The following is a 72089-nucleotide window of genomic DNA, read 5'->3' as shown; positions in this document are numbered from 1 at the left end:
AGGAACTAAACCGGTGATTAAGTTGCCCTACCCTCAGGGAATGACAAAGAAGGAACCTAGTGAGTCAGAGTTGGAGAAACTCATGACAATGTTTAAAAGGATTGAGGGTCATATGGCCTTGTTTGAAGCACTTGAAAGGATGCCCATGTACAAGAAATTCGTGGAAGAGGTAATGGCTGAAAAGAAACCAACCACTGAAGAACAGGTATCCGGTAAGGAACAATATAATGCAAACTCCCTGGAGCAGAACATTCCTAACAAACAAAAGGATCCAGGAACCGTCACAATACCTTGCACAATCAAAGAAAGAACCTTCAAAAAGGTACTGATAGATTCTGGAGCTAGTGTGAATCTGATGCCATTATCGATCTATCACAGGCTGGGTATTAAAAATATCAGTGATATCAAGACCAATCTGAAGTTTGCGGATCACTCAAGAAAAGATGCATATGGTATAACCGAAGATGTGCTGGTAACAATAGCGGACTTGGCTTTCCCAGTCGATTTTGTAATCCTAGACATACCTGAAGACAATGAGGCACCCATCATTCTGGGTCGACCTTTCATGAAGACGAGTCGATGCAAGCTCGACATGGATGAGTGCACGTTAACCTTGAAAGTTCACAATAAGGAAATAACATTAAATGCTATTGAAGACCAGGAGATGGAGGAAGATACAGAATCTCAGTATCAAGTAGGCTTAATCAGGACATTGAATACTATCAAAGTCTCACCGCTGCCAGTAGCCACCCGAAACGGAAAGATTCCTGACACTGAAAGGAAGGTTAAAAAGGAATCGTGGCACAAAGGAGTCAACACTGATAAAAGAGACAACGTCCGAGTTGTAGACAAGAGGTGCAACAAGGTTTTGAACCAGAAATACCCCCCATGATAAAGGAAATGAACCGTCGAGCCATGCGACGTTAAACGAAGCGCTTCGTAGGAGGCAACCCACGTGTTTGATTTCTAATTGATTTAGTTTTTCTTTTTCTTTGTGTGTGCTAAAATTTTGTTGTAGGGGAGGAGGATAATTAGAAGGGCAAAGTCACAAACACCTCAAAATGGAAGGAAACCACACAAGTGCAATAAAACAACAGGAGTCGCTGTGAGTCCCCTTTGTATCTGGATTTAAACATTGAGGTCAATGTTTGGTTCAGGTGTGGGGGGGGTTTTTCCTTTCATGTTTTATTTCGTTTTCATTTTGTTCATGTTTTCCTTCATCGTTTTTGGCTTTCGTTTTTGCTTCTGTTGTCGTATTATTTTTTTTTACCTGTGTGTACAGAGTGATGAGAAATGGTTGGACGAATCCCGGATCAATGGTAGTGGATGAAAGACACCCCTCATACTTATTCTGATAAGGCACCCCGGAAGTTGATGCAACCATAAGAAAAGTAAAGTTGGACACAATTTGGGGACACTGGACCAAGAGAGCGGTATGGTAGAACCGAATCAGAAAAGAAATCACATGACACGAGGAGGCTTCAGAGCTTGTAAGGCTAACCAACATGGTGAGAATACAAAAGCCAAACAATAAACATCAGCATGAGAGTTCAGCCAGGTATGACTCTACCACTCTGATTTTGCGTATGTTCTTTTGACACTTCACAGCATGACAACACACACTGAGGCAAGTTGTTTGTTTAGCCAGGGCCTTTCTAGCCATCCCCATTTGTATGTTTTCCCTTCGTGAACCCCGTTGAGCCTTAGCCATTTTATTCATAATAAACCCCATGTTAACCACTAATCATTCATTTCTTCCATCACTCGGCATGATTGTTGTGAGTTACAAGATGTGTATAAAGCTAAGTGTGGGGTGGTAATCTTGAAAGATAGGGCAAGTGCATAATAAGAGATCATACAAAAAGAAGAGATTTGTTAATGTCCAAAAAGAAAAAAAAAGAAAAGAGAAAAATGCACTTGCCAAGACTTAAGACTCTAACATCTATAAAATGCTCACAAAGAATTGAGTGGAAAAGAGTCGAAAGAGTGAAATGTACCCTCAGAGATAAGTGATGCACGGAAAAAAAAGAGAAAGAAAAATCACACAACATGAATGCCGAGTTCAAAACCTTTGTTATCCATTTCTGTGTTTATCCCACCGTACCCAAACCCCGTTACAACCTAAAAGACCTTGTAAAGTGTGTGGAATCTGCTGTTGTCGTGAAATTAGAATATATTCAAATTTAAGAGTTTGGTATTGCATACTGTGTTGTGAGTGTACACACCCTAACCATGAGAGATGTTGTGAGTGTGTGAAAAAGCTTGCAGGTAACGAGGCTTCTGATGTGGAAATGTGGCAAACTGTCTGAGTCGGAGATACCGGAAACTTGATTGGAATGGAATAACACAAATTGTGAAGGACAAGGTTGCATTGTGGAAAATGAATTCGTGGGTGACCTTTGTTTGAACTCAATACATCACTTGAGGACAAGCAATGAGACAAGTTTGGGGTTGTGATCGGTCACCATTTCCATTGAATTCCCACCGTTAATCCGACATATTTTCATCACTTTGGTAAGATTTATGTTTGTTTATAGTTGTTTCATAGTCATTTATCATGTTTTGTTAGTTTGTTATCGCATTTCATTTTATTACATGTTTATGTCAAAAAGGTCTCTTTTATGCTTCGATTTGGTAGTGTTATTGTTACAGGTCGTTGCACAGGTTTAAAAGAACTAATAGTGGAGTTGTGGATGCGCAAAGAGGGAAAAATATGAAGAAACAGCAGGTCAACACGGGCACCCGTGTGCAAAAACACGGCCCGTGTTGTTTGTCAGGCAAAGAAAGCTTGGAGAGGAAAAACAGAGAGTTAACACGGGCACCCGTGTGTAGGAACACGACCCGTGTTGATGCCTCTGTAGCTTGCTTTAAAAATCACAACTTGTGAAGAGCAACACGGGCACTCGTGTGTATACACACTGCCCGTGTGAATCAACACGGGCACCCGTGTGTGTACACACTGCCCGTGTTGATGAGCGCGACTGAGAAATTTCACTTTTTGTTGTGTGGATCTGCCTTGTTCATTAAGGGTAGTTTGGACTTTTTGCTGGGAAAAATCCATTGGAGGCTATTAGAAGACTTTGGAGAGATAGAGAAAACACTTTTTGACGTACGAAAGAAAACACTGCATTGAGAAGATAGCTACTACGGAGGATTCGAAGACGGCGAGATTCAAGGGTTTCAACCATTGAAGATCAAAATCTCCTAGTTCTTTGTAATGTTTAATTTTCATACTATGATTTCGTTTAATACTATGAGAGGCTAAACCTCCTATGTTAGGGGGGTGGTCCTGATTTGATCGTATGTTATGAATTTGAACTAATGATTTCCTTATTACCATGTTACTTATTTCAATTCAATTGTGTGATGTTATTATGCTTTTGTATCGGACAAATACAAATTGATCTATGACTTAAAGCCATCCATGAAGGAGAATACCGAGAACTGAGCCGTGTTATCCACCAAAACGTCGATATGAGGTAATGGGAAATCATCTTTAGGACTAGCTCTGTTCAGATCCCGGTAGTCAACACACATCCGCACCTTTCCATCCTTCTTAGGTACTGGAACGATATTTGCAACCCATGGCAGATAATTTGTAACAGCTAGAAACCCTGCATCCAACTGTTTTTGCACTTCTTCTTTTATCTTGACAGCCATCTCTGGTCTTGTTCTTCTGAGCTTCTGCTTGACCGAAGGACAATCCCCCTTGAGAGGCAAACGGCATACCAATATGTCTGTGTCAAGCCCTGACATGTCCTGATAAGACCAGGCGAAGATGTCAACATACTCTTACAGCAATTCGATCAGCCCTTTCTTCACATTATCTTCCAAAGCAGCCCCTATCTTGATTTCTCTCTTGGCGTCCTCGGTGCCGAGATTAATCACTTCAATAGACTCTTGATGCGGTTGGATGACCCTTTCCTCTTGTTTTAACAACCTGGCAAGTTATTCAGGGAGTTCACAGTCTTCATCACCCTCTTCTTCAGCTTGAAAGATTGGATTTTCAAAGTCGAAGCGAGCCATATCAAAACTGTTATCAATAGGATCTGGTGACGTGCATCTGCATGAGTGATGGTATGGGCTTATGAGTGTGAACAAGGAGTGAAAACTAGACAAAACATTGCCAAATATTTTTTTGATTTTTTAAAAACTGCAAAAATAGAAAGACAGTGAACAAAATATTTGAATTCAAAAAGACGTCCTTTATTTATGATAAAAAAATGCAGGTATTCACATAGATGAGCCCTACAATGAGTCATTACGCCCTGGGCGGAACGTAAGACTTGGATATGCATGAATAAACAAAGAAAATTACTCTTCAAGAAGAGTGACTTGGATAATCTCTTCAGAAGACCAACTGTGGAGAACTTCACCTGGGACCCTTGGACGCACCCAGTTGTCAATGTCGCAATCACTATCCCCATCTTCTTCGTTGATTGCAGAGATCTGGCCATACTGAATGATGCCAGCACTGGAGAAAGTAATCGGCCCCTGACGAGTCTGAGGCGCTGAAGTTGTAGAAGTCAATACTGGTTGATACCCAATCCCAAACTTGTCTTCCTTTATAGGTAAATCCAACAGACGTCCCCAACCGAGAGCAACACCTGAATTTACCAAGGCATGTGCATGCTTGAAGGACAAACTAGAGGCACCTGTTTTAACCTCTTCCACTGGAGCTGGCTCTATGTAATAATCCCCATTATCCTCCCCGAATACCTCTTCAAGTCTAAACTTCTTCAAACCCGCCAGGACTTTGAGTTCTTCAATCTGTTCTTGAGCCTTGTCGAGTTGATCTGTCAGGTAACCATTGGTTGAACGGGCATACAGAAGCTCATTGTTCTTCTCCTTCAGTAGAGTCTTCAACTTCTCTATCTGACCAGTCAATTCGGCCACCATCTCCTCCTCTTTTGCCTTCCGAGAAGCTGAAAATGCATCCCACTGTTCTTGCCACCCAGCTAATTTACCACGGGCATTTGTTAACTGCTGCTTGACTCGCCTCAACTCAGAATTAGATGACCCCAAGGCTTCGTCAATTTTCCTGAAGAAATTCACCTTCACTGCCAATTTCTTGTCCGCTTCCTCTTGCAATCTGACAGCTTCTCTCTTCTGATATTCTGCCTCATGGTATAGGGACATAAAGTCTTGCAACTTCACACTCAACTCCGAGTTTTCAGTTTAAAGCTCCTCCATGGTATTCTTTAATTTGTCATACTCCTCTCGGCTCACCATTGTTGACTGCTCAGGAGTTGGTGGATACAAAGGTTCTTCAATAGGAAACGGCAGACTAAACTCTTCGACTCTTCCCTGAAGCCAATCTTCATACTGAGGATAAGTCCTGCAATCCCCCCTTCCAAGCATAGTCCTTCCTCTCTTGATTACCTTGAGCCAGGCCTCAGCTGCCTTACGGGATACAGTCAGATCAGATGAAGAATGGAAAAACGGAGATTCTTCCATATCTTTTTCCAAAGGCGGAATTCTTAAAGCATACCCAAACTGTCTGACTGCTAGAGAAGGATTATAGTTGATTCCTCCTCTTCTTCCTACCAACGGCACATTCGGGAAGTTCCCACAACTGTGAATAATATTCGCCCGAAGCAAGTTCTGGTCAGCCCACCAAGAAATATCTTTAGCTCTTATCCCCATCAATCTCTTCGACCAACTCAATGAGTCCTCAACATCAACGAACGCTCCTGACTTGGGCAGGTGAGAACTGAACCACTTATAAAACAAGGGTGCACAACAATTCACCAATCCTCCTTTCCTATTCTCATTCCAGTGATGCACTGAATAAAAGAAATCTCCCAACAAGGTCGGCATTGGATTTCCCAACACGAAGAGGCGTATTGCGTCTATATCCACAAATTTTGCAACATTAGGGAACATGACAATCCCGTATACACAAAGAGCCAACACAGCATTGAAACACCTCCAATCACCATCTTCAAGCTTCTTCTTGGCTTCTCCCACTAAGAAACCCAGATGAAAACCACTGACTCCTCCCTTCTGACACATATTAGACTCCAAGATTGATCTCCCCAAATATGTGGCTGAAGCAACCATGCTGAAATCGGGCAGAAACTCAGAACTGTAGGATAGCAACTATGACTAGATAGGAACCCTGAGAAAACTGGCAACCTCCTCCAAAGTAGGGACCAAGATATAATCTGGGAATGTAAAACACCTCAATGGAGGGTCATAGAATTGCAGCAGTGTAAAGAGAGCATCGTGTTGATCTTTGGAGAGAACTGTAACAACACTTAGAATCAACACGTAGTCCTTCCGGAATCTTTCTAGAGAATCATGATCCATTAACTTCATCAGCTGTTGAATGGGATCCAAACAAACCACAGGAAACTTGTAGGCGACGTATCTTTTTCTGCCGATATTCATCTTAGGAGAACCAGAAAACCCCGACTAGAATAAAAAAGAAGATATAAACCCCTGGGAATAGATAAACATGTGTTAAATGATATGAATGCAAAATGATGTGATGCAATGCAGTGACATGGGAATCAGGATTATTGTATCTGCTCGAACAACTGTCATGTCGCACTGTCTGAAGAGAACACCATTGAGGATCATATAGAGAGCTAAGCTCTGCTCCAACAAGAATACCAGAAAACCGGGTTGGTCGAAGGTTAAGGTTTCCTGAATTTAGCCTGCCCCTCACTGGTAGGTTCTAAGAACAGAAGTTTGTCAGCTTCTAACCCTTCAGTCAAGAATAATACGTTTACCACTGAAGGTTTGGCATTATTACGAGACAAAAGACCTCCACTGACTCCCCTCAACAGGACATCCTAAAAGCAAGTTCCCAACCTCGGGGTCCTCGGATTGAGCAGCGAGAATGCGCCCACCAGAGCTAACATAACCGCGTCTCAGAGGAGAGGCCTCGACTGAGTCATCGGGAAATGGTCACCAGAGTCGACGATTTCTAAAGGAACGTCATGTTGTTACAGAACACCCGTAGGACAAAATATATCCAAAAGAAACCTCGTCTGGGTGTGGGTCTTCATGAACGACTTAACGTAGCAACATACTACGTAAGCCTCATGACTATCCACTCTAAAACCTGTGTGTACGCTCAAGCCTGGGTAGTGGGCTTATCTTTCATAGAACAACCCATCCCAACAAACAACCAAACATATCCAACAGATATAGCAATGATATGTACACAATGCAATAAGATAAAGTAGATAAATACTTAAATTAAATAACTGTACAAAAGAATAAACACCAACAAGAAACTCACAAAAGCTAGGAGGGACTCGCATAGGGAAACCAGGGTCCCCAGCAGAGTCGCCAGCTGTCTCAACTGGATGCGAAAAAAACAACCGCCGAAAAAAAGAAAACAGAAGAGTCGCCACCATTCGTTATTTATCCCAAAGGAGGGAAAGGAAACGGTCGAAGAAAACCTGAAGAAAAAAAAAGGAAAAGACAAGGTCTCGCAACCAAATCTTGGGTTCGGGAGTCGATTATGCGAAGGGAAGGTATTAGCACCCCTACGCATCCGTAGTACTCTACGGGATCCACTCTTGTTGTTCTTGTCTAAAGGGTGTAGGTATATCTAATGTATTATTTACTAAAAGAGGGTTAAAAGAAAAATGAAAATGACTCGCAAGGATGTCGCATCCACTGCCTACATATCTCACCTGAGTATGAGAATCAGAGTCTTCGTAGCTCGGCTACCTATGGGTTAAAGATAAGTGTGCTCGCTAAGACATCGCGTCTTATGCCTACGTATCTCATCTGGAATGAGAATCAGAGCAAAACGTAGTTCAGCTAACTACGGGAACAAGGGGTCTCGATTGCAACTAGGACAAGAGAAAGGGAAGGTCTCGATCGCATCGAGGGCGAGAGAAAAGAATCGCAACAAGGGCGAAAGCAAACAAAGATTAGTTGTTAGTCGTCAGTCAAACTCGGCAAGACATCGCATCTCGTGCCTACGTATCTCATCTGAACATGAGAATCAGAGTTGTCGTAGTTCGCCTAACTAGGGGTTAAGGATTTCCATCTGAACATGGACTTACAAAAGAGGACACCAGCTGTGTCAAAGGAAGGTGGGCAATGTGTTCAACGTCCTAGCAGTAGGTGTCGCAGCTCGCTGAATCGAGTCTTAGGCAGTTACCTCTTTGTAATAGAACAGACTGACATGCCACAAGATCGAAGACGCACGGGAGGTCTAAAAGTGGGGAAACTCTATCCTAGAGTTGTCATGCAATGTGGACCTATGTGTTAGGATTTACAGAGGGGATCATCTACCTAATGTTAGCATGCAAAGAATAAAGGAATTCTACCTATGTTATCATACAAAGGGTTCTACCTAATGGGTGCTACCTTAACGGAACAAGAGTCGACGAATGGAGCAAGGAGGGGAGTCACAGATAAGGGTAGATGGCGATGCCTGAGGCAATCGACTTATAAGAGGTAGATGGAGATGCCTGAAGCAATCGACTTACAATAGAAATGATGATGCATGAGGCAATCGACTTACAAAAGGATGAATGAATTCGTGCTAGTTCTTTTAAGTTTTGAAAATGATTACTCGACGTTGGATCGAGCTTTTGATCGTGTTTTGAAATGATTATCGAACGTTCGTTTTAATTCTTGTATTAACAGACGAATAAAGAATGAAAGAATAAACATTATACACTTCATGGGAGAGGGGTACATTTGTTATGAATGGGGATTGTTCATGGCAATCAAACAAAAAGAATATATGCCTCATACATCATACAAGTAGGCAACAGTTACCAATCCAATCGGATAAGCAAACAGGTATGTAATCAAACCAAAGAATCAAAGAATGAAATAATGGAGCATTGAACAAGGCATGGGAATATGAACATGTTAGACAATCAAGCAATGGTGAACATGGATGAAAGAAACAAGTATAACAAATGACAGATGAATCAGACAGATGAAAATATACACCAAAAGGGGCCACTGAATAATTTAATCAGGAAATGAGGTAAGCACCAAATAAAATCAAGGTAAAAGGTTTCTAATACATGGCATATGAGATGAACAAGGTAGGATCAAAAGATCTCTTCAATTTCCATAAGCAATCCCTAAGTCAAACATGGATCATAAAGAAGTCAACTGAAAAATTGAGTCAACTTAATAAATCTCAAATAAATAGCAAATTAATCAAGAAAATTATGAAAAATTAAAACAAATAAGGTGGGGTCAGGATATCATCATCCCCCAAAAAGATTTTAAAAATAATGAAAACTGGTGTATAAATTAATTGAAATAAAACAAAGGTCAAACCAAAAGTCAACCAACAAGACTAGGTTAAAAATAAATCCAAATTAAATTGAAAATGGGAAATAAAATTCCAAGAAAAGGTCAGGTTGACCATGGGAGATTGGTCAACCTTCATCCCAAAAATCAAAAGCTAAAAATAATTTTAAGTCAGAAAAATAAAATTAAGAAGAAAATGTGTGTTAAAATGGACCATTTAGAATAAATAATTAAAATAAAATACTAATATTAAATAAATACGAAAAAAGATTAAATAAAATTAATTAAGACATTAAGAAATGTAAAAAATATTTTTGGGAATTTTTATGAATAAATAAAATATTTTAAATTAATTAAAATCAAAACAGAATAAAAGTGAATTAAAAAAAGAAAATGAAAATAGAGCGTGCATTTGGTATTGATGGGCCAGGCGTGGGGTGTTGAAAGTAGAATAGCCAAGGCCCGATCTAAACAAATATTAAAGTTCAGCGTGACACCTTATTAAATAACATTTTAATTAAAAAATCATGTGGACTTTTATCAATTGGTCACATATGTATAAGTGACTAGAAGACAAAAACTGATGGATGGCCACGATTAGAACACAAGCTAAGGATCCAACGGCTCATGCAGCGCCACATCATCGTCTTCTCCACTAAAACATAAACCCTAATGCCATGCACGCAGCAACACGAAAAACCAGTGGATTTTCTCAAACTTCCACTCAAGAATACGCATGCTATACTGCACCAAATGACACGAAATAAAAACCAAAGTTCAAGTACAAAATGTGTAGATCATCATGGTATCCTTGTTTGAGTAAAATAATGACTTAATCATGGAGAAAAGTTGACCAAAAGAGGTCAACATGGACACGGGCTAGGGCAAAAAATTCAACATAAATCAATAACAAGAACACAAGCAATATGATTGGCATTAATGATGATGATGAGCATGGTAATGATGATGAACAATAATGATAATAATGATGAGCATGGTAATGATGATGGTGATGAACATAAGTATATTAATACATGACCATGGAAGATAGAGTAGGATGATTACCTAGTGGAGATTAGGTCCACTGCCCTTTGGTTATGGAGAGAAATAGAAGAAGATGAGGCTGCCCTTTTTTGTGCTTCAAGAACCCTACCTCAAGAGTTTGTTGAGAGAGAATGGAAGCTATGTGATGAAACTTTTCCTTGCTTGCCACGAAATTCCAATGCTCCTCTATTAGGTTTAGGGTTTGCAGCTCTTAAATAGGGTGAAACAAATGTTCTTATGGGCTTTGAAACAATTGTTATCCATAAGAATAAAAATGCAAAGTGAGGTGTAGAAAGAGTGGACACATGAGGGTTTGTTATTTTGGGCCAAACTTAAGTGAATGAATATCCAATGCATGGCCAGATGAGGTAAAAAACGTGACTTGGTTTGTGCAGCATACAGCATGGCTGGTTTGGCAAGCAAGAAAACATTCCAAGGTGATGACTTTATGGCCATGTAACTTGATGCTCAAGTCACCAATTGGAGAAATAATGCAAACAGTAGCAAGATATCATGGAGCTTAGCATCTTTCATGTTGAGCACAAGTGGAAATTATGAATGGAAGAAGGTGAAAAATGGCCCTCAAGTTCAGGTCTCACCATGCAAAACTGGTTGGGCCAGTTTGGCCTAAAATCTGCCTAGAAAACCATGTCATGATGCCAACTTTAGATGAATGCATCTCTCAAATTATGGATCCAAATGAGATGATTCCAAAGGATGTGAAAGAGGACATGGCAAGGTATAATTGTTGTGAAGAAAACATTTTCAAATGATGCCTTGAAGTGCAAGAAAACTGGCCAAGAAGTCTTGACAAACTTTGAAGTCTTTTGGACTTAGAAATTTTTCTAAGTGTCCTAAAAATATGTCTCACTTTGACTAAGCATAACTTTCTCAATTTTAATCCAAATGGAGCAAACTTTATATCTCTAGAAAGCTTGGAATAAAAGGAACAACTTTCATGTTGGAGAAATTTTCAAGTGGAGCTTTTATCTTGATGGAAAATGGGCTTAAAGTGAGTGCAACAATCATGAAAACTTGCCCTAAATGGAAAGTCAACCATTTCCAAATTAAGTAACTTTTCCAATTCCTGATTAAATGATGAATCCATGATCCAACCTTGATCAAATTTTACATGTAGGCTCCTCTAGGCATAAATTTTGAGATTCCACTCTCAAAATGTCAGGAGTTGACTTTTCTGGCCCCAAAGTTGACTTTTCCCAAACTGTCTGATTCCCGATTTCAGTGATCAATTAAAGCACTTCTGGCTCAAATAAAAAGATGATTTTTTGTATGTAGGCCCTTTTGGACATATGGAAGGCCATGGAAAAGAGTTTCACCCAAAGAATCAGAAATAAACTGATTTTATACCAAACCCTAATTTTAGGGCAAAATTGATCGGGAACTGACTGCACTGCTTGCCAATGGATTTTTCTGAGATAATTGTGAATCTTCCTAGGCCAAGATGCCTCTCTAATCATGACATGGATGAGCTCCTCTACTTCCAACCAAACATTGCATGTTGCAGGTAGCCATGAAACCCTAATTTCTTGATTAAATCCAGATGAACACTCTAATAGCTCTGAAGCCTTCGCTGATGAACTGAGGACCATAATAAGACACATGGAGCTCCTTGAGACCCTTGAGACTTGTATACTTGGAGAATAAAGTCCAATTCTCATTCTTGCTTTGTGTGGGCTCCTTCTGTTAAGGAGTGATCAATCAAAACCTGATTTCCATGTTTTTAATGCAGTATGCAATGAGTATGACCTAGTATGATGCTAATGAAGTATAAAACAGAATCCCATGCTTCCAGGAAAAAATGAAGGGTAAATTTGGGGGTATTACACCCCCTGCAATGATATTGGTGAAACATGAGTTGTTTATACCATATAAGCAGTTATTCTAACCAGTGTTGAAATAATCCTCTAACATAATGGTAAACCTTTTATAAATTTTATGTAGAAAGTGAGGATTTCGACTTGGTCGAAATCTTGAAGTGAAATAGTATGAAAAAGTGGATAGTTTGGGAAATATGTAGAATTTCGACAAAGATAAAACAATAAGAAATTTGTAAAAGATAATTAAAGTAACAAAAAATTAAAATAAGAATGAAAGCAAACTTCAAAGAGGGTAATTTGGAATAAAAGACTTTGCATGTGATTGAAATCGTGTTTCAGAAATCATACATCTATGATGGGTACTTTGAGTTTTGTAGTGAATTCAACATAACACATTGAATTTTAACAATAAACTTCCTACTTATACTGAATGTGGAATAATCTCTTGCAAAGTTCTCCTTTTCATTGTTTGACACGTAATCTTTGGACGCTCTTCGTCTCTGAAAACATCTTCTACGTGTCCTTATGGATAAGACTGAAAATTAGTTACTCAATTTGAAAACATTTCTTCGCGCAACACATTATTTGTTGACGCGTCTTACTGACATCGAAGTTTCAAACCAAATCATCGTCGAAATGTCTAACAAAGTATCTCCCCTCAGAAAATACTAAGTCCCAAACTCCAATTTTCAACCTGAGACTTCAACTTCCTTAAATAAAAATTACGCTAAAATGTCCTTTCATTCCTCCAACATCTAGGATTTATTTTATTATTCTGAAAATACCAGCTAACACAACCACATTTACTCTACATTGCTTCTTATTAATGGTTCTATTGGCGCGGTAAATTATTTGTTCCAAATCTCAATTGAATTTTGGTCTAAATTTGTTTTTTGTCCCTATAAATATGCTAACATTCAATTTTAGTCCCTCTAAAATTCTTCTTCAAACAATGGTCCTCACAATCTTTTTCGTCCCTAATATTGGTCCCTCCCGTTAGTTTCCATTAACGGAGGCATACATGTCATGCCAAATATATATTTTTGTTTGCTGATGTGTGAACGGTAATTGCTAATTCACCATAGTGGAATAGTTGATAGCATTATCTTGTTAGTAACAAGTTAGATGATGATAAACAAGTCTCCCAGTTCTCATTTCGATTGAGTGCCGCACCCTATACCAAAATTTCATATGCATTGAAAAGAAATTTTATGTGGTCAAGGAATAAGTCTTCGTTGCAGTGGCGCCAACAACAACTTTGTTATCTTCGTTGCAGTGGTCCCAACAACAACTTTGTTATCTTCGTTGTAGTGGTCCCAGGTAATTCACTTTGTCATTGCTTTGTTCCCTCGTTTCATTTGCTTTGTCATCTTTGTTGCTTTATCATACTTAGTCGCATTCAATGGTCCCAGTTGTATTCGTATAAAAGTTAAATTTTTGGTAAATTTGTTTGACGTGATTTTGGTAAATTTGTTTGAACTACTTTTGGTAAATTTGTTTGACCTAGTTTTGGTAAATTTTAAACCTAAGTTAAATTTTTGAACAAGAAATGGATAAATTTAAGGTTGTGTTTTACTCAAAGGGTTGTTTTGTTAAATTTTTGAACAGGAAATGGATAAATTTATGGTGGGGAAGTATATGCTTTTACTGATCAAGATCCCAATTATTGGTCTTTTTTTGAAGCCTGTGACTTAGTTAAAGTGATTGACCCTGGGTTTGATTTGGGTTGTGTTAAGATGTGGTGGAAACATGATGGATGATCTTTTGAATAAGATTTGAAACCATTTAGGGATGATGGAGATGCTTCTGAGTTAGCTATGTATACGTTGGAAATAATTGTGAAGTTGAGATATTTTGTAAGCCAAAACAATTACAGGTGAGACCACCTTTATGGATATGGTTAAAGATAAAGGAAATGGGAAGACATATGATGAAGATGATGACAAATTAAGTGAAATTAGTTGTGATTCTAGTGATGAATATGTGAGAGGTGTACACTTTTTGATGATAGCTGGGAGGAGAGAATGACATGGTTTGATGAATGGTTTGATGAAAGGCTTGATGAATGGCTTGATGTAGGTGTTGATGGAGAACTGATCGGTCACCATTTCCATTGAATTCCCACCGTTAATCCGACATATTTTCATCACTTTGGTAAGATTTATGTTTGTTTATAGTTGTTTCATAGTCATTTATCATGTTTTGTTAGTTTGTTATCGCATTTCATTTTATTACATGTTTATGTCAAAAAGGTCTCTTTTATGCTTCAATTTGGTAGTGTTATTGTTATAGGTCGTTGCACAGGTTTAAAAGAACTAATAGTGGAGTTATGGATGCGCAGAGAGGCAAAAATATGAAGAAACAGCAGGTCAACACGGGCACCCGTGTGCAAAAACACAGCCCGTGTTGTTTGTTAGGCAAAGAAAGCTTGGAGAGGAAAAACAGAGAGTTAACACGGGCACCCGTGTGTAGGAACACGGCCCGTGTTGATGCCTTTGTAGCTTGCTTTAAAAATCATAACTTTTGAAGAGCTACACGGGCACCCGTGTGTATACACACTGCCCGTGTGAATCAACACGGGCACCCGTGTGTGTACACACTGCCCGTGTTGATGAGCGCGGCTGAGAAATTTCACTTTTTATTGTGTGGATCTGCCTTGTTCATTAAGGGTAGTTTGGACTTTTTGCTGGGAAAAATCCATTGGAGGCTATTAGAAGACTTTGGAGAGATAGAGAAAACACTTTTTTACGTACGAAAGAAAACACTACATTGAGAAGATAGCTACTACGGAGGATTCGAAGACGGCGAGATTCAAGGGTTTCAACCATTGAAGATCAAAATCTCCTAGTTCTTTGTAATGTTTAATTTTCATACTATGATTTCGTTTAATACTATGAGAGGCTAAACCTCCTATGTTAGGGGGGTGGTTCTGATTTGATCGTATGTTATGAATTTGAACTAATGATTTCCTTATTACCATGTTACTTATTTCAATTCAATTGTGTGATGTTATTATGCTTTTGTATCGGACAAATACAAATTGATCTATGACTTTCAATAACAGGATTATGATTGTTAGGGTTTTCACACAATTAGGTTTATGAATGCATCATCTAGGACTAGTAACTTCTGTAAACCACCGCAAACCTCGATTTTATTTATGATTAAAACCAAGGATTTATTGAATGGACATTTGATAAGAATTGGTAGTTTAATAGTTTCTTTCTTGAGGACTTAAGGAAGAACATTCTGAGGTTAGGTAATTGGATGTTTCATGTGTATTAAGGAAATCTTGACTGAATTCTTAACTGGTTAAATCAACCACCCACCCTAGCATGTTTTATCTTAATCACTTACATTTTTACTGTCTTTTGTGTTTATTGCTGAAATTCCAAAAACAACCAAACCATTATCTTTTTGTTCTGATAGAATCAAAGTTAAATAAGTATTTCCTACGCAATCCCTGAGATCGATACTTGGAAATAAAACTCCTTATTACTACATCGGTAAAAATAGTACACTTGCTATTTTTCCGATCAAGTTTTTGGCGCCGTTGTCGGGGATTGCCAAAATACCTATTTTAATTTTTATTCTATTGAAATTTTGTTGCTCGTCAACCAAAATTTTATCTGTGACAATCTTGTTATTCAAGCCTAATATTTGTCTAACTAGTTTATGCGAGGTAAGGCCACAGCGGATTCAGTGCACTCAGAGAATTCAGATTCAGACGCGGAAACAGTTCCTAAAGTCATGGCTGCAAACCCACCACCACCACCACCAGAGAGACCCCTCGGTGACTATGGTGGAAACAACACTCCGGGTGGTCGTATGACAATTGTCAACCAACCGGTTAATGTAGAAGAATTTCAGCTGCATCCAAGCACAATTAATCAACTCGAAAGGCGGTCCTTTTCTGGAAGAGTGAATGAAGATGCCAACAAGCATCTCCAAAGGTTTTTAGCTATGAGCACAACGCTGAAAATGCCTGGACATAACGAAGAAGCAATAAGGCTTCGTATGTTCCCATTCACTTTAGCAGATGAAGCCGAAAAGTAGTTTTATTCCTTACCTGCTGGCAGTATCACTACATGGGAGGAGATGGAAACAACATTCTTGCATGAATATTTTCCTGCATCAGTGTCACTGAGGAAAAGATACGAAATCCTAAACTTCAAGCAGAAGGAGGGCGAGTCACTAGGAGATGCCTATAAAAGATTCAAGAGAATTCTAGTGGCTTGTCCTACTCACAACATGGATGAAACTGAGCAGATACAAATGTTTGTTAATGGTCTTCGAATTCAAACGAGACAAATCCTTGACTCAGTAGCTGGTGGCTCAACTAACTTTACAACAGCCACCGGTATGAAGAAGATAATTGAAGCAATTGCCTCAAATGAGCATCTGGAGTTGTATGATAGGGTGTCAAGCAAATCTACGGTAATTGATTTGAAGCTTGAAACAAATAAAACAAGTAAAAATTGAAGAAGCAGTTGCTGCAGAGGTGGAGAAAAGGTTGAAGGCACTAAACATAGGTGCTCAGAAAGTGGCTCAAGTACAACAGGCACCAAACGATGTGTGTGGCATTTGTAATGGACCACACAATAATATTCATTGCTTTGCAACACCACAACAGATAGAAGATATCAAGTTTTTAAAGCAAAACAATCCCTACTCCAACACATACAATCTGGGGTGGAAGAATCATCCCAACTTTGCGTGGAAAGATCAGAAGGGGAATGGGCAACAGCAAGTGCAAGGCCAATATCAAAACCAATATCAGCAACAGCAACAACAAGTCCTAAAGAAGGCAGATTGGGAGATTGCAATTGAAAAGATGGCAACTCAAAAAAACACCACCGCCTCCCAAAAGAATCTCGAAGTTCAGCTGGGGCAGATAGCATAGCAAATGGCAAGTTCTCGAACACCAGGTTCCCTACCAAGTGAAACAGTTCAAAATCCGAGAGGTCATGAGAATGTTAATACTGTCACAACGACAGAGAAAAAGGCTGCTAAAAAGAAAAAAAGCACATCACCGAGCGAGCCGACTAAAGAAGAAACTACAAAAGGAACTAAACCGGTGATTATGTTGCCCTACCCTCAGAGAATGACAAAGAAGGAACCTAGTGAGTCAGACTTGGAGAAATTCATGACAATGTTTAAAAGGATTGAGGGTCATATGTCCTTGTTTGAAGCACTTGAAAGGATGCCCATGTACAAGATTCGTGGAAGAGGTAATGGCTGAAAAGAAACCAACCACTGAAGAACAGGTATCCGGTAAGGAACAATATAATGCAAACTCCCTGGAGCAGAACATTCCTAACAAACAAAAGGATCCAAGAACCGTCACAATACCTTGCACAATCAAAGAAAGAACCTTCAAAAAGGTACTGATAGATTCTGGAGCTAGTGTGAATCTGATGCCATTATCGATCTATCACAGGCTGGGTATTAAAAATATCAGTGATATAAAGACCAATCTGAAATTTGAGGATCACTCAAGAAAAGATGCATATGGTATAGCCGAAGATGTGCTGGTAACAACAGCGGACTTGACTTTCCCATTCGATTTTGTAATCCTAGACATACCTGAAGACAATGAGGCACCCATCATTCTGGGTCGACCTTTCATGAAGACGAGTCGATGCAAGCTCGACATGGATGAGTGCACGTTAACCTTGAAAGTTCACAACAAGGAAATAACATTGAATGCTATTGAAGACCAGAAGATGGAGGAAGATACAAAATCTCAGTATCAAGTAGGCTTAATCAGGACATTGAATACTATCAAAGTCTCACCGCTTCCAGTAGCCACCCGAAACGGAAAGATTCCTGACACCGAAAGGAAGGTTAAAAAGGAATCATGGCACAAAGGAGTCAACACTGATAAAAGAGACAACGTCCGAGTTGTAGACAAGAGGTGCAACAAGGTTTTGAACCGGAAATACCCCCCATGATAAGGGAAATGAACCGTCGAGCCATGCGACGTTAAACGAAGCGCTTCGTGGGAGGCAACCCACGCGTTTGATTTCTAATTTATTTCGTTTTTCTTTTTCTTTGTGTGTGCTAAAATTTTGTTGTAGGGGAGGAGGAGAATTAGAAGGGCAAAGTCACAAACACCTCAAAATGGAAGGAAACCACACAAGTGCAATAAAACAACAGGAGTCGCTGTGAGTCCCCTTTGTATCTGGATTTAAACATTGAGGTCAATGTTTGGTTCAGGTGTGGGGGGGTTTTTCCTTTCATGTTTTATTTCGTTTTCATTTTGTTCATGTTTTCCTTCATCGTTTTTGGCTTTCGTTTTTGCTTCTGTTGTCGTATTATTTTTTTTACCTGTATGTACAGAGTGATGAGAAATGGTTGGACGAATCTGGGATCAATGGTAGTGGATGAAAGACACCCCTCATACTTATTCTGATAAGGCACCCCGGAAGTTGATGCAACCATGAGAAAAGTAAAGTCGGACACAATTTGGCGACACTGGACCAAGAGAGCGGTATGGTAGAACCGAATCAGAAAAGAGATCACATGACACGAGGAGGCTTCAGAGCTTGTAAGGCTAACCAACATGGTGAGAATACAAAAGCCAAACACTAAACATCAGCATGAGAGTTCAGCCAGGTATGACTCTACCACTCTGATTTTGCGTATGTTCTTTTGACACTTCACAGCATGACAACACACACTGAGGCAAGTTGTTTGTTTAGCCAGGGCCTTTCTAGCCATCCCCATTTGTATGTGTTCCCTTCGTGAACCTCGTTGAGCCTTAGCCATTTTATTCATAATAAACCCTATGTTAACCACTAATCATTCATTTCTTCCATCACTCGGCATGATTGTTGTGAGTTACAAGATGTGCATAAAGCTAAGTGTGGGGTGGTAATCTTGAAAGATAGGGCAAGTGCATAATAAGAGATCGTACAAAAAGAAGAGATTTGTGTATGTCCAAAAAGAAAAAAAAACAAAAGAGAAAAATGCACTTGCCGAGACTTAAGACTCTAACATCTATAAAATGCTCACAAAGAATTGAGTGGAAAAGAGTCGAAAGAGTGAAATGTACCCTCAGAGATAAGTGATGCACGGAAAAAAAAGAGAAAGAAAAATCACACAACATGAATGCCGAGTTCAAAACCTTTGTTATCCATTTCTGTGTTTATCCCACCGTACCCAAACCCCGTTACAACCTAAAAGACCTCGTAAAGTGTGTGGAATCTGCTGTTGTCGTGAAATTAGAATGTATTCAAATTTAAGAGTTTGATATTGCATACTGTGCTGTGAGTGTACACACCCTAACCATGAGAGATGTTGTGAGTGTGTGAAAAAGCTTGCAGGTAACGAGGCTTCTGATGTGGAAATGTGGCAAACTGTTTGAGTCGGAGATACCGGAAACTTGATTGGAAAGGAAGAACACAAATTGTGAAGGACAAGGTTGCATTGTGGAAAATGAATTCGTGCGTGACCTTTGTTTGAACTCAATACATCACTTGAGGACAAGCAATGAGACAAGTTTGGGGTTGTTATCGGTCACCATTTCCATTGAATTCCCACCGTTAATCCGACATATTTTCATCACTTTGTTAAGATTTATGTTTGTTTATAGTTGTTTCATAGTCATTTATCATGTTTTGTTAGTTTGTTATCGCATTTCATTTTATTACATGTTTATGTCAAAAAGGTCTCTTTTATGCTTCGATTTGGTAGTGTTATTGTTACAGGTCGTTGCACAGGTTTAAAAGAACCAATAGTGGAGTTGTGGATGCGCAGAGAGGCAAAAATATGAAGAAACAGCAGGTCAACACGGGCACCCGTGTGCAAAAACACGGCCCGTGTTGTTTGTCAGGCAAAGAAAGCTTGGAGAGGAAAAACAGAGAGTTAACACGGGCACCCGTGTGTAGGAACACGGCCCGTGTTAATGCCTCTGTAGCTTGCTTTAAAAATCACAACTTTTGAAGAGCAACACGGGCACCCGTGTGTATACACACTGCCCGTGTGAATCAACACGGGCACCCGTGTGTGTACACATTGCCCGTGTTGATGAGCGCGGCTGAGAAATTTCAGTTTTTGTTTTGTGGATCTGCCTTGTTCATTAAGGGTAGTTTGGACTTTTTGCTGGGAAAAATCCATTTGAGGCTATTAGAAGACTTTGGAGAGATAGAGAAAACACTTTTTGACGTACGAAAGAAAACACTGCATTGAGAAGATAGCTACTACGGAGGATTCGAAGACGGCGAGATTCAAGGGTTTCAACCATTGAAGATCAAAATCTCCTAGTTCTTTGTAATGTTTAATTTTCATACTATGATTTCGTTTAATACTATAAGAGGCTAAACCTCCTATGTTAGGGGGGTGGTCCTGATTTGATCGTATGTTATGAATTTGGACTAATGATTTCCTTATTACCATGTTACTTATTTCAATTCAATTGTGTGATGTTATTATGCTTTTGTATCGGACAAATACAAATTGATCTATGACTTTCAATAACAGGATTGTGATTGTTAGGGTTTTCACACAATTGGGTTTATGAATGCATCATCTAGGACTAGTAACTTTTGTAAACCACCGCAAAACTCGATTTTATTTATGATTAAAACCAAGGATTTATTGAATGGACATTTGATAAGAATTGGTAGTTTAATAGTTTCTTTCTTGAGGACTTAAGGAAGAACATTCTGAGGTTAGGTAATTGGATGTTTCATGTGTATTAAGGAAATCTTGACTGAATTCTTAACTGGTTAAATCAACCACCCACCCTAGCATGTTTTATCTTAATCACTTACATTTTTACTGTCTTTTATGTTTATTGCTGAAATTCCAAAAACAACCAAACCATTATCTTTTTGTTATGATAGAATCAAAGTTAAATAAGTATTTCCTACGCAATCCCTGAGATCGATACTTGGAAATAAAACTCCTTATTACTACATCGGTAAAAATAGTACACTTGCTATTTTTCCGATCAAGAACCTATAAATGAACCTGTTACTACTAATGAGGCCCCAAGTCAACCAGACAAGAAGATGTTTATCACATAAGAGATGGATATGGAACATGTCATTGAGGATTCATACATGACTGATGAACTTGATAATGAAGGTAATGAGCCATATGTCAATGAGCCAACTGTCAATGAACCAGCTGTCAATCAGTCAACTGTCAAGGAACAACCTACACAATCTTTAGGTTTGGATAAGTTATATTCTTGGGAAGCTGAGACTTTGGTTACATTACTAGGGGATGATGATGTTTTGGACATTCAACCTTTAAGTGTTGACAAATCACCTATCAAGCCAACTAAATCAAAGCCAAGTGGTGTCAAGGTTTTCTTTGGTAAACAACCAAAAGTCTGCAAAAACAAACCTTTCAAAGCCCCAATATTATCTTCACCAAAGCCAACTTGCAGTGAACCCGTGAGTATTAAAACCAAGAGCATGTACAAGAATGTTAATGTGGTAGGTGCAAAAAGACAGAGTGAAAGACTGAGGACCTTGAAAGTAAAGAATGTATTTGGCCCTGATAAAAAACTTAATGATCCTTTGGTGATAACTAAAGAGGATACCACAGAAGAATTTGTTAGTGGTGGTAGGAAACCAAAAAGTTGGGCAAAAATTTACGAAAGGCTAACCCAGTGAAGATGTAATTGATGCTTAAATATTTATGTTTTGTTTATGTTTCTATTTTGTAATGTAATGAATGGATCAATTACTATTTTGATATGATCAACAACTATTTTGATATGTAATGAATGTAATATACTGAATATGTAATGTAACTCTTTGGTGAAATCTATTTGCATTTACATGTCAAAATTATAGATCATATTGTTTCAAAATTATAGATCATATTATGTCAAAATTATAGATCAAATTGTGTCAAAATTATAGGTCATACCAAGTCAAATTTATAGGTCACATTATGTCAAAATTATAGTATAATGCATAACTGAACCAAGTTATAGGCCATTCCAAATCACAAAGTGAAACTTACAAAATCATTTATACCAAATTATAGGTCATGCCAAGTGAATATTACATAATCAATTAGACCAACTTATAGTTCATACCAAGTGAACATTAAAAAATCAATTAAACATTACAAACTTAGAATAACAATAGTAGATCATTTCAACATTTACACCTCATTAACAAGTACATGTTGACCAAAAACGAAAACACAACACAAATTGACTTCAACTTTCCCCAATTACCTCTGACTTAATATTGATCTACAACCTCTTCTTCTTCTTCATTGAAGATTCATACAACTCCTTCATAGTTTCAACAACTCACATCTCCCTCGCCTTGCTCTCATCTTTGCTCCATTATTTATCTACACATTCATAATCATCCTTTTCTTGTGCAATATCATCATCCCAAATGAATAAATTATAAGTTTCCTCATTTTGCCAAAACAGACATCTCCAGAACATTCTCTCTTTGTTCTGTCCGTTCTTGCATATGCATGATATCATACGACCATTGCACCCACGCCTTCTCACTGGACAGTTGCACACACTTGTCGAATGATACGATACTGATTTGATTCACCTTGATGAATATGACATAATAAGTTCAATGAAGAAGAAGATAAATGTAAGCGAAGAGAATGAATACGATCAACGAAGAAGAAGGGGATCTGAAAAACGGAAGTAGAGAAAATAAAGTAGTGACCACATTAGGATTTCTGCATTTCACTTTAAGTTAAAACAAAAATATTTAATTTAATAAAAATCTTACGTGTCAATTAAAAAATACATAGTTGACATACCACATAAGCCTCCGTTAGTGAAAATTAATTGGAGGGACCAATTTTAGAGACATAAAAGTTTGCGAGGACTATTATTTGAAGAAAAAATTTATATGGACTAAAATTAAATGTTGATATATTTATGAGAGTTCCTAACATATTTAACAATTGAATTTTTTATTGGATAAATACACGTAGGTGTGAGTGAGGGATATGTAACTCATTTTTAAATGAAACTCAAAAAGACTTTATTTTTTTATGGAAAACTCAAGATTGATATTTAACGGTAATCAATATTCCAATTGTTTTTATTGTTCTTTTTATAAAAAAATCACTTATTTGATAGTTGTTTTTTAAATTAAAATTTGTATTTTTTTATTTTTACATAAATTAAAATTAACAGATTTCTTATACCTTTATGTATATTTTTAATAAAATATTAGACTATTAGTCAAGGGTTTATTAGTCAATTCAAAAAACTATTTATATTCTCTCTTATGTATTTCTCTTCTATTTCTCTTGTACCGATTAATACTATATTTCTCACATCTTTCTCGGATTAGGATTGTCTCTAGTGTGTATTTACACAAGAGAGTATGCAGTGAAACCTGCACTGTTAAAATCCCATCAACATTTCTTTTTTTTTTAATATTTTATTCTTTTATCTCTCTTCAATGAATGGGTAAGATTATACTGGACAAAAATTTAGAGAAAAAAACGGGAGAGAATCCCCCCCCCCCGATCTTTCTCTGACTGATTTCTCTAAATAAATAAATCGAAGGCTATTTATAAAGCCCAGAACAAACCAAAAACCCATCAGCAGCATCACACTCTGGTTACCGCCTCTACTCCTAACGCTCCCTTTTTCTCGCCAGCGTAAAAATCCTTTCGTTTTAGGGTTTGTGATTGTAACGACATTGGCAGGTCTTGGCTAACTCACCGTCGGTGAATCGCCTTTGCACGGATCCCGAAGCATTGACTACTTTGAAAAATTGGAGCAAATTGGCGAAGGCACTTATGGATCAGTTTCTTTTTCTTTTTCAATATCCACTTCTTGATTCATACTCAGTTGAATAATAATTTTTTCTGTTTAGTTTTTCTTAGTTGTTTGTTGTTTCCTTGGAATACATTAATAGTCTTATATGATATGTGATTTGGTTCAATTAACCATTTAAGAGAAGCTTATGGATTTGATGGAAGTTTTTGGTTTCAGAGTTTATCAATGTTACGTCCTAATCCTTTTAACGTTACCCAACAAGGGTAGGGGATATCACTAGTTAGACTCAGAAGAACTACTAGTTATTAGTTTGAAATAGTTAGACTTAGATGAACTACTAGTTAATAGTTGGATCTTTTATCACTATTAGACTTAGAAGAACTACTAATTATTAGTTTGAACTAAACTACTTAACTTTTTGAGTTTTAATTCATTTTTTAATTTCTATTTTTAGCTTCTTGTTTTAGTTGTTGGAACTTGAAATTTTCATTTTAATGTATGATTTTTTTTAATATCTTTTTATGTATCTTTTATTTTTGTGTGTCATGTTTTATTTTCTATATAAATATTTATTTTAACTGCTCTACGGCTTCCGCTATTTTCCTGCTACGCGATCCGATATTTCTTATATCGGTTTTTTGGTGTTCCACTATTTTCTGCTATTGATATTTTACAACACTGCTATTAGGAAAGATCTCGTGATCAACGAATTGAAGGAAATTTATAGATGACTAAAGCTGAAAGTTGGTATATTTAGAGGGATGAAAAATGTAACACCCCGATAAAATAAGGCTAATTATTTAATTTGAATTAATATAATATTTATTAATTTAATTAATTAATTGGAAATATTATTGGATTATTATTATTATTTTGGAAAATATATAAGTTGGAATAAGAAAAAGGGTTTCATTGTTGGTAAAGAGTTTTACGTGAAAAAGCAGAGAAGCGATAGAAAAGTGGAAAAGGGCAAAGGGGAAGAGCAAGAGCAGAGGTTGAAGAACGGAAAAGCTTGAAGCTCAAAGATTTGTCGGATTAACTCAGGTAAGGGGGGTTTATCGTCGATTAATGGGTATTATGGGATAATATGTAATGGGTAGTGATAAGCCGTTATTTGACCCTAATTGAGATTGGTGAATGCTGGAATTACGTTGGTTAAACTGTGTTAAAAACTGAAATTGAATCCGTGATTGTATGTGTCGTGATTTTCCGATAATGTAGCTTTTTACGGAATTGGAATCGGAGGTCCGGAAGTCCTCCAATGGCGGAAAGTGCGGAGAATTCTGCATTCTGCCTTGAGTTAACGCAGGAACAGCTTCTGTCTTGCGTTAACCGGTTAACCCAGGGTGTTAACCGGTTAACACTGTTTTGAATTGTGAAAATTTGTTGTTTTGTCTGCGTTAACCGGTTAACCCAGGGTGTTAACCGGTTAACACTGTTGTGATTGATGGAATATTGCTGTTTGTGCTGCGTTAACCGGTTAACCCAGGGCGTTAACCGGTTAACACTGTTAAGTTTTGGGACAGGAAGCGTGTTGTGCTGCGTTAACCGGTTAACCCAGGGCGTTAACCGGTTAACACTGTTGCAGAGTGGAAAATTGGTGTTTTAAACGTTGTGTGCCTAATTGAGGGTTGGCCTATGTTGGCCTATGATGTAACAGGGATTAATTCCCGCTGTTTTGAGCAGTGTAGGTATTAGTAGAGTGTACTAATACTGTGTTTAATTATTTGACATGGTATGATGATATGCATAATGTTGTAAATGTATATATTATGCATGTATTTGTGAATGGACTGTTTTATGGCTTAGAGTGTGAGCATATGTCTATTCTTGAATTGTTGTTGATGTTGCATTGCTAGATGATTAGCGTGCATGGCATAGCCTGTGGGGTTGTAGCTAATTCCCATGGTGAGGAATTAGTGAGTGAATCATTGTGGATTTGTTGTTGATGTTTGCATGCTAGATGATTAGTGTGCATAGCATAGCCTTCGGGGCTGTAGCTAATTCCCATGGTGAGGAATTAGTGAGTGAGTCATTAGATCTCAAATGAGTGGGACTAGTGAGCTTAGTAGCCGTATCTGGATTTGATCGGTGAGCTTGAACTGTATGTTCAAGAATAGTCGGTACCGCATGTGTGGAGTCTCATTGCATAATGTATGTATGGCGTATAATATGAATGGATGTATTCCAATATTATACGTGTGGTGGTGTTATTATGGAGTATGATTCGAGATTATACTTGTGTTTTATGTTGGTGTTGAGTATGATGTTGAGCTGATGTGCTGTTACTGATTGTATGTTGTGATTAGGGTGATTAATGTGTTAAATTACTTAACATGACATTATATTCTATAATGCTTATTATATCGATTGAGGAACTCACCCTTACAACTATTTTTCAGGTAACGAGAAATGAGTTGAGTAGAAGCGAATGCTTGGAGTCTAGTGTAGTCTCCTTAGTGGGTCATGCTCTGATAGATGTAACATCGGGAGGGAACCTTTTTAATTATGTTGTTAAAGATTGTTGAACCAGTTTACATGTAGTATGTTACATGTTTTGATTAATTTGATTTATATCCGCTGCGATTTATGCAAATGTTTAATTGATTAAATAAAGAGCATGACAGTTATTTTGGAACATGGTGTAAATGATTGTATGACACCCTTAACTGCATAATTACTCTGATATATGTTTATTATTTTAATTAAATATTTGGGGTATTTTAGAAGGGTGTTACATTAGTGGTATCAGAGCATAGTCGGTCGAGTCGAGTCGTAATTATTCTGTTTCGCCTGTACGGGATAGGTGTTGTGTAACCCTATCAGTACTTATTGTTTTAGTTTGTTTGGGTTTTCAGAATAGAGATGGCTGGAAGAGGTAGAGATGATGCTGCGATTGCTGAGGCTCTGGGTATGCTAGCTGGAGTACTTGGAGGGAATCTGAATGTTGTGGGAATGGGAGCTGCTCGTCAACTAAGTGAGTTCCAGAAGAACAATCCTCCAATGTTCAAGGGAACATACGATCCAGATGGTGCTCAGAAGTGGTTGAAGGAGATCGAGAGGATCTTCCGAGTGACTGAGTGTGCCGATAATCAGAAGGTCAGGTTCGGTACGCATATGCTGTCAGAAGAAGCAGATGATTGGTGGGTTGCTACCCGCACTGAGTTGGAATCTGCTGGAAATGCTGAGATCACTTGGGCTGTGTTCAGAGAGAGATTCCTGAGAAAGTATTTTCCAGAGGATGTTAGAGGAAAGAAAGAGATAGAGTTCTTGGAATTGAAGCAGGGCAATCGGTCTGTTACTGAGTATGCTGCTAAGTTCACAGAGCTGTCAAAGTATTATACTCCTTATAATGAGGCTGCTGGAGAATTTTCGAAATGTGTGAAGTTTGAGAACGGGTTGCGTCCCGAGATCAAACAGGCTATTGGATATCAGCGGATCAGAGTGTTTTCTGACTTGGTTGACTGTTGCAGGATTTTTGAACAGGATTCCAAAGCCAGAGCAGAGAGCTATCAACAGAGAGTTGATAGGAAAGGCAAGAGTCAGAATGATCGTGGAAAACCGTATGCAGCTGGCAAAGGTTTCCAGAAGCAGAGTGGGATGAAGAGGCCTAGTGGGGGAGACTCTAGTGCCCCTGCTAAGTGTTATAGATGTGGTCGGGCTGGACATCGTGTCCATGAGTGTACCAGTGCTGAGATGAAGTGTTTCAAGTGTGGAAAAGGTGGTCATTTGGCTGCAGAGTGTCGGTTGAAGACTGTAACTTGTTTCAACTGTGGAGAGTTGGGTCATATTAGTCCACAGTGTCCTAAGCCAAAGAAAGAGAATCAGTCAGGAGGCAAAGTCTTTGCTTTATCGGGTTCTGAGACTTCTGCAGATGATCGTTTGATCCGAGGTACGTGTTATATTAATGGCTTTCCTCTTGTAGCTATTATTGACACCGGTGCTACTCATTCCTTTATATCTTCGGATTGTGCTGTGAAACTTAAGTTAGAGATATCTGAGATGTATGGTAGTATGGTGATTGATACTCCTGCGAAGGGTTCAGTGACTACTACTTCAGTTTGTTTAAGTTGTCCTTTGAGTATTTTTGGTAGAGACTTTGGGATAGACCTTGTGTGTCTTCCACTAGTGCAGATTGATGTTATCTTGGGAATGAACTGGTTGGTGTTTAACCGAGTTTCTATCAATTGTTTTGATAAGACTGTGATATTTCCTGAGATTGAGGAAGGAAAGAGTTTATTTCTATCAGCAAGGCAGGTGAATGAGGAAGTAGCAGATGGGGCAGAGTTGTTTATGTTGTTAGCGACTTTGGAGGCTAAAGATAAACTGGTGATTGGCGATCTAGCCGTAGTGTGTGATTTTCCTGATGTGTTTCCTGAAGAAGTGAATGAATTGCCACCCGAGCGGGAAGTTGAGTTCTCGATTGATTTGGTGCCTGGTACTAGACCGATATCGATGGCTCCGTATCGTATGTCTGCTGTTGAGTTAGCTGAATTGAAGAATCAGCTGGAAGATCTATTGGATAAGAAGTTTATTCGTCCGAGTGTGTCACCGTGGGGTGCACCAGTGTTATTGGTTAAGAAGAAAGAAGGTACTATGAGGTTGTGTGTGGACTACAGGCAACTGAATAAAGTGACGATCAAGAATCGGTATCCTTTGCCGAGGATTGATGATTTGATGGATCAGTTGGTTGGTGCGAGTGTGTTCAGCAAGATAGATTTGAGATCTGGGTATCATCAGATACGTGTGAAAACTGAGGATATTCAGAAGACTGCTTTCAGAACAAGGTATGGACATTATGAGTATTCTGTAATGCCTTTTGGTGTGACTAATGCGCCTGGAGTATTTATGGAGTATATGAGTAGGATTTTCCATCCGTACCTAGACCAGTTTGTTGTGGTGTTTATTGATGACATTTTGGTGTATCCGAAATCTGAAGAAGAGCATGCTGAGCATTTGAGAGTGGTTTTAGAAGTTCTACGAGAAAAGAAGTTATTTGCTAAACTCTCTAAATGTGAATTTTGGTTAGAAGAGGTTAGTTTTCTTGGTCATGTGATTTCAAGAGGTGGCGTTGCTGTTGATCCTTCTAAGATAGAAGCGGTATCTAAGTGGGAAGCTCCGAAGTCAGTTTCTGAGATAAGGAGTTTTCTTGGACTTGCAGGTTACTATAGGAAATTCATTGAGGGATTTTCTAAGTTGGCGTTACCGTTGACGATGTTGACTAGAAAGGAGCAAGCGTTTGTTTGGGACTCGAAATGTGAAGAAGGTTTCCAAGAGTTAAAGAGAAGGTTGACTACTGCTCCTATTCTGATATTACCAAGTTCGTCGGAATCATTTGAGGTTTACTGTGATGCTTCATTGTTGGGTTTGGGTGGTGTGTTGATGCAGAATAAGCAGGTTATAGCTTATGCTTCGAGACAACTGAGGGTTCATGAGAGGAACTATCCGACGCATGATTTAGAGTTGGCAGCTGTGGTATTTGTTCTGAAATTATGGAGGCATTACTTGTATGGTTCAAGATTTGAGGTTTTCAGTGACCATAAAAGTTTAAAGTATTTGTTTGATCAGAAAGAACTGAATATGAGACAGAGGAGATGGTTAGAATTTCTGAAGGATTATGACTTTGGTTTGAATTACCATCCGGGTAAAGCAAATGTAGTAGCTGATGCGCTGAGCCGGAAATCGTTACATATGTCTATGTTAATGGTTAAGGAATTGGATTTGATTGAGCAGTTCAGAGACTTGAGTTTGGTGTGTGAGAGTACTCACAATAGTGTTAAATTGGGAATGTTGAAGTTAACAAGTGGTATTCTGGATGAGATCAGAGAGGGTCAGAAATCCGATGTGCTTTTGGTTGATAAGTTGACTTTAGTGAATCAAAGCCAAGGTGGTGAATTCAGAGTTGATGAGAATGGTGTTTTGAAATTTGGTAATCGGGTGTGTATTCCGGATGTTACCGAACTTAAGAAGAGTATTCTGGAGGAAGGACATCGTAGTGGCTTGAGTATTCATCCTGGAGCTACGAAGATGTATCATGATTTGAAGAAGTTATTTTGGTGGCCGGGAATGAAAAGAGAAATTGCGAGTTTTGTTTATTCCTGTTTGACTTGTCAGAAGTCAAAGATTGAGCATCAGAAGCCGTCTGGGCTAATGCAACCGTTGGCTATTCCAGAGTGGAAGTGGGATAGTATCAGTATGGATTTTGTTTCTGGTTTGCCGAGGACAAATAAGAATTTTGAAGCCATTTGGGTGATTGTTGACAGGTTGACAAAATCGGCTCATTTCATTCCGATCAGAATGGATTATCCGTTAGAGAGATTAGCCGAGTTGTATATTGAGAAGGTTGTAAGTTTGCATGGTATTCCGTCGAGTATTGTTTCGGACAGAGATCCTAGATTTACATCGAAGTTCTGGGAAGGTTTGCAGAAGGCTTTGGGAACTAAGCTGAGGTTGAGTTCTGCATATCATCCGCAGACTGATGGTCAGACTGAGAGGACGATTCAGTCATTAGAGGATATTTTGAGGGCTTGTGTTTTGGAAAAGGGAGGTGCTTGGGATTGTTATTTACCTTTGATTGAGTTTACCTACAACAATAGTTTTCATTCGAGCATTGGTATGGCACCGTTTGAAGCTTTGTATGGTAGGAGATGTCGGACACCTTTGTGTTGGTATGAGTCCGGTGAGAGTGCTGTGGTTGGACCGGAGATTGTTCAACAGACTACGGAAAAGATTAAGATGATTCAGGAGAATATGAGAATTGCTCAGAGTCGTCAGAAGAGTTATCACGACAAGAGGAGGAAGTCACTTGAGTTTCAAGAGGGAGATCATGTGTTTCTTCGTGTCACTCCGATAACTGGTGTTGGTCGAGCTTTGAAGTCAAAGAAGTTGACACCTCGATTTATTGGTCCTTATCAGATTTTGGAGAGGATAGGGGAGGTAGCCTATCGTGTCGCTTTACCGTCGTCGCTTGCGAATTTGCATGAGGTTTTTCATGTGTCTCAGTTGAGGAGGTACATTCATGATCCGTCGCATGTAGTCCAAATAGATGATGTACAGGTGAGAGATAACCTGACGGTTGAAACATCACCTATGAGGATTGAGGATCGAGAGTTGAAGCAGTTGCGGGGTAAAGAGATTGCCTTGGTGAAGGTAGCTTGGGGAGGACCAGCAGGTGGCAATGTGACTTGGGAACTGGAGAGTAAGATGAAGGAGTCTTACCCAGAGTTGTTCGCTTGAGGTATGTTTTCGAGGACGAAAACTCTTTTAGTGGGGGAGAGTTGTAACACCCCGATAAAATAAGGCTAATTATTTAATTTGAATTAATATAATATTTATTAATTTAATTAATTAATTGGAAATATTATTGGATTATTATTATTATTTTGGAAAATATATAAGTTGGAATAAGAAAAAGGGTTTCATTGTTGGTAAAGAGTTTTACGTGAAAAAGCAGAGAAGCGATAGAAAAGTGGAAAAGGGCAAAGGGGAAGAGCAAGAGCAGAGGTTGAAGAACGGAAAAGCTTGAAGCTCAAAGATTTGCCGGATTAACTCAGGTAAGGGGGGTTTATCGTCGATTAATGGGTATTATGGGATAATATGTAATGGGTAGTGATAAGCCGTTATTTGACCCTAATTGAGATTGGTGAATGCTGGAATTACGTTGGTTAAACTGTGTTAAAAACTGAAATTGAATCCGTGATTGTATGTGTCGTGATTTTCCGATAATGTAGCTTTTTACGGAATTGGAATCGGAGGTCCGGAAGTCCTCCAATGGCGGAAAGTGCGGAGAATTCTGCATTCTGCCTTGAGTTAGCGCAGGAACAGCTTCTGTCTTGCGTTAACCGGTTAACCCAGGGTGTTAACCGGTTAACACTGTTTTGAATTGTGAAAATTTGCTGTTTTGTCTGCGTTAACCGGTTAACCCAGGGTGTTAACCGGTTAACACTGTTGTGATTGATGGAATATTGCTGTTTGTGCTGCGTTAACCGGTTAACCCAGGGCGTTAACCGGTTAACACTGTTAAGTTTTGGGACAGGAAGCGTGTTGTGCTGCGTTAACCGGTTAACCCAGGGCGTTAACCGGTTAACACTGTTGCAGAGTGGAAAATTGGTGTTTTAAACGTTGTGTGCCTAATTGAGGGTTGGCCTATGATGTAACAGGGATTAATTCCCGCTGTTTTGAGCAGTGTAGGTATTAGTAGAGTGTACTAATACTGTGTTTAATTATTTGACATGGTATGATGATATGCATAATGTTGTAAATGTATATATTATGCATGTATTTGTGAATGGACTGTTTTATGGCTTAGAGTGTGAGCATATGTCTATTCTTGAATTGTTGTTGATGTTGCATTGCTAGATGATTAGCGTGCATGGCATAGCCTGTGGGGCTGTAGCTAATTCCCATGGTGAGGAATTAGTGAGTGAATCATTGTGGATTTGTTGTTGATGTTTGCATGCTAGATGATTAGTGTGCATAGCATAGCCTTCGGGGCTGTAGCTAATTCCCATGGTGAGGAATTAGTGAGTGAGTCATTAGATCTCAAATGAGTGGGACTAGTGAGCTTAGTAGCCGTATCTGGATTTGATCGGTGAGCTTGAACTGTATGTTCAAGAATAGTCGGTACCGCATGTGTGGAGTCTCATTGCATAATGTATGTATGGCGTATAATATGAATGGATGTATTCCAATATTATACGTATGGTGGTGTTATTATGGAGTATGATTCGAGATTATACTTGTGTTTTATGTTGGTGTTGAGTATGATGTTGAGCTGATGTGCTGTTACTGATTGTATGTTGTGATTAGGGTGATTAATGTGTTAAATTACTTAACATGACATTATATTCTATAATGCTTATTATATCGATTGAGGAACTCACCCTTACAACTATTTTTCAGGTAACGAGAAATGAGTTGAGTAGAAGCGAATGCTTGGAGTCTAGTGTAGTCTCCTTAGTGGGTCATGCTCTGATAGATGTAACATCGGGAGGGAACCTTTTTAATTATGTTGTTAAAGATTGTTGAACCAGTTTACATGTAGTATGTTACATGTTTTGATTAATTTGATTTATATCCGCTGCGATTTATGCAAATGTTTAATTGATTAAATAAAGAGCATGACAGTTATTTTGGAACATGGTGTGAATGATTGTGTGACACCCTTAACTGCATAATTACTCTGATATATGTTTATTATTTTAATTAAATATTTGGGGTATTTTAGAAGGGTGTTACAAAAAACATATTTAACCCTTATTTATATTTCCACTATTTTGCGGCTTCCACTGTTTACCCGCTATGCCATCCGCTATTTCTCATATTGGATTTCTGGCAATCCGCTATTTTATTTTCCGCAATCCGCTATTAATAACACTGATATTGCACCTCTATAATTGATTTATTATTTTATAGGGAATTTTTAACTGATTAAATTTTTTTCCCGAGATGTTCTCTTCACTCCCTTTGTTCTTTTTAGTAGTCATTTTATAATTTCTGATTTTCCCTTATAAACTATTCTATCGTGTAAACTTGATAGAGATTTGAGTGATCATGGTGCGGTAGTGTCAAATATCGGCCATGGTGGATTCATGGAAATCAATATGGCCAATTTGTGAAGGATGGCCTTATGTTGGCCAAAATGTCAGTTTTTTTGGCTTTCCGTAATTTGCCATGGATAACACTGTAAAGGTGAATAAATGGGTATCATATTCCTAAAGTTTATTCTAGTAAGAGAAGGGGGACTTGTTAAGGAGGTGTGGGAATCGGTAGTTATGCAAGAGATATGGAGTGAGATTTGCCACATGGTAGTTATTATTTAAGAGTGGAGTGTGGGAAAATGTAGTCAAGGAATAATTTTGCAGGTTAGCATTTTGTCCATGTATTTTGAAGTTAATTATGGGAAGAGAAGGGAGTTATGTTGAGGAAGTGTGGAAGTTGTTAGTGATGCAAGAGGTAAGTAGCAAGATTCCCGATATGGGGTGGTTATTAAATCAGGGAACGTTGTAAAGATGTGAGTTTTCTTTCTTTTTCGAAGTCTTGTCAGAATCCTTCTATCTTATTTCACTTTTTTTTCTCTCTGATATAATTCCCAATTCTATTTGATTCTTAAAATGGAAGACAATTTTAACCTTCTTATTAATGCATTTTTTGGAATATTTGTTGCTGCTTCTTTGACATTTATGAAATGCTTTAAAATTTCCCTTTGGATAATAACTTTTTGTTACTTTATGTTTGATTTACTATTTTACCACATTGTCATTGCTGCTACTTCATGAAAATCCATGCTTTAACATATTTATGTTTTCAGTCAGGTTTACATGGCCCGAGAAATCAAAACTTGTGAGATTGTTGCTCTGAAGAAAATACGAATGGACAATGAGAGAGAAGGGGTATATCTTTGGTCACCTTTGTTGAACTTCTAAGTGTATTTTGAATTCATAGCATCTCAGTAAATTTTATTAATTATTAGTTTGGTACAGTTCTTCCTTTGTGATATCCTGTCGTATAATTGCTGCTGCTGCATTTTCAAACATTTGACTCGTTTGTGCAATTATGTGAACCAGAATCTTAATTTGTGGAACAAATTTTATTATAGACACTGTCATGAGATTCTCCTCTAATCGTACTAAAAATTATGTCATTGTAGTTTCCTATAACTGCTATACGTGAAATCAAAATTCTAAAGAAACTAGACCATGAAAATGTAATCAAGTTAAAGGAAATTGTGACGTCTCCAGGTACATTTTTCAATGATTTTAATGTTTGTTTTTTCTAATCAAATTGTTGTAGTTTTGGACAAGATTCATTTATTCACTTCTTAACTTTTTTGCTTTCTCATACAGGCCCAGAGAAAGATGATCAAGGGAGGCCTGGCAAGCAATTTATTTTCATGATATTAATAATTGATTTATCACTTACTTTTCGAGTATATTATTTCCTTAATTTCTGTCTCATTTTTCGTTCCATTTTTCTTTTGTGATTATGCAGATGGCAACAAAAATGAATTTATATGGTCTTTGAATATATGGACCATGATTTAACAGGCCTGGCTGACCGATCTGGCATGAGATTTACTGTCCCCCAGATTAAGGTATGAGTATGACAGTTGAAGTGTACATTCATATACTAATAATTATTAAATTTTTGATATCCGAGTTGTTTTTTTTTTCTTTCGAAGTGTTATATGAGGCAGCTTTTGACTGGACTGCACTATTGTCATGTCAATCAAGTACTTCATCGGGATATCAAAGGTTCTCTTATGTGAATTTCTTCCAAAGTGTTACATGTCCTAGATTTTGATTTTAGATCATGCCTAATCTATTACTCACGTGAGATGTATTCTGTTTCTCTGCAGGCTCAAATCTTCTCATAGATAATGAAGGTAATCTGAAGTAGGCAAAATTTGGATTGTCCCGGTCTTTTTCGAATGAGCACAATGCAAACCTCACAAACAGGGCCATAACTTTACGGTATAGGTAATTTATCTTGATTTTAAATCGCCACTAGTGTTGGATTTTGACTTTTGGTCTGCCTAAGTTAATTTGGGAGGGTGGTGCTATGAAATGGCCAAGGCTTGCACTGATTTATTTTATCATATATTTAGACCGCCTGAGTTACTACTGGGGATAACAAGGTATGGGCAAGATGTAGACATGTGGCCCGTTGGATGCATTTTCACTGAGCTTCTTCATGGGAAGCCCATCTTTCTCGGAAAAGATAAGGTTAGTGATACTTATATATAATCTTGAGCAGAGATAGGAGTAAAGTGTTCAATGATTGTTGTTGAATTAGAAGACTAAGAGACATTTGGATAAATCGTATGTTTTGAAAATCACTACAGAGGCTTTATTATATATAGAGAGGTTATAACTAATTATATGATATAGTCGACGTGAGACTATTCGATATACAAATATTCTTAATATTATATTTACAAAAATTAACACTCTCCCTCAAGCTCGAGCATATAAGTCAAATGCACCAAGCTTGTTACATATATAATTAGTTCTAGGGCTTCGCAGAGATTTTGTAAACACGTCTGCCAATTGATCATTAGAGTTGACAATGTTTGTGACGATGTCACCTGATTCGATTTTCTCTCTGACAAAGTGACAGTCTATCTCAATATGTTTGGTCCTCTCATGGAAGACTGGATTTGAAGCAATGTGCAATACGACTTGATTATCACAAATAAGTGTCATTGGTCTTGCTTCTTCAATTTGAAGTTCCTTGAGCATCTGTTGTAACCAAATAAGTTCACATGTTGCCATTGCCATAGCCTTATACTCTGCCTCGACGCTTGATCTTGCAACTACGTTTTGTTTCTTACCTTTTCAGGATATAAGGTTTCCTCCAACAAGTACACAATACCCAGAGATGGATCGTCTATCAATGGGTGACCCTGCCCAATCAGCGTCGGAGTATCCAACTATCTGAGTATGTCCTTTATTTTCATACACTAGACCTTTTCCTGGAGCACGTTTGATGTATCTCAGATTTCGGATAACAACATTCATGTGTTCCTGACAAGGGGAGTTTAAGAACCGCCTTACCACACTAACTGCAAAAGAAATGTATGGACGAGTGACTGTGAGATAATTCAACTTTCCAACCAATCTTCTATACCTTCCTGAGTCAGATAGAGGCTCCCCCTGATTGTGTAGTAGTTTGACACCTGGATCCATAGGAATATCAGCTGGTTGTTAGGGACCAATTAGCACTACTTTTCATATATTTTTATTGGACCCTTTTACCATTTTATTATTGAATTACACACTTTTATCCTCACAATTTAGTAAAAATGCAATTAAGTTTAATTGATTATGTTTTGAGTAAATATTTCACGTATTTATTAGTTTTGTAGAGTTTTTGGACAAGAGAGCATTGGAGTGCATAAGCATAATTTGGAAGAAGTTTCAATGGCAATTTGGAAGCATTTGGAAAAATAACACTTGGGAGAATTGTTAAATGAAGCTTGCAAGGCAAAGAAGCTGAAATTGCTTCAGTTCGCACCGCGACCAGGGATGGCGCCGCGAACCTTGCGAAAACAGCAAGCATTTTGTTTGGGCCAAGTGTTCTGTTTTCAACCCAACTTTAGTGTGACAGTTTTGTATCATTTTAAGAGTGCTTTTCAGTTTTAGATGAAAATGAACATTTAAGGAAAGGATGAACTCTTTAAAAAAACAGAATGGAAAAAAAGGAGAATTGATTCACACATTGTAGAAGAAAAACAGAGCTTACTTTGATATTGCATTTTGCTTTCCAAAATGATGATGAGAAGCTAAACCCCATTTTGTCAAGATTGGAGGTAGTAGCTATTCTTATTTGTTTATGTATTCCATTTGACTCTTGTATATGACAAAAGGTTATTGATGTATTGAAATATATTTTTGCCCTATTTTGAATATTTAGATTTGAGTTGTTGTTGAGAAAGATTATTCAAGTCTTGACTTAAAATATGCTTTCAAGTAGTGAATGAGTTGTAGAAATAGATATATACACTACTCTTCTTTTGTATCAAACATTAAAGATTGCTATATTGATAGTTAGGTAGAGAAATCATTTAACCATTAATATAGTGATTATCACAATATCATTTAGAAATAAATAATATTGAGAGTATACTTGAATATCATCAATAATTTTAAGTCTATATAGTTGTCATTAAGGAAACATAAGAAATTTGAATAGTGAACTCCAATCTTGCCAAGCCTTTTACATTTGATTAAAACTATTTTATTGTCTGTGGATACGATATTAAAATATTTTTCAGAAATATACTTTTCAACACTGGTTTAGCATTCAACAAACTTGTTTTTTTCCCAAATATCCATAGCATATTTCCGTTGAAAAATCACCAAACCATCTATAGATTGGGCTACCACAATACCCAAGAAATAACTAAGTTTACCAAGATCTTTTGTCTGAAATTGATTTGAGAGATGTTGCTTTAACTGGAGTATACCCTGCTGATCACTACCAGTTATGACAATATCATCTACATACACAATAAGATAAATACACCCTTGGGCTGAGTGAAGATAAAAAACAGAATGGTCAGCTTCACTATATACCATACCAAACTCTTGTACTACAATTCTGAATCTGCCGAACCAAACTCTCAAAGATTGCTTAATACCATAAAGAGACTTGTGTAACCTATACACCATATTCGATGACTCCCCATGAGCAACAAATCCAGGTGGTTGCTCCATATATACTTCCTCTTCAAGATCACCATGTAAAAAAGCATTTTTGATGTCAAGTTGATGAAGAGGCCAATGTCGAATGGCTGCAATGGCTAGAAGAAGTCTAACAGATGCCATCTTGGCTACAAGCGAGAAGGTATCACTATAATCCAATCCAAAAATCTGAGTGTATCCTTTGGCTACCAAGCGAGCTTTAAATCTATCAATCTTACCATTTGGACCAACCTTCACTGTATAAAGCCAATGACAACCTACTAAAGATTTCCCATGGGGTAGAGGAACCAGTTCCCAGGTACCACTACTTTGAAAAGCACACATTTCATCAATCATTGCTTGCCTCCATTCAGGGTGAAACAATACTTCACATGGAGTTTTAGGAATAGAAACAGAAGACAAAGAAGACAAACAATATATTGCAAAGGGGAAAGATGATGATAACATAAATCAATATAATATGGAGAAGGATTTCGTGTTTTACTTATACCTTTTCGAAGGGAAATTGGAAGATCGGACTCAGGTTGCAGGATCAGATCCGGTGATGGCAGAGGTGTCAGAGGAGAGTCTGCAATGACCTCAGAGACATGGACAACAGGCGTTGGGTGGCGACACTAATATGTTTGAAGTGGTCGACAAGTGGGTGGGTCAGGATCCCTAGACTGACGGGGGATAATGGTAGGCGGGACATTAATAACTGCCGAAAAAGGTGTGGGAGAACTTTCTTGAATGGGTTCTGGAGTCACGTGACTTGACTCAAAATATGGAACCAACTCGAAGAAGGTAACATCGGCCGATAATAGGTATCGTTGTAGAGTATGTGAATAACAACGATAACCTTTTTAGGATCGATGATAACCAAGAAAGACACACTTTAGTGATCGAGCTGAGAGTTTATCAAGACCAGGATATAGATTGTGTACAAAACATGTGGATCCGAAGACTCGGGGAGGAATTGGGTGAAGTGGGGAATTGGGAAAAAGGATTGAATGAGGGATTTTATTGTTAAGGACAGATGAGGGCATGCGATTTGTAAGATAACATGTCGTTAGCACAACATCCCCCCAAAACCGAAGTGGAACATTACCATGGAGAAGTAGGGTCCGAGTGGTTTCTACAGGATGCCGATTTTTGCGTTCGGCTACCCCGTTTTGTTGAGGTGTGTGAGGGAAAGATGTTTGATGGAGAATACCATTGCGTGACATGAAATTCTGAAATTGTTGGGATAAATATTCACGGGCATTGTCACTTCTTAAGGTACGGATAGACACACCGAATTGAGTTCTTATTTCTTGATAGAATTGTTCAAAAATAGAAAATAATTCAGATCTATTCTTCATTAAGAATAACCACGTGCAACATGAAAAATCATCAATAAAGGTGACAAAATACCTAGACTCAAGAGTAGAGACAGTACGTGAGGGACCCCAAACATCGGTGTGAACTAAAGAAAAAGGGGACGAAGCTCGTTTATTGACTCGATTGGGAAATTGACCACGAGTGTGTTTCCCTAGTTGACACGACTCACAATGTAAATTAGATACCTTCAATAAATTTGGCACCAACTTATGTAGTTTGGAAAGACTGGGATGACCTAACTAAGCATGGATAGTGAGTGGAGAATCTTTGGCTGAGCATGTCTGAGATGACACTGAGAGGTAATAAAGGCCTTGAGACTCACATCCGACACCAATCGTCCGTCCCGAACTCCGATCCTGCAGGGTAACATTATTATAAGTGAAGGTGACACTACAATCAAGAAAACGAGTAAAACGACTGACTTAAAATAAATTAAATGGACAATTAGGTACATAGAGGACAGAAGTAATCGAGAGAGAAGGTAGAATTCGAACAGTACCAATCCCTTCAGATAAGGTTTGAGAACCATTGGCAGAAGTTATAGTAGGTAAGAAACCAGATGTAGAGAGGAAAGCGAAAAGATTTTTATTACCGGTAACATGATCAGACGCACTAAAATCAAGGACCCAAGATCCAAGAGAAGATGATTGAGAGAGACAAATAGATGAATTACCAGTGTGTGCTACCGAAGCAGTAGAATCTAAGTTTTGATAATTCGGATACCACTTGAGGAAATCATCGTAGTTTGGCGTAAAGTTATGAGGAGTAGCCATGAGTATCGGATCTAAAACAATTGCCCTATAGAGAGTGAAGTAGTGGAAAAATTGTCGGGATCGACCGTCGGACGTGCTGTCACGTGCAGAGGTTTCTGCCGATGAAAAGTGGGGAACAACTGGATCGGAAGAGGCGCTTCTACAGGTAGGTTACCGAAGAATTTTGAAAAGTGAGAAGTAAACCGGAGTGATGACACGGTTTGTAAAAAAAAAATTCTCACCGGAAGACAGTGGGTCAACCGGGTAAAGTACGGCGAAGAAAGAATTGCCTCTTAGCAAGCTCTGATACCATGTTGAATTAGAAGACTAAGAGATATTTGAATAAACCATGTGTTTTGAAAAGCACTACGGAGACTTTATTATATATAGAGAGATTATTACTAATTACATGATATAGTCGATCTGGGACTATTCGATATACAAATATTCTTAATTATATTTACAAATATCAACCATTGTTATAAAAAAATTATTTTCCAGATTTGGCTTTATCCTTTACATTGTCAGAACTCACTTCAGCTATTGGATTATCTTATCACATGAGGGAGAGATTTTTAATATCACTAGCTCATCCTTTTTGTATTCATCTTAGTGGCTTTATATTTCTTAATTATTATGCCAGTTTGAACAATGGCTTATGTCTGAAAATGCTCATTTTATTAGCTTGATCAATGATGTATGTGTTTCCATTATATGCTTAAACCAACTTCTGAAGTGACTTGTATATTGCTCACAGGGTCAGATGCCATATTAATAACAATATGTGACATGATTACTAGAGTTAACCTTATGAAGTACATGTTAGATTAATATATATATATTGATCATATGTTCCTGATAACAAAAAAACAACAAGATCAATAAAACAAAATGCAGAAATAGAATTAGAGGTTTTACCTCAAGCCATTGTTGCAGTGTTGTGAGTGCACTGCCTTTGATTCTTCCAAGCTCTTGCCATCTAAATATAGATGGTGTATTTCTTTTCTGATGAGAGAAAGTTTTAGGGACCAAAGACTATTTATAGACTTGATTCTACCATCAAGAATTTAAAGTCATTAAAACTCATTACCACCCAATTAAATGGTCATATCAATCTATATTAGAACCAAAATAAATCATACCCTTTTCAGAACCAAAATCCCAAAACTATGGACCCCATTTAAATTGATTTATTATTAATAATTATTATAATAAAAATAAGAAACCGTTACAGTACAGACACTCATTGGATTAGGTGTGTCCCGGTGTTGGTATCCGACACCTGGTATTCAAGGATGATGATTAATGAGTTGGTTAAAGATCTTAGATTGATTACATGATTTTTAGTTTTGTGGTAGGAGATGAATAGATGAAGGTGAAATATTAGCATATTTTGTGTCATAATTTTTTATTGTTATAAAACATATTGTTCAATATAGATGCATATATAATTTTTCTTTCTCAATTTATATTTTGTATAAATGATGTTCATATTTATTTAATTATAATATTTTTGAGGTAACACATGTTTCTTTTGTAACTATTGTAGCCAGAACAAATAAATAAGATTTTTGAGCTCTGTGGAGCACCGGATGAGGTGAACTGGCCCGGAGTTCAAAAGACTCCTTGGTACAATCAGTTTAAGCCGACAAAACCGATGAAAAGGCGTTTGAGGGAAGTTTTCAGACAGTAAGTATCAGAGAAGACCTTGGTAATAAAATGTTGTATCCTCTTTCATTATCTTTTGCTTAACTGACTAATCTGAATGGCTTATGTCCCTGACTTGAATTCTAGTTTTGATCGCCCTGCATTGGAGTTGTTGGAGAAGATGCTCACACTTGATCCTGCTCGGGTATAAATCATTTCATCACTTGTGGGTCCTATCTATTAATTGCTAAATAATTGTATAATTGTCATTTTACAGTTTATGGATTCACGCTATTTCAATTTATCTTCCATTACTCACCCTCTTTTAATTTCATCATGTTTATTGGTAGTTTGTCTACCATTGCTCTTGTGTAATATCATGCATCTTACTTGTTGGCGACTTGCTTTTTGAGCTATGGTAAAAAAAAATTACATATCTATTTTAGGTTAATGACTTTCGTAATGTGGTCTAACGCCTGATTAAAAGACGACATAATGTTGGTGACACATAAAAATGTATTGGGTTGTTTTGTTTTTAAGTTTAATCCAGTGACATTATTATTCAGCATGCTTTTACGATGAATAATTAACTAGATCTACATCAAATATTTTGTTTTCCATATTGATTTATTAATAGAGAATTCCTGCCAAAGACGCACTTGATGCTGAGTACTTCTGGACTGATCCATTACCGTGTGATCCCAAGAGGTAGGGGCCTTCCATGCACTTGAGTTTTTCATTTTCAAAATATAAATTTTTTATTGTCATCTTCATGAGATAAATGCCATTATTTTTTCTCTCTAAAGTTTATTGTTTCCATCAATTAAGTATTTTTTTTTCTGATATTTGTAGGACCCGTTTGTTTTGACTTTTTTTTAAAATGATTTTTAGAATGTTAGCTATTTTAGTGTAAAAAAAATTTACAATTTTTTTTTTCATAAAAGCTTCGAATGAAAATTTGGTTTGAATAGTTATTCTTAAAATGTTATTTTAGGTATTTCGTCATTTTATGGAAAAAATATTTTGATATCAAATTTTCAAAAAATCACTTAATTTTGAAGATATTTCAAATAGTTTTTCAGAAAAATCATTTTTAAGATACAATTTTTTAAAAAAATTATGATTTTGACTTCAATAATATATATTTATGTTATAGAATGAACAATTCAATCTTTTAATTTATAAAAAATAAATTTAGAAAAAAAATTATAATATTTTAAAAAATATTTTTGTAGAATCCATTTTCAAAAATTAAAAAAAAAATCTATTTTTTTAAAGGTAAAACAAACTGGCCTCTGCTCATTACTGCCCTCATGTTTTCCTTAGTTTACCCAAGTATGAGTCATCACATGAGTTTCAGACCAAAAAAAGCATCAGCAGCAAAGGCAAAATGACGAAAATGCCAAGCGTTTTAAAATGCAGCATCCACAGCAGCATACCCGTCATCCCCCGATTCAGTAGGGTGGACAACAACATGCCCAAATGCGACAAGGTCCTACCCACTCTATTCATGGTTCTCAACCAACAGTTACTGCAGGACCTAGCCATCATTATGGTAAGCCTCGAGGTCCGCCTGGGCGTCCAGGAAGATATCCTCCTGGTGGAAACCCTAGGGCCTCCTTAAGCGTATAGTGGTTTACCTGCAGGGCCTCCAAATTATCCTCAAGGTGGCCCTCCTCCATCTGGTGGATTGGCTCTTGGTCGTGGGTCGAACACGATGGGCGGGAATCGCAACCAACAGTATGGTTGGCAATAGTAGAACATTATCTTATCACAACAATTGAGACGGTGCCTGATAAAGAGTGATAATAGGATCAACGATGATAAATTGAGAGTATTTGAGAAAAATATATGTTCCATAAGGAACTACAAAAAGGAAGATAACTTTTTTGGTGGTTTTGTTAGTATAGTTGTTTATTACAATATTATAGTTTATACCTTAGATCTACAGCTTATTTGAATGAAAGCAATTTGCTTCATCAAGATAAAGATATAATTTTCTTGTTAATATTACCTTGTACTGAATTTTATTTCCTTTACATGCAGACTTAGATACATTTTGACTAGCTGTTTCAATTGTAATTTGAAGATTGAAGATATCAACTTAGGCTTGAAGAAATCCACTACAACACACATGCACACAGATTCTTAACGCATAGATTGCTTGAGGAAATCAAATACATCACACATACAAAGACACACACATACCGAGTCTTTCAAGTAGTTTTGCTGTTGTGATTCATAACATCCTTGGTGTATAGGTTTCGAACTCTGAAAATAACTCATTGATAAATAATTCTTTTTAATTAGAAGGAAATTTTCACATAAGCCTATAGATTATTTGCACCAAGCTCATTGCTATTAAAAATGCTGGGTTTTCTGAATGTTTTTGTTATGATATATGCTTGTTGTTCCTTATATTAGTTGTTTTATTTATTTATTTTCTATTTATATGTTGCAGATGAGTGTCGTCCTTTCAGCCAAAAAAAATTGTTTAAAAAAAGATAATTATATCAAATTTTCAGTTACCTACTTATTATGGATTATGGGTATTCAAAATCAAATTGGTCCAATAGAATACTGCTAATCGAATTGAATAAAATTGAAAATTGCAAAAAAAATGCGTTTAGTTTGGATGTGTTTGAGCCATTTTCTAACAAAACTGTGTGCTTCAATTTAATTTTCCGTTTGTAATTTGTTAATCGAATTGAACTAAACCAAACTGCATTATGTTACAACTTAAACTTTACTTAATTTACATCTAACGCATTCTTCTCATCTTTTTCACAGGGTGTAACTCGCCCATTTTTCTTTAATATCTCCTCTCTTATGTTCTTTCTTTTTCATCTTCTCATTTTTATGCTACTGTTCTCTTTTCCAATTTCATTTTTATCGTACCTTTTATGTTCTTGACTTTGTTCTTTGTTATTTGATAATGTATGAATGACTAAATACAAAATTATGTTGTCCTCTATATGTGCATGCATGGCTCAATAAAAATATTGTAAAAAATCGAATTAATCGAACTAATTAAAACCACATTGGATTGGTTTGGTTCAATTTTAGCTCTTCATCATAGACTTTGAGGGTCATCGTTCCTTCGTTTATGTCTATCATGCATCATCCTGTCTCTAAAAATGATCTGTCAAATATGAAAGGAATATCCTCATCTCCGGGCATTTCCAGAATGACAAAGTCAACTGGGAAAAAAACTTGTCAATCTTTACCAGAACATCTTCCACTATCCCATATGGTCGCCTAACAGAGCGATCAGCAAACTGAAGCGTCATCCGAGTATCTTGGATGGTGTAAATGCCTAATTTCTTGTAGATGGATAGTGGTACCAAACTCATACTTGCTCATAAATCAATCAGAGCCTTCTTGAATTTTCTATCACCAATAGTGCAAGGAATAGTAACCGATCCCCTATCTTTCTTTTTCACTGGGATTTTCATACCTTGAAGAATGACACTACATGTTTCAATCAGGATGATCAGGTCTATATCGGTGGAGCACTTTTTAGAGATGATATCTTTCATGAACTTGGCATATATTGGCATTTGTTCTAATGCCTCAGAAAAAGGAATATTTATTTCAAGCTTTTTGAACATTTCCAAGAACCTCTCAATTTTTTTTTCATGTTGATCTTTCTTCTTCTGCCTCGAAGGGTAAGGGAGTTTGATGTCTGGTTTAGGAACTTTTTCTTTCTCCTTGACAGGTAGCAGTACTTCTTCTTCATCTTGGTCCTTGGTTTCCTTGATTTTTAAATCCACTTCTAACAATCCATCTTCCTCCATACTATTTTCTTCCGTTGACTTTCCACTTCTAGTTACAACAGTGTTAACATTGTTATGTTCCCGCGGATTTGTTACCGTACCACTGGGTAAGGTGCCCGGAGCTTGAGAATTTGAAGTTAACTGTTGTGTTATCTGACCCATTTGGACTTCGAGATTTTTTATGGAGGCAGTGATGTTTTTCTGATTGGTTCAAGTTTCTTCTTGAAACTGCATGCTGTGAGCGACTAATTTTTCAATGGCAATCTCCCATTCTGCCTTTTTAGGTGCCTGTTGTTGCTGCTATTGTTAATACTGAGTATGATAATGTTTTGTACCCTGTTGCGAAACATTCCCTCTCTGATCCTTCCAGGAGAAATTATGATGATTCTTCCACCCTGGGTTGTAAGTGTTGGAGTGGGGATTATTCTGCTTTAAGAATTTGATCTCTTTAATTTGTTGGGGAGTAGCAAAGCAGTAAACCGTGTGATGAGGTCCATTACATATTTTACAAGTGCTATCCTAAGTCGGCTGGACTTGAGCTATCTGTTGAGTACCTATATTCATAACTTTTAATTTCTTTTCTACTTCAGCAGCAATTGTGTCTTCCAGACGAATTTTATTTGCTTCCAATTTTAGATCAATTACCCCTTTCGGCTGGCTAGTACACCTATTGTATAATTCTAGATGCTCATTGGCAGCTATTGCTTCAATAATCCTTTTAATACCGGTGGTTGTTCAGAAATTTGTTGAGCCACCAACTGCTGTATCGATCAACTATTTTATTTTTATTTTAATCCCGTTAACGAACATCTGCATTTGTTCAGTCTGATCCATATTATGAGTTGGACATGCTACTAATACCCTTTTGAATCTTTTGTAGGCATCTCCCAATGATTCACCATCCTTCTGTTTGAAATTAAGGATTTCATACCTTTTTCTCAGGAATACTGATGTTGGAAAGTACTCATTTAAGAATGCAGTTTCCATCTCTTCCCATGATGTGATACTGTCGGCTGGGAGAGAGTAGAACCATTCTTTCGCATCTTCAGCTAAAATGAACGGAACATTCTTAATTTTTTTGCTTCATCAGTATGGCCATCAATTTTCAAAGTGGTGCTCATGGTCAGAAATCCTTGTAGGTGTTTGTTGGCATCTTCATTAACCTTTCCGATGAAAGGTTTTCTTTCCAATTGATTATTTGTGCTAGGATGTAGTTAAAAATTTGTCACATTTACCGATTGGTTGACAATGGTCAGTCGACCACCCGGTGCGTTTGCACCTCCATAGTCACCTAGGAGTCTTTCCGGAGGTGGAAGCGGAGGGTTATCAGCCATTGATTCTTCTTTGAATTCGGAGTGATCAGAGGTACTCTCTTCTTTGGAAATCACTCTTGCATTCCTGCGTCTTCGATGAAGTGTCCTCTCGATTTCTACGTCAAAAAGAAATTCAGTTGAGGGTTCTCCTCCCATACACAAATAGTAAATTATATTATATAAATGATAGAAAAATAGTTTTATTGCAGAACAAAAAAATATTTAATTGAACTTTAAAATTAAACTCTATATTTTGACAGTCCTCGGCAACGACACCAAAAACTTGTTCGGAAAAATAACAAGTGTATTATTTTGCCTATTATAGTAATAAAGGGAAAATTCCCCGAATGTCGATCTCAAAGGCTGCAAGTTAATATTGAGTTCAATTCATCGTTCAATTAAACAAAAAATATGGTTTGAGTTTTTAAAATCAAAATTATAAAAAGAAAGGCAACAGAAAATAATAATGAAAAGTAAGGGTTTGCATGGTAAGAGGAACAATGCCAGGGAAGGTGTATGATTTATCCCTGTAACAACTCTGAGTCACTATTGCATCAACAAATATCAATTACTATCAGTTCTCAAGGGTATTTTCTCCCAAGTCCTTGGTGAGAAAACCTTTAATCATTCTACCCTAATTTCTATGTCCATAGGCAATTAGGGTGAAGTTAAGCTTTACAATATGAAGAATGCTCTGATTCATACAGGGTATCCATAGTCCTAGGTGATATCTACTGTAGAGTAACCTTATGAAAACCTTACCAATGGCGGTTCAGCCTTATTGATAACCACAAAACAATCTCGATTGGTCCGAAAGAGAAAGCATTAAACACATCAAAAGGTTACCGTAAGCATAATATTAGAAATTCAAATGTAAACTCAAAGTTATTACAATTCTAAATCAGGGACACCCCCTAGCATTGGGGGGTTTAGCTACTCATATTGTTCAAAACAAATTCAAGATGAAAATTACACATTACAAGTAATTGGATGACTTGGATCTTCAATTGCTTCCGCTCATGAAAACCTTCTACTCTCCAAACTCCTTGCTCTCTGTAATACTTGATTGCTTGACAACTTTGTGTTCGCCTCATTCCAACATGATCTTTTCTTTGGTAGAAGATTCCCTTATATAGTGAAAATTCCAAGCAAAAGGTGGACAACTTCAAAAATATCCTCAAAAGCCCGATGATAAAAGCCCAAAAACAGGAAAATTTTGGGCCTGGGCTGACACGGCCTGTGTCAGCTGACACGGGTGGCCGTGTCAGCTTACTGCCCAGCTTGACACACCCATGGAGGAGCAATATGGCTCGGGCATGGCCTGACACAAGCCGTGTCAACTGACATGGCCGACCGTGTCAGGCTTCTTCTTTATCCAACGTCCTCTTTCTGCCTGACACGGCCCGTGTCAGGTGACACGGGTGGTCGTGTTAGGCCTCCTATACTGATGATTGTTCATTCCTTCTCTTACCGGATTCCCACACTATCTCTCTCCGAGTTCCTCGATTCTTCCACATGGACCTGTCAGACAAAAACACAGACATCCCACGCATAAAATCACGAAAATATAAAATAAACATGACAATTAATGGAAATGCTAAAATATCATACGAGAATTAAATCTTGAATTTAAAAGTACCAAAATACTTGCACAGTGTCTCAAAATCCGCGGTGTCTTGTCAAATCAGTAACGAAAACTTAATGAAAATGGTGACTGATCACTTGACTTCAAGTGTGTTTAAGTGTTGTCATCATGAAAACAATGTCATCAACAAAGCAAAGTAGTTGATTCTTGAATCTTGCTATCTATGAGCTTTAATCACTTCTCAATTATACCTACAAGCACATAGGTCCATAATAGAGCCTCAATAAAACATCGTGTAAGACCCCAATTTTGAACCTAAGATCCCTCATGCTATCTCATCATATGCATTGACTTTGGGATCACACCTTGGCATCCTCCTTACCCCTCATTCATTGGGTTTGCATTGGGAGAGATAACCAAGCACATTTGATTGTATCATACTTTTCTTTTCATTATTTACTGACCAAAATAACAAAAATATGTCCATGTATAGCTTTATTTCTTTTGTAGGTAATGTGTGCATCCACCAAGGCCTCATCAATCTCACAACTAGGGTTTGAGACCCTCAATGCAAGGAGATCAATCAAGAGATGGTTCACATTGATTCTAGACATCATATATGGGTCCGCTTGATCTTCATATGTCATTTTGATCAAGAATTTATCAAGAGTTTGAAGCATGTTTGCCTTGGAAGCCCTAATTCATCTAGGATCTTATGTGACTTCCTCAGCAAGTTGTTGGTGTAAGCCCTAGAGGCCAATACTTTTGGTACTTGTATCGAATTATTTATTAATAATAAAAGGCTTTTTCTTTATTATGTTTGTCTAATAAAGTCCCTAGAATAGATAGTTCGTTTAATGTATCAAGTGTGACTTAATCATGAGATCACATTAAACATAAGGACACTATTCTTAAAGTATCCATAGTCGAGCTTTATTGTGAAATGGGATAACATTAAAGCATTAAAATTATTATGTATATAGACTGATGATCACATGTCATGGATCTTGGATAGGAGTTATCAAGTCTTAAACATATGTATGAATATTAAGAGTAATATTTATACTGGATTGACCCGCTATGAGAATACTATATAGAATGTTATACAAAGTGTCATAAGTTATTCTCATGGTAATAATGATGTATACCACCCTTCGACCTGAAACCACTATAGACCTTAAATGTAGAGTCGAGTGCCTTATTGTTGATCAAACATTGTCCATAACTGGATGACCATAAAGACAGTTGATGGGTACTCCACGAAGCATGCTAAGGGACATGAGTGACCTAGATGGAATTTTCCCATCCTGCGTAACAGGATAAATGTCTATGGGCCCAATATTGAACTGGACAAGGATGACACGATCTATGCCTTGTGTTCAATATAGACATAAGGGCAAAAGGGTAATTATACACATAAGTATTATCACAAAAGGATTTGTCAGATCACATGACATTTTTGTATCTTGAGTAGCGGTGATGTGTTGCTAGATACCGCTCACTGTTTATTATGTTAAATACGTGATTTAATATAATTGCCAATGCCGCGAAAACCTACAAGGTCACACACAAAAGGACGGATTGATGAGACATAGAGTAACTAAGGAATACCGTAATGTACGGTGCGCTTAAGTGAATTGTAGAACATCATAGGGTATAGTGTACTTAAGTAGAATACGAAATATGGTAAGGTACGACGCGCTTAAGTGATTTTGGCATATTATAAGATATGGGCCACATACACTTGAGTGGGCTTTTTAGCTTGCAGCCTGCACAAGTGGTTCTCTAAATAAAACCCTTGTGTGGAAGCATTCGTGAAGTTGCAATTTCGTTTCTCTCTCTCTCTCTCTCTCTCTCTCTCTCTCTCTCTCTCTCAGTCACTCACTCAAAGCCTTCATTCGTGACAGCTAGCACTGAGATTGAAGGAATCCGTTCGTATGGACTGAGTAGAGGCGTTGTCATCGTTCAACGTTCGTGATCGCTCCGTAGATCTGCATCAAAGGTTACAATCGCCAAAAGAGGTAACGATTCTATCACTGATCATGCCCATTCGTAAGGATCATTAAAGGAGAAATTTTAAATTCCGCTGCGTTTTGGATCGCCTATCTCCTTCAGTGGTATCAGAGTCACTTACAAAACCATGCATCTGATAGCTGTTTATTTTCTGTATTAATACGGTTAAAAGACAACATGAATCAAAGAATAAACGAGTAATTAAATTGAGATCGATCAAGTTATATATATGATATAAGTAATCCTGATGCAAAATATGGTATATACGATATACTGTTTCTATTTCATTCATTCAAACACTTAATGGTTGTTTTCCTTTGAGAGATCAATGGTCATTTGCTTCTTGATCCGACATTAGTATGGTGAAGCAATGACGTATTGAACAATCATACTGAATCAACAATCAAGATGTGTTTGACGGTCTGAAATTGGTGCATTAGGGTTAATGACGACACAAGGGTTATGTTGTCAAAGAGTTATGCGATTAGGGTTGTGACTGTGCAAGAGTTGTGCTTTAAAGTATCAAGTGTTGATGCGAAAAACGACGTCGATTTCAAATGAATTGTTCATTAAATTTTTTGGCCAAGGGCGCTGCCCCTACAACCCCGGCTAACTCTGCGTAGTGTGATCGGTCGCCGAAATTTAATTTGGTTTTAATTAATTAAAGGAATTAAAATTAATAATAATGTGTTTGTTATTATTGTCTTGTGGTGATCGATTATGGGCTTAGTTTTCCTTTATTTTGTATTGGGTTTTTAAAATACGACCTGCGCGTCGTGCCTCTCTTTTAATCTCTTAATGTAACTTCTTTTCTCATCTCACTCCCTCGTATGTAAAACGAGTTTCTTTTATGTAATGTAATGTTATGAAGAAAGAGAGGAATTCAATATCAAAGGAGGACAACCTTGAAGATCTTGCTTGGAGAAGCTTAGATCGTTATTAGGTTAGCTTAGGTTCTCTGATTGGCTTGGGAGAACAATTGCGCTAGGTGAAGGAGAATTGCCATCCAAGGCGCAGCGGAATTTAAAAATTTCTCCATTTAGTGATCCTTATGAATGGGCATGATCAGTGATAGAATCGTTACCTCTTGTGGCGATCACGATCGTTGAACGATGACAACGTCTCTACTCAGTCCACACGAACGGATTCCTTCAATCTCAGTGCTAGCTGCTACGAATGAAGGCTTTGATTGAGAGAGAGAGAGAGAGAAACGGAATTCCAATAGGAGAGTGACAATGCTTCTACCCGAGGGTTCTATTTATAGAACCACTTGTGTGGGCTTCAAGCTAAAAAGCCCACTTAAGTGTATTTTGGCCCATATCTTATAATATGCCCAAAATCACTTAAGCGTGTGGTACCTTACCATATTTCGTATTCCACTTAAGTGCACCGTACCTTACGATGTTCCTTAGTTACTCTATCTCTCATTAATCCGTCCTTTGTGTGTGACCCTGTAGGTTTTCGCGACGTTGGCAATTATATTAAATCACGCATTTAACATAATAAATAGCGAGCGGTATCTAGCAACACATCACTGCTACCCAAGTCACGAAAATGTCATGTGATCTGACAAATCCTTCTGTGATAAGGCATAGACCTTGTCATCCTTGTCCAGTTCAATATTGGGCCCATAAACATTTATCCTGTTACGCAGGATGGGCAAATTCCATCTAGGTCACTCATGTCCCTCAGCATGCTTTGTGGAGTACCCATCAACTGTCTTTATGGTTATCCAGTTACGGACAATGTTGGATCAGCAATAAAGCACTCGACTCTACATCTAGGATCCATAGTGGTTTCAGGTCGAAGAGTGGTGTACACCATTATCACCATGAGAATAACTTATGACACTTTGCATAACATTCTATATAGTATTCTCATAGCGGGTCAATCCAGTATAAATATTACTCTTAATATTCATACCTATGTTTAAGACTTGATAACTCTTTATCCATGATCCATGAGATGTGATCATCAGTCTACAAACATAATAGTCTTAATGCTTTAATGTTATCCCACTTCACAATAAAGCTCGACTACGGATACTTTAAGAATAGTGTCCTTATGTTTAATGTGATCTCATGATTAAGTCATACTTGATACATTAAATGGACTAGCTATTCTAGGGACTTTATTAAACAAACATAATAAAGAAAAAGCCTTCTATAATTAATAAATAATTTGATACAAGTACCAAAAGTATTGGCCTCTAGGGCTTACACCAACACTAGAGGCCATAACTGTTTCATTATGTATGTTAATGCATGTGAATGTATGTTGATGCATGTGAGAAACGATTTATATGATAAATAAGCCGGTGAGATCAGAATAATTGCAAATTCCCTGAAATTAAATATTAAGTTTATGCTTTCCAAGTGTAAGCACTCATCAAGACTAATAACGGATAATGTAGGTTTCGCCTACGCAAGGTGCATGATCTATATTAGTAAGGTGAGATGGGATAATTGTAATATCGAATTGCTAAAACAATGGGTAAAACTTTTAAATAAATTATAATAAGATTATATATGTTTAGAAGCAAGAGTTAGAAATGATCCATGTGATGGATTGGAATAAGGAGTTATTCACCCAACTAAAATATTCGAGAGTTGTATTAGATACAATTGGAAGGAGTTCCTACCTAAATAACCTAGTTTTGTGTAATCCGCCTACGCGGACTTAAAACAAAGTGAAATATGGATCTCGACCCACTAGAAAATCTTCCAACGGGATTTTTCGAATCAAATGGTGAGGGTCATTTGTTTTGAGTAAAATAGTGGGAGCATATTTAATTAAAGGCCTAATTAAATATGTTATTGATACTTATATTTTCATTATTTTCATGTAGATTACCATGACAACAAACACCTCTAACAACATTTTGCGATCAATCCTTGACAAGGAAAAATTGTCTGGGACAAATTTTCTGTATTGGCACCGAAATCTGAGGATTATCCTCAAACATGATAGAAAGCTGTATGTCTTGGAGAAACCTGTTCCTGTAGAGGAACCTCCTAGTTCTGCACCTAAGGCAGAAAGAGATGCTTATAAGACACATGTCGATGATGCCAATGAAACTGCTTGTCTCATGCTAGCTACCATGAACTCAGAGTTGCAAAAGCAATATGAGAACATGGCAGCGTTCGATATGATCGAACACCTGAAGATGCTCTATCAAGAGCAAGCAAGGCATGACAGGTTTGAAGTTTCAAAAGCCCTTTTTCAAGGCAAGTTAGCTGAGGGAGCCCCTGTAGGTCCCCATGTGCTCAAGATGATTGGGTATGTGGAGAACCTTGAGAGGTTGGGATTTCCCCTCGAAAAGGAACTTGCGACTGATTTGATCTTGCAATCGTTGCCAGATAGATTCATTCAATTTGTCCTAAATTTCAATATGAATGATATGGACAAATCTCTTCCTGAACTACTAGCCATGTTAAGAACTGCTGAGCAGAATCTGAAGTCAAAAGGGAAGTCCATTCTGATGATCGGAAATGGAAGGAGACAGAACAAAAGGCCCACCAAGCAGGGTGATAAAGGGAAAGGAAAGGAAGTTGCCAAACCCAAACCCACTGTTGCTGCTTTGAAGCCTAGTGGAGGCATAGAAAAAGAAGGCACCTGCTTCCATTGCGGTTAGACCGGACACTAGAAGAGAAACTTCTCAAAGTACCTGGAAGATAAGAAGAATGGAGTAGAGACTTCAACTTCAGGTATTTTTGTTATTGAAATTAATTTATCTACTTCTGCATCATGGGTATTAGATACTGGATGCGGTTCTCACATTTGTACCAATGTGGAGGGACTAAAAAAGAGTAGAGATTTGGCAAAAGGTGAAGTCGACCTACGAGTTGGAAATGGAGCAAAGGTTGTTGCTTTAGCCGTAGGAACTTATGTATTGACTTTACCTAGTGGTTTAATAATTCAGTTAGAGAACTGTTATTATGTACCTGCAATTAGCAGGAATATTATTTCTGTTTCTTGTTTTGATAAGTTTGGTTTTTCATTTATAATAAAGAACAATTGTTGCTCAATTTATTTGAATGATATATTTTATGCTACTGCACAAATGAACAATGGACTATATGTACTTGATCTTGATATGCCTATTTATAACATTAATACTAAAAAGATGAAACCTAATGAGTTAAATCCAACTTACCTTTGGTATTGTCGATTAGGCCACATTAATGAGAAACGCATTTCCAAACTCCATAAAGATAGATTATTGGTCTCTTTTGATTATGAATCATATGAGACATGCAGATCTTGTTTAATTGGAAAGATGACAAAGTCTCCATTCACAGGAAAAGGTGAAAGAGCTAGTGATCTTTTGGCCCTCATACATACTGATGTATGTGGACCACTAAAAATACCAGCCAGAGGAGGTTTTCAGTACTTCATCACATTTACTGATGATTTCAGTAGATATGGTTATGTGTATTTAATGAAACACAAATCAGAGTCCTTTGAAAAGTTCAAGGAATTCAAGAATGAAGTACAAAACCAACTAGGTAAGAATATTAAAACTCTTCGATCAGATCGAGGTGGTGTGTATTTAAGCCTAGAGTTTGATGACCATCTGAAAGAGTGTGGGATCCTATCTCAACTTACTCCTCCTGGAATACCCCAATGGAATGGTGTATCTGAGAGAAGAAATTGAACCCTGTTAGACATGGTCCGATCCATGATGAGTCACGCCGATCTTCCAAACTCCTTTTGGGGACATGCACTATTGACAGCAACTTACACACTTAACCCCGTTCCATCCAAAAAGGTTGAGAAGACACCATATGAGATATAGAGTGGTAAGAAACCACATATGTCTTACATGAAGATTTGGGGTTGCGAAGTTTATGTGAAATGACAAATTTCAACTAAGCTTGAGACCAAATCTGACAAATGCTTATTTGTGGGGTATCCTAAAGAAACAAGAGGGTATTACTTCTACAATCCTTCTGAGGGCAAAGTGTTTGTCGCTCGAACTGGAGTTTTCCTAGAAACGGATTTTATTTCCAAAGGAATCGGTGGGAGGAAAGTAGAGCTTGAAGAAATTCAAGAATCACAAAGCATCGATACACCTATGGAGGAATTAGAGCAGGAAACACAAGTAGTTGTGGAAGAGAAACCTGCTCAAGTAGAACAAGACCAGTGTAGGTCAAGCAGGATACGTCACATACCTGAGAGATATGGATATCTCATAACTGATCAAGGTGATATATAACTCATGGATCAAGATGAGCATGTGACCTACCAAGAGGCCATAACTGGTCCCGAGTCTGAGAAGTTGCTAGAAGCCATGAAATCTGAAAAGGATTCCATGTACACAAACCAAGTTTAGACCTTGGTAGAGCCTCCTGTAGGAGTTAACCCTATAGGATGCAAGTGGGTCTTCAAAAAGAAGACTGACATGGATGGTAAGGTACATACCTATAAGGCAAGATTGGTTGCAAAAGGATATAAACAAATTCATGGGGTTGACTATGATGAAACCTTTTCACCAGTTGAAATGCTTAAATCTGTTCGGATTTTACTTGCTATCGCTGCATATCATGATTATGAAATATGCCAGATGGATGTCAAAACTTCTTTCCTTAATGGGAATCTTCTTGAGGATGTGTACATGACACAGCCTGAAGGATTTGACATACCAGAAGAAGCCCAAAAGATATGTAAGTTACAAAGATCAATCTATGGATTGAAGCAAGCTTCCAGAAGCTGGAATCTTTGTTTTGATGAAACGGTAAAACAATATGGATTCATCAAGAACAAAGATGAGCCTTGTGTCTACAAGAGGGTTAGTGGGAGCATGATCATTTTCCTGGTATTATATGTAGATGACATATTACTCATTGGAAACAATGTCCCTACCCTGCAACAAGTAAAGTCTTGGTTGGGGAAATGGATTACTATGAAGGACCTAGGTGAAGCAACCTATATATTAGGAATCAGAATCTATCGAGATAGATCATAAAAACTGCTTGGCCTAAGTCAGAGTACGTACATAGACAAAGTGCTGAGACGCTTTAATATGCATGATTCCAAGAAAGGATTCATACCTATGCAACATGGTCTGTGTCTATCAAAAACACAATCCCCTTCAACTAAGGAAGAAAGGGATCGCATGAATAAGATTCCATATGCATCTGCAATAGGATCTATCATGTATGCCATGTTATGTACTCGACCAGATGTCTCGTATGCTTTGAGTGCAACGAGTAGGTACCAATCTGATCTTGGTGATGCTCATTGGGTAGCTGTCAAGAATATCCTTAAGTATTTGAGAAGGACTAAGGACTCATTCTTGATATATGGAGGTCAGGAAGAGTTGGCTGTAATTGGGTACACAGATGCTAGCTTCCACACAGATAAGGATGCCTTTAGATCGTAATCTGGTTATGTGTTTTGCTTAAACGGTGGCGCTGTGAGCTGGAAATGTTCAAAGCAAGAAACAATTGTTGATTCTAAAACCGAAGCCGAGTATATTGCTGCCTCAAGTGCAGCAAAGGAAGCTGTTTGGATCAAAAAGTTCATTAGTGAACTTGGCATAGTTCCTAGAATTGTGGATCCCATTGGTCTCTATTGTGATAACAATGGTGCTATCGCACAAGCTAAGGAGCCTAGATCTCACCAACGATCCAAACACATACTTAGGCGTTATCACCTCATTCGAGAGATAATAGATAGAGGAGATGTGAAAATATGCAGAGTACCTACACTTGACAATATTGCTGACCCACTGACAAAGCCTCTTGCGCAACAGAAGCATGATGGCCATAATAGATCTATGGCCATTAGGGGTATGCCTGATTGGCTCTAGTGCTAGTGGGAGATTGTTGGTGTAAGCCCTAGAGGCCAATACTTTTGATACTTCTATCGAATTATTTATTAATAATAAAAGGCTTTTTCTTTATTATGTTTGTCTAATAAAGTCCCTAGAATAGATAGTCCATTTAATGTATCAAGTGTGACTTAATCATGAGATCACATTAAACATAAGGACACTATTCTTAAAGTATCCATAGTTGAGCTTTATTGTGAAGTGGGATAACATTAAAGCATTAAGACTATTATGTATATAGACTGATGATCACATCTCATGGATCATGGATAAGGAGTTATCAAGTCTTAAACATAGGTATGAATATTAAGAGTAATATTTATACTGGATTGACCCACTATGAGAATACTATATAGAATGTTATGCAAAGTGTCATAAGTTATTCTCATGGTGATAATGATGTATACCACCCTTCGACCTGAAACCACTATGGACCCTAGATGTAGAGTCGAGTGACTTATTGCTTATCAAACATTGTCCGTAACTGGATGACCATAAAGACAATTGATGGGTACTCCACGAAGCATGCTAAGGGACATGAGTGACCTAGATGGAATTTGCCCATCCTGCGTAACAGGATAAATGTCTATGGGCCCAATATTAAACTGGACAAGGATGACACGGTCTAAGCCTTGTGTTCAATATAGACATAAGGGCAAAAGGGTAATTGTACATATAAGTATTATCACAAAAGGATTTGTCATATCACATGACATTTTCGTGTCTTGGGTAGCGGTGATGTGTTGCTAGATACCGCTCACTGTTTATTATGTTAAATACGTGATTTTATATAATTGCCAATGCCACGAAAACCTACAGGTTCACACACAAAAGGACGGATTGATGAGAGATAGAGTAACTAAGGAATACCGTAATGTACGGTGCCCTTAAGTGAATTCTAGAACATCGTAGGGTACGGTGTCCTTAAGTAGAATAAGAAATATGGTAAGGTACCACACGCTTAAGTGATTTTGGCATATTATAAGATATGGGTCACATTCACTTGATTGGGCTTTTTAGCTTGCAGCACACACAAGTGGTTCTATAAATAGAACCCTTGTGTAGAAGCATTCATGAAGTTGCAATTTTGTTTCTCTCTCTCTCTCTCTCTCTCTCTCTCTCACACACACACACACACACACACACACTCAGAGCCTTCATTCGTAGCAGTTATCACTGAGATTGAAGGAATCCGTTCATGTGGACTGAGTAGAGGCGTTGTCATCGTTCAACGTTCGTGATCGCTCCGTAGATCTGCATCAAAGGTTACAATCACCACAAGAGGTAACGATTCTAACACTGATCATGCCCATTCGTAAGGATCATTAAAGGAGAAATTTTAAATTCCGCTGCGTTTTGGATCGCCCATCTCCTTCAATTGTTGGTGTAAGCCCTAGAGGCCAATACTTTTGGTACTTGTATCGAATTATTTTTTAATGATAAAAGGCTTTTTCTTTATTATGTTTGTTTAATAAAGTCCCTAGAATGGATAGTCCATTTAATGTATCAAGTGTGACTTAATCATGAGATCACATTAATCATAAGGACATTATTCTTAAAGTATCCGTAGTCGAGCTTTATTGTGAAGTGGGATAACATTAAAGCATTAAGACTATTATGTATATAGACTGATGATCACATCTCATGGATCATGGATAAGGAGTTATCAAGTCTTAAACGTAGGTATGGATATTAAGAGTAATATTTATACTGGATTGACCCGCTATGAGAATACTATATAGAATGTTATGCAAAGTGTCATAAGTTATTCTCATTGGTATAATGGTGTATACCACCCTTCGACCTGAAACCACTATGGACCCTAGATGTAGAGTCGAGTGCCTTATTGCTGATCAAACCTTGTCCGTAATTGGATGACCATAAAGAAAGTTGATGGGTACTCTACGAAGCATGCTAAGGGACATGAGTGACCTAGGTGGAATTTGTCCATCCTGCGTAACAGGATAAATGTCAATGGGCCCAATATTGAACTGGACAAGGATGACACGGTCTCTGCCTTGTGTTCAATATAGACATAAGGGCAAAAGGGTAATTGTACATATAAGTATTATCACAAAAGGATTTGTCAGAGCACATGATATTTTCGTGTCTTGGGTAGCAGTGATGTGTTGCTAGATATCGCTCACTATTTATTATGTTAAATACGTGATTTAATATAATTGTCAATGCCGCGAAAACCTACAAGGTCACACACAAAAGGATGGATTGATGAGAGATAGAGTAACTAAGGAATACCGTAATGTACGGTGCCCTTAAGTGAATTGTAGAACATCGTAAGGTACGGTGTACTTAAGTAGAATACGAAATATGGTAAGGTACCACGCGCTTAAGTGATTTTGGCATATTATAAGATATGGGCCACATACACTTGAGTGAGCTTTTTAGCTTGCAGCCCACACAAGTGGTTCTATAAATAGAACCCTTGTGTAGAAGCATTTGTGCAGTTGCAATTTCGTTTCTCTCTTCCTCTCTCTCACTCAAAGCCTTCATTCGTAGCAGCTAGCCCTGAGATTGAAGGAATTCGTTCGTGTGGACTGAGTAGAGGCGTGCCATCGTTCAACGTTCGTGATCGCTCCGTAGATCTGCATCAAAGGTTACAATCACCACAAGAGGTAACGATTCTATCACTAATCATGCCCATTCGTAAGGATCATTAAAGGAGAAATTTTAAATTTCGATGCGTTTTGGATCGCCCTTCTCCTTCAGTGGTATCAGAGCCACTTACGAAACCATGCATCTGATAGATGTTTATTTTCAGTATTTTTTGTATTAATACAATTAAAAGATAAAATTAATCAAAGAAAAAACGAGTAATTAAATTGAGATCGATCAAGTTATATATATGATATAAGTAATCCTAATGCAAAATACGGTATATATGATATATTGTTTCTGTTTCATTCATTCAAACACTTAATGGTTGATTTCCTTTGAGAGATCAATGGTCGTTTGCTTCTTGATCCGACATTAGTATGGTGAAGCAATGACGTATTGATCAATCATACTGAATCAACAATCGAGATGTGTTTGCCGGTCTGAAATTGGTGCATTAGGGTTAATGACGGCACAACGGTTGTATTGTCAAAGAGTTATGCGATTAGGGTTGTCACTGCGCAAGAGTTGTGCTTTAAAGTATCAAGTGTTGATGCGAAAAAAGACGTCGATTTCAAATGAATTATTCATTAAAATTTTCGGCCAGGGGCGCCGCCCCTACAACCCCTGCTAACTCTGCATAGTGTGATCGGTCGCCGAAATTTAATTTGGTTTTAATTAATTAAAAGAATAAAATTAATAATAATAATGTGTTTATTATTATTGTCTTGTGGTGATCGGTTATGGCCTTAGTTTTCCTTTATTTTGTTTTGGGTTTTTAAAATACGGCCTGCGTGTCGTGCCTCTCTTTTAATCTCTTAATGTAACTTCTTTTCTCATCTCACTCCCTCGTATGTAAATCGAGTTTCTTTTATGTAATGTAATGTTATGAAGAAAAAGAAGAATTCAATATCAAAGGAGGACAACCTTGAAGATCTTGCTTGGAGAAGCTTAGATCGTTATTAGGTTAGCTTAGGTTCTCTTATTGGCTTGGGAGAATAATTGCGCTAGGGGCCATAACTGTTTCATTATGTATGTTGATGCATGTGAATGTATGTTGATGCATGTGAGAGAGGATTTATATGATAAATAAGCCGGTGAGATCAGAATAATTTCAAATTTCCTCAAATTAAATATTAAGTTTATGCTTTTCAAGTTCTAGCACTCATCAAGACTAGTATCAGATAATGTAGGTTTCGCCTACGCGAGGTGCATGTGTGCGATGGGATGATTGTAATATCCAATTGCTAAAACAATGGATCAAACTTAACTAAATAAATTATAATAAGATTATATATGTTTAGAAGCAAGAGTTGGAAATGATCCATGTGATGGATTGGAATAAGGAGTTATTCACCCAACTAAAATATTCGAGAGTTGTATTAGATACAATTGGAAGGAGTTCCTACCTAAATAACCTAATTTTGTGTAATTCGCCTACACGAACCTAAAACAAAGTGAAATATGGATCTAAACCCACTAGAAAATCTTCCAACGGGATTTTTCGAATCAAATGGTGTGGGTCATTTGTTTTGAGTAAAATAGTGGGAGCATATTTAATTAAAGGCCTAATTAAATATGTTATTGATACTTATATTTTCATTATTTTCATGTAGATTACCATGACAACAAACACCTCTAACAACATTTTGCGATCAATCCTTGACAAGGAAAAATTGTCTGGGACAAATTTTCTGGATTGGCACCGAAATCTGAGGATTGTCCTCAAACATGATAGAAAGCTGTATGTCTTGGAGAAACCTGTTCCTGAAGAGGAACCTCCTAGTTCTGCACCTAAGGCAGAAAGAGATGCTTATAAGAAGCATGGAGATGATGCCAATGAAACTGCTTGTCTCATGCTAGCTACCATGAACTCAAAGTTGCAAAAGCAACATGAGAACATGGTAGCGCTCGATATGATCGAACACCTGAAGATGCTCTATCAATTGCAAGCAAGGCATGACAGGTTTGAAGTTTCAAAAGCCCTTTTTCAAGGCAAGTTAGCTGAGGGAGCCCCTGTAGGTCCCCATGTGCTCAAGATGATTGGGTATGTGGAGAACCTTGAGAGGTTGGGTTTTCCCCTCGGAAAGGAACTTGCGACTGATTTGATCTTGCAATCGTTGCCAGATAGATTCAGTCAATTTGTCCTAAATTTCAATATGAATGATATGGACAAATCTCTTCCTGAACTGCTAGCCATGTTAAGAACTACTGAGCAGAATCTGAAGTCAAAAGGGAAGTCCATTCTGATGATCGGAAATGGAAAGAGACCGAACAAAAGGCCCACCAAGCAGGGTGATAAAGGGAAAGGCAAGGAAGTTGCCAAACCCAAACCCACTGTTGCTGCTTTGAAGCCTAGTGGAGGCATAGCAAAAGAAGGCACCTGCTTCCATTGCGGTAAGACTGGACACTGGAAGAGAAACTGCCCAAAGTACCTGGAAGATAAGAAGAATGGAGTAGAGACTTCAACTTCAGGTATTTTTGTTATTGAAATTAATTTATCTACTTCTGCATCATGGGTATTAGATACTGGATGCGGTTCTCACATTTGTACCAATGTGCAGGGACTAAAAAGGAGTAGAGATTTGGCAAAAGGTGAAGTCGACCTACGAGTTGGAAATGGAGCAAAGGTTGTTGCTTTAGCCGTAGGAACTTATGTATTGACTTTACCTAGTGGTTTAATAATTCAGTTAGAGAACTGTTATTATGTACCTGCAATTAGCAGGAATATTATTTCCGTTTCTTGTTTGGACAAGTTTGGTTTTTCATTTATAATAAAGAACAATTGTTGCTAAATTTATTTGAATGATATATTCTATGCTACTGCACAAATGAACAATGGACTATATGTACTTGATCTTGAAATGCCTATTTATAACATTAATACTATAAGGATGAAACCTAATGAGTTAAATCCAACTTACCTTTGGTATTGTCGATTAGGCCACATAAATGAGAAACGCATTTCCAAACTCTATAAAGATGGACTGTTGGACTCTTTTGATTATGAATCATATGAGACATGCAGATCTTGTTTAATTGGAAAGATGACAAAGTCTCCATTCACAGGAAAAGGTGAAAGAGCTAATGATCTTTTGGCCCTCATACATACTGATGTATGTGGACCACTGAACATACTAGCCAGAGGAGGTTTTCAGTACTTCATCACATTTACTGATGATTTCAGTAGATATGGTTATGTGTATTTAATGAAACACAAATCAAAGTCCTTTGAAAAGTTCAAGGAATTCAAGAATGAAGTACAAAACAAACTAGGTAAGAATATTAAAACTCTTCGATCAGATCGAGGTGGTGAGTATTTAAGCCTAGAGTTTGATGACCATTTGAAAGAGTGTGGGATCCTATCCCAACTTACTCCTTCTGGAACACCCCAATGGAATGGTGTATCTAAGAGAAGAAATTGAACCCTATTAGACGTGGTCCGATCCATGATGAGTCACGCCGATCTTCCAAACTCCATTTGGGGACATGCACTATTAAGAGCATCTTACACACTTAACAGTGTTCCATCCAAAAAGGTTGAGAAGGCACCATATGAGATATGGAGTGGTAAGAAACCACATATGTCTTACATGAAGATTTGGGGTTGCGAAATTTATGTGAAACGACAAATTTCAACAAAGCTTGAGCCCAAATATGACAAATGCTTATTTGTGGGGTATCCTAAAGAAACAAGAGGGTATTACTTCTACAATCCTTCTGAGGGAAAAGTGTTTGTCGCTCGAACTGGAGTTTTCCTAGAAAAGGATTTTATTTCCCAAAGAATCAGTGGGAGGAAAGTAGAGCTTGAAGAAATTCAAGAATCACAAAGCATCGATACACCTATGGAAGAATTAGAGCAGGAAACACAAGTAGTTGTGGAAGAGCAACCTGCTCAAGTAGAACAAGACCAGCGTAGGTCAAGCAGGATACCTCACATACCTGAGAAATATGGATATCTCATAACTGATCAAGGTGATGTATTACTCATGGATCAAGATGAGCCTGTGACCTACCAAGAGGCCATAACTGGTCCCGAGTCTGAGAAATGGCTAGAAGCCATGAAATCTGAAATGGATTCCATGTACACAAACCAAGTTTGGACCTTGGTCGAGGCTCCTGTAGGAGTTAACCCTATATGATGCAAGTGGATCTTCAAAAAGAATACTGACATGGATGATAAGGTACATACCTATAAGGCAAGACTGGTTGCAAAAGGATATAAACAAATTCATGGGGTTGACTATGATGAAACCTTTTCACCAGTTGCAATGCTTAAATCTATTCGGATTTTACTTGCTATCGCTGCATATCATGATTATGAAATATGGCAGATAGATATCAAAACTGCTTTCCTTAATGGGAATCTTCTTGAGGATGTGTACATGACACAACCTGAAGGATTTGACATACCAGAAGAAGCCCAAAAGATATGTAAGTTACAAAGATCAATATATGGATTGAAGCAAGCTTCCAGAAGCTGGAATCTTCGTTTTGATGAAACGGTAAAACAATATGGATTCATCAAGAACGAAGATGAGCCTTGTGTCTACAAGAAGGTTAGTGAGAGCATGATCATTTTCCTGGTATTATATGTAGATGACATATTACTCATTGGGAACGATGTCCCTACCCTGCAACAAGTAAACTCTTGGTTGGGGAAATGCTTTTCTATGAAAGACCTAGGTGAAGCATCCTATATATTAGGAATCATAATCTATAGAGATAGATCACAAAAACTACTTGGCCTAAGTCAGAGTGTGTACATAGACAAAGTGCTGAGATGCTTTAATATGCATGATTCCAAGAAAGGATTCATACCTATGCAACATGGCTTGTGTCTATCAAAAACACAATCCCCTTCAACTAAGGAAGAAAGGGATCGCATGAATAAGATTCCATATGCATCTGCAATAGGATCTATCATGTATGCCATGTTATGTACTCGACCAGATGTCTCGTATGCTTTGAGTGCAACGAGTAGGTACCAATTTGATCCTGGTGATGCTCATTGGGTAGCTGTCAAGAATATCCTTAAGTATTTGAGAAGGACTAAGGACTCATTCTTGATATATGGAGGTCAGAAAGAGTTGGCTGTAATTGGATACACCGATGCTAGCTTCCAGATAGATAAGGATGACTTTAGATCGCAATCTGGTTATATGTTTTCCTTAAACGATGGCGCCGTGAGCTGGAAAAGTTCAAAGCAAGATACAATTGTTGATTCTAAAACCGAAGCCGAGTATATTGCTGCCTCAAGTGCAGCAAAGGAAGCTGTTTGGATCAAAAAGTTCATTAGTGAACTTGGCATAGTTCCTAGAATTGTGGATCCTATTGGTCTCTAGTGTGATAACAATGGTGCTATCGCACAAGCTAAGGAGCCTAGATCTCACCAACGATCCAAACACATACTTAGGCGTTATCACCTCATTCGAGAGATAATAGATAGAGGAGATGTGAAAATATGCAGAGTACCTACAATTGACAATATTGTTGACCCACTGACAAAGCCTCTTGCGCAACAGAAGCATGATGGCCATACTAGATCTATGGGCATTAGGGGTATGCCTGATTGGCTCTAGTGCTAGTGGGAGATTGTTAGTGTAAGCCCTAGAGGCCAATACTTTTGGTACTTGTATCGAATTATTTATTAATAATAAAAGGCTTTTTCTTTATTATGTTTGTCTAATAAAGTCCCTAGAATAGATAGTCCATTTAATGTATCAAGTGTGACTTAATCATGAGATCACATTAAACATAAGGACACTATTCTTAAAGTATCCATAGTTGAGCTTTATTATGAAGTGGGATAACATTAAAGCATTAAGACTATTATCTATATAGACTGATGATCACATCTCATGGATCATGGATAAGGAGTTATCAAGTCTTAAACATAGGTATGAATATTAAGAGTAATATTTATACTGGATTGACCCGCTATGAGAATACTATATAGAATGTTATGCAAAGTGTCATAAGTTATTCTCATGGTGATAATGGTGTATACCACGCTTCGACCTTAAACCACTATGGACCCTAGATGTAGAGTTGAATGCCTTATTGCTGATCAAACGTTGTCCATAATTGGATGACCATAAAGACAGTTGATGGGTACTCTACGAAGCATGCTAATGGACATGAGTGACCTAGATGGAATTTTCCCATCCTGCGTAACAGGATAAATGTCTATGGGCCCAATATTGAACTTTACAAGGATGACACGGTCTATGCCTTGTGTTCAATATAGACATAAGGGCAAAAGGGTAATTGTACATATAAGTATTATCAAAAAAGGATTTGTCAGATCACATGACATTTTCATGTCTTGGGTAGCAGTGATGTGTTGCTAGATACCGCTCACTATTTATTATGTTAAATACGTGATTTAATATAATTGCCAATGCCGCAAAAATCTACAGGGTCACACACAAAAGGACGGATTGATGAGAGATATAGTAACTAAGGAATACCATAATGTATGGTGCCCTTAAGTGAATTGTAGAACATCGTAAGGTACGATGTACTTAAGTAGAATACGAAATATGGTAAGGTACCACGCGCTTAAGTGATTTTGGCATATTATAAGATATGGGCCACATACGCTTGAGTGGGCTTTTTAGGTTGCAGCCCACACAAGTGACTCTATAAATAGAACCCTTGCGTAGAAACATTTGTGCAGTTGCAATTTCGTTTCTCTCTCTCTCTCTCTCTCTCTCTCTCCCTCTCTCTCTCTCTCACTCACTCACTCAAAGCCTTCATTCGTAGCAGCTAGCACTGAGATTGAAGGAATCCGTTTGTGTGGACTAAGTAGAGGAGTTGTCATGGTTCAACGTTCGTGATCGCTCCGTAGATCTGTATCAAAGGTTACAATCGCCATAAGAGGTAAAGATTCTATCACTGATCATGCCCATTCGTAAGGATCATTAAAGGAGAAATTTTAAATTCCGCTGCATTTTGGATCGCCCTTCTCATTTGATCAAATTATTTCAAGATATACTTCATATTACATCATCTTATACATATATTATCCTCCATGAGTCCAAGAGATCAAAAGAACTTCAAGTTTGCAAGTTGGTTCATGGTGGTTGACCAGAGAAAGTGAACTAGTCAAAACTGGGGTTTCCTATAATTTTTGTCATATGTAAATGATTCCAAGATAAAAGCTACTCCTTATGACATTCCAAACAACTTTCATGTTGAAGTCAAGAGCTGGTTTTGCTTGGAAAGTCATTTTTTATGGTGAAAGATTATAGGTCATTTTGTCTGTGCCCTAGTTAAGAGTTCAACTTCCAAGGACCATAACTTGCTCAATTATTATGAGATGAAGGCCATCAAAGTTTCATGATAAATTTCAATATGTATAGATGTTTGATTGGCTGCATTGTATGGTAAAACACTAGCTGGATTCTAATGTCTTGATTGATGTCATGACATGCTGTGGAGATGTTTGTTTGATTGCATTGTATGTTAGAATACCTAGTTGTACTCTGATGTCTTGGCTGATGTCATGACATTCTGAGTAGTGTACTGCAGGATTGGCTAATACAGGATTCATTGAATGTCAAACTGGATGTTATGACATTCATCCCTGTCAGCAGATACTGAGGAATAGAACAGGTGGTGTTCTACTATAACTCAGTATTTATTATCAGTCTGCTTATCAAGGAAATAACAGACCTGGCATAAGGCCTACTGTCTGAATGTCAAACTGGATGTTATGACATTCATCATTGACAGCATATACTGAACAATAAGCAGATTGGTTTTCTGCTACATTTCAGTATGCAACTCAGTCTGCTTATCAAGAGGATAACAGACCTGATGTAAGGCTCTATGTGTGAATGTCAAATTGGATATTTTCACATTTATTAATGTACGCTGATACTGAAGTATGGACAGATTGGTTCTGTACAGTACAGCAAATTGTACAGTCTGTTTTCAGGAAAAACAGACTTAGCATATGGTTAATGATTTGGAAGTCAAACTGAATGTTGTGACATTCATTCCTGACAGCATATGCTATATTGTACGTTGTTTAGTTTTTCTGTTTCAGCATTTTTCTCAGGCTAAAATCCAGGAAACCAACAACCAAGCTACAATTAAGGAACCTAACAAATAGCCTATTTGTTAGCACACTAATATGTGGAAATTAGTTAGAATCCTATGTGGCATTATTTGTGGAGGTCTTGAGATATTTTAGGAACTAAATATGGAGATATTTTAGGAACTAAAAGATTGAAGACCTTGTTTGTAGCAGAAAGTTTCTGCTGATTTTGTAACAGCAAAGAACAAGTTTGCTGCGATTTCTGAAGGCCCAAATCCAGTTGGGTGATTAGGTTATAAATAGCATATTGTAACCTAGTCTTTGTAAGCCTCATAGAATGAAAATTTAGAGGTGTGTGTGAGGTAAACCTCCCAACCTGTGGGATGGTTACCATGTGTTTCTCAGTGTTCAAAGCTGAGAGTATTTGTAACTCAAAGCCTGTAGGCAAGAGTGATTATGTTCTTGAACGAAGCTGTGAAGCAAGTTCAAGTTGGTTAGCATTACATTGTAATTGTAGTGATAGGAATGGAAACTGGAGGTTTCTATCTAGGAGTTCCTAGGTATAGATTGCATTGGGTAGGGATTAAGTGAAGATTTGTAAACGGGGGAGTTTAACTCTGAATTAATACTGCTGATAGTGGATCTTCTTCCTAACTTGGTATGCCCCCAGACGTAGGTGATGTTGCACCGAACTGGGTTAACAATTACCTGTGTTTTTACCTTCTGTACGTTATAATTCTGTCTGTTATAAAATAAGGTAAACCTGTAATGCTGTAACAGGTGATGTTCAAATCAATGTTGAGACATCATGCTGATAACTGTGCAGGCTCAACAGAAGTAAGTGCTATGTTTGATCTCTGCTGTGTCTTTGTACCAGGTGGACAGAACTGGGTGTTCTTCCATTCTATGGTGATATAGTAGCAGATGTCGTGACATCTGTGAATGTGTGCATATCAGTACTAGGTTTTAATTTGTATAACTGTCTTGTTGTATTAGTAACAATGTTAGACCAGATGTCATTACTTGGAGTAGAACATCTAAACTCTGACTACACCAGAATTTCAATTGGTATCAGAGCAGGCATCCTGTTCTGTTTCTGGATGAGATCCATGGGTGATACTTTCTGGTATCTTGCAAGGAGTTGTGTTAGTACTGATGTTGGAACCTGTGGAAGGTTCTGTGATGTCCCTGAATGGTCCCTTGAAGTAGGTGGATGGACTATTCATGACAGGAAATGTGTGGACCTGTCTCTGAAGGTTGGCAATTGGCCCTTGCGTGGGACAGTTGTGCCAGTATTGAATCATATTCAAACTTGGTATGGTCTTGGAGGCTGATTTGGTGAAGTGTGTGTTCATAGGTTGAGTTGTATTATGATTTCCGCTGTATAATACCTGGCAAAACTCAAACTCTGATGTAGTTTCCCTTCATGTGGATGAAAGGCTGCTGTATTCAAGATTTCATCATAACCTACTGAAGATGTCAAAGATACTTGAGTCTTCTCAAGTCCACTCATCATGACGTTCTCAGTTCAGGATGGTAAGAATCACCTGATCACTGATTCTTTTACTCTCTTGGGTAGTGTATTTGAAGACCTTGAAGACTTTCAAGGAGGGTTTGTTCCATAGAGGTGGAACTAATGTTCTATGCGATGTTAGAATATGTTGTTCAACAAGTATGCAGCTACTGGTTGAAGAGCAGATGTTTTTAGGTGTCAAACAAAGGGATACTTGTTTGGAACCTACTCCTGACCTGGAAGAGGAGACATCTGTGTGTGCTAAGTTGACAAGGGCAGGGTCAACTGTCTGTGTGCTCAAGAAGGTCACTTTTAGAAATCTGTTCTCTAGAAGTGGAGCTGGTTGAGATGTGACATTGTGCAATTGCCTGCTATTTGCCTTATTCCTATAACTTGATCAGGGTTAGACAATTGTTCCCTGAAGTACTATGTTGTGCTGGAAGACAAGTCCCCTGGATGATAGAAGTCAACAATGGGGTAACCTGACTGCTATTCCATTTAAGAGGATTGGGACCATGAATCTTGTTATTCAAACACCTCGCTCAGAAGTGGCAGTTCCTTCAAGGAGTGAGAATATGAAGATTCAGAGGTTGGTTGAGGTAGTATGCTCTGGCAATGCATATCTACTTTTGACTGGTGTTGTTTTTCACTAGTACTTATGGTCAGCTGAAGTCTGATTGGTGTGATTGGAGTATGCATAGGCATAACTCATAGAGTTAGGTGCCACTAGTAGGGATGGTGTATGTCATGTTGAGACATGTCTGTACAATGCATGGATATTGATGTGAAGTTTCCATGATTGTTAATTTGAGGGGGAGTTTTGGTTAACCTCCTCACATTTGGTCAGCCTAGGGTCTGGTTGGCTGTTGACCTGTGTCACATGGGTTCTGGTGGTTGTGTGACACATTTGCAAGGAAGAATTCATCTCTCTCATTCCTAAGGGTGAATTTAATCTGAGAAGATTTTCAAAACTGTTGAAGTGCTTGCAAGCAGAAGATGTGACACTAGAAGAGTATTTTCAAAGTAGTCTTATGATGGAAGTATCTGAAAAGAATATTGGGAAAGGATTTAAGATCAATGTCAACTTATGCCAAGTACAAGTATTTAATTGATTATCCTTGGAGCTCAAGATAACTGATGTTCTTAAAGATGTTGGAAGATCTCTTCTTCAAGACCCTGTGCAGAATCACAGGAAGGATAGTACATTGGTTTATGATCTACCTTTTTGGTGGCAACAAAAGCATATGATCTCTGAAAAGGTTTCCTGGCGAGAAACATGTTCATCCTTTGTGTGTACAAGAAGAAGAAGACATCATAGTCTTGATGGTGGTTACTTGGATCAGTTTATCTCTGATCTAAGTAAGGAAGTGCTTTGGCTAATGCACACTGTGGAGTTAAGAACAAGTGGCAGCATTCTTAACATCATGGAAACAGCTTTGCTTTAGGAAGTGGAATCCTTGGTATAGCTGAAGGGTTAGTCTCTAACTGGTCCTTCTGAAGACTCATGCATCAGAGTGTCTGATGTCTTTGGAGAAGAAGCAGGGATTCATCAAGGTGTGAGCTTGGATGACTTAACTGCAAACCTGCAGGATGGAGGTTGTTTACTCAAACTTGGTTCCACAATCAAGTCTATGAGAACATTGAACTCTTGTTCTGTGAAGGGAGGAAGTTCTTTCAAGTGGCAGAAGAAGGAGCTGAATTCAACAGCTAGATGTCAAAACACAATGTTGTGACATTTGGTTCAACATCAGATTCCTAGTTGGTGAAGTGGCACATCAACTTGAGATAGAAGGGTCTACAGGGTTGTAGATTGGATACTTCAAAAAGGTCGTCCTCGTTGCAATTCTTTTGGTGTTGCTGGATAGAAAGGATGTTACATGTTCATGTCTTAGAAAATCTAAGTTTTGTTCAACATGTAGCTTGAAGTTCAAGTCTCACTTGGAAGGTCAGAATATCTTTGGGAGAGGTCTGATAGACGTGGAGAGGTCAAAGAATGGCATTTGACTTTTTCATATGAGGATTCATGAAGGAGGTAATCAACCAGTTGCATTTGGTCTATCTCAGAAGTGAGTTCGAAGAATCAAGATAATCCACATATGGCAGCTGATTATTCTTGAGGAAAGTCTGAGACAAATTACTTTTGAGCAGAAAAGTAGTAAGTTGAAGACAAAAGGAGGTGTTTTCTATTCATCTCTTGGAGCTTGTGGTAGGAGCTCTGAGCTATCTATGGAAGATTATCTCTCGTAATGGGATGAGAATGTATATGTCCCAATTTATGTCTGGGTTCTTTTGGATCAAGCTGGTGACTCAGTGATATCTGAAGGTTATCAGATGGTGTTCCTTGTTATGTTGTGAAGGATGTCCTAACGAATGTTAGAACATTTTGTGAAGTGGTTTTCTGTTCTGGTTAGAAGAGAGATTGACACAGAGTGTGGATGTGTTCAGCCAAGAGGGTTGAACAGAGGGTGTGCTCTTGAAGACATGAAGATGAGTCTGATGTTTTCCATTCATCAAGTGGTCTGGGTTCTCTTTGAATCAGGAAGTATGTGAAGGTCCAACTTTGG

At 37.8% G+C, this 72089-nt stretch overlaps 1 pseudogene; it reads left to right on the top strand.

The window, feature by feature from the left end:
• Positions 1-21163: 21163 nt before the first annotated feature.
• Positions 21164-43586, top strand: LOC127081250 (cyclin-dependent kinase C-1-like; annotated as a pseudogene).
• The last annotated feature ends 28503 nt before the right edge of the window (positions 43587-72089 follow it).

This window comes from Lathyrus oleraceus, chromosome 5, assembly GCF_024323335.1.
Source record: "Lathyrus oleraceus cultivar Zhongwan6 chromosome 5, CAAS_Psat_ZW6_1.0, whole genome shotgun sequence".
Taxonomy (NCBI): domain Eukaryota; kingdom Viridiplantae; phylum Streptophyta; class Magnoliopsida; order Fabales; family Fabaceae; genus Lathyrus; species Lathyrus oleraceus.
This window is presented reverse-complemented; position numbering and strand designations above follow the sequence as displayed.